Source organism: Schistocerca piceifrons, chromosome 4 (assembly GCF_021461385.2).
Source record: "Schistocerca piceifrons isolate TAMUIC-IGC-003096 chromosome 4, iqSchPice1.1, whole genome shotgun sequence".
Lineage (NCBI taxonomy): Eukaryota > Metazoa > Arthropoda > Insecta > Orthoptera > Acrididae > Schistocerca > Schistocerca piceifrons.
The window spans coordinates 335,246,447-335,318,535 of NC_060141.1; positions in this window are offsets into that span (position 1 = coordinate 335,246,447).

The following is a 72,089-nucleotide window of genomic DNA, read 5'->3' on the forward strand; positions in this document are numbered from 1 at the left end:
AAGGAATTTTGCGACGTGAACGAAAGTTGGCACGCGTGTTTCTACATCCGAAAGATGATGCTATTCCACACCAGTCGCATGAGAGCGGCGCTAGTAACGCCATTATGACGATGCAAATCAGATATTTTTTAAATACACGCTGTAACCGTCGTGAGCGTTAGTTGCCTTTGATATTGGACGTGTTGAATTGATGGTAGTCAAGAATTCCTTTGACGTGTCACAAAGACCCCATTAAAAACACCTCACTGAGTTTGAGTGGGACCGTGTAATAGGCAAACGAAAAGCTGGAAGTTCCTTCTGCGACATTGCAGGAATGAGCCACTGTACATGATTGCTGGCAGCGGTGTACTGTATACGGTGGGAAGCAGACTGGTCTCCTGAAGGTCACATTGTCCTACAAAGAGGAAGAGGATCGAGTTCGGCGTATGGCTCTGGCGCAGATGCATGAGAAGCAGTCGGCACCCCACTGACGCCACGAACAGTTTGAAATGGCTTACTTCAAGGATAGCTCTGAGCCAGATGTCCTGCTGCGTGCATCCCAATGACGCCAACCAATCGCCATTTGCGACTTCACTGGTGTCAAGCGAGAGTCCATTGGAGGGCAGGATGGAGATCTGTTGTGTTATCTGATGAAAACTGGACCTGTGACGGTGACAGTGATGGCTTTACTTTGGGTAGAAAGAGGTCAGTGAAGGGCCCGCAACCAACATGTCAGGGTGCTATATACAGTGGACCTAAAATGGTGGGGGTGCCATTAGGTATGACTGCAGATTTGGTAATCAGTCTGGTGATTCGACCTGTTGTGCTGCTGGTCATGAACAGCATTCCAAGGGGTGTTTTCCAGCAGGATATCGCTCGCCGGCATACCGCTGTAGCAACCCAACATGCTCAGCAGAATCTCGACATGCTGCCTCGGTCTGCTCGAATGTGCTAGCAGTTGATGTTTGCAATGGCCTATATCGCACTTACAGTGGCCAGTGATATTGCAATGTAAATCACTTAAATATGTTACCTAGAATAATGTATTTCCGGAAGTTCATTATTGTACAATAATTCCTTTTTAGTGTTGCTATTTTTTTTTTCGCCGATGTGTATACGATGGCGAATCAAAAAGTAAGTTACACTCGCTGTGTGCCCTGACCATGATCGGTGTGTAGGAGGCGACAGTAGCTGCTGACAAGTCCGATAGGAAGGGTTGTGTGGTGCCCCGTCGTGTTGTGTATGCAGAGGGCCCTAGGTTCAATGGCACATCAACTGGATGTATACTCCAAATTGGAGGAACGTGCAACGGTCAGATTTCTACAACGGCACAATTACATGGACATTCAAAATCAGTGCTGTATATGGTGAGCGTGCGATCTCTCACCCAGTTATTGAGAAGTAGTGTAAGCAATTTGACGCCGGATGCGTGGATCTCACTTACGAGCATCGCGAAGGGAGGCCTTCAGCATCTAGTACCGTTGCAAAATTTGACCGTGTGGGTGTGATCACTAGAGAGGATCGGTGCATAACGCTGCAAGAAATTGCCATCATGCCGAACATTTCGTATGGCAGTGTGTTCTCCATTGCCCACTAGCACCTTGGATATCGTAAACTGTGTGGTAGATGGGTACCAAGGCTGTAGAAGGCAACGAGTTTTTGCAGTGAATCATCACAAGTGACAAAACGTGAGTCCACCACTTCACTCCCGAAACAAAGAGAAAATCGATGGAGTGGGTGCATACCACATCACCAGAAAGAAGGTGAAGGTCCTACCTTCAGCAGAAAAGATGACGGTGACCTTATTCTTTGACATGGAGGGTTTAATGCATGTGGAATTTATGCCAAAAGGCAGTGTAATCGACTGTGCTTCGTACTGTCCAAGGGTACACAGGTTGGGTAAGGCAATTTAAGATAAGCGGTGGGGAAAATGGAGCGCCGGTGTGACCTTCTTTCACAATAAAGCAACACCGCTCTCGGCTCGCCAAACGTCAAACTGCTGCAGCGATTCCTGTGGGAGGAATGGCAATATCCTCCATACAGTCCGGACCTAGTGTCACACGATTATCGTGCTTTCGGCAAGGTAAGAGAGCATGTCGGTGGACAACGTTTCCGAAACGACGAGGAGGTGAAACCAGCTGTATCATGGTGGTTACATAGCGCTGGAAGTGCTTTCTACGCATCCGGAATCGAAAAATTGGTTACCCGTTCCGAGACATGATTAGTCTCTTGCGGACTATGCGCAAAAGTGAACTTACATTGTATATTGTCATAGCCGTGTTGCCTATGTGTATGTGGTTTAAGAAATGGCCATATCTTGGAAGTGTAACTTACTTTTCGATTCGCTCTTGTACCAATGGGTAAATGTTCACTCTTTCCAAAACAAGCCAAACAATGTTTTTGTCATTATGGTGCTTACATTTCTCCTTACCTGTACAACAAGTGTAACAAAGATGTGCTCTGCTCTACCACAATACCTGTAAAGTATCACTTTGGTGCTCGTTGACCTGAAATGAATGGTTCTAGTTTTTGATGTAATTATTTCCTAAGTTTATCCACGTAAACCGTGAAATAATTGCCCCAACAATGTTCTGTTAACCTTGAACTGAAGTTCTACATCACGACCCGGAAAATGCGAAATCTTCCCTAAGCCTGTTACTCAAATATTTACTATGGAAACAAATGCAAATGCGTTACCTCTTTCAGCATAACCTGAGATGAAGGAAACTGAATGCCGAAAGTAAATCTCTACGCTGTGGCTGCCTACAGTACAAACCGAAGTCAAAATCCGTGTCCGACCAGATACAAGCAAAACCAGTAAGTAACGCCATCTATCAGAAATAACATTAAATCTTGTAGTCCAAAGAGAACTCCTCCATCCATGTTCTCAGAACCAAGACTCCCTATAGGAAAGATTACAAGAAGTATTGGAACTTCTACTCATACAGCCATCTTACATAAGAAAGTACACGTAAGCCAACATGAAGCTAATGACGACGACATAAATACAATATACCGTAAGTTACATTCATAACTATCTTTAACGTATGATCTCACCGCCATCAAGTGTGTTGCAAGGAAATAAAATGTATTCGTTTGATGATGTCAACCGCCTTTTCTTACAGCAATTAAATGCTTACTTACTTTCCGCACGCGTTTTACTTTTTACATTAATGGTAAATTCAGAGGATTTTTTTTCTGCAATAGTACAGTTTTTTTTGTACATGTGCTACTTACAGTTTTTAAGCAGTTCACACCATAACTTTTGTATGAATACAATGTTACTTACAATTTCTCGTTTGACTTGCTAGAATCTGCGCTTCATCATACCTGGTTACAGGTCAGTGGACAAACTTCCGCTTCACTTAGGAGAAATGAAGACACATTCACATTGAGGTCTATCCTGCGTCTGTATGTGTGTGTGTGTGTGTGTGTGTGTGCGTGTGCGTTGCGTGTGCGTGTGTGAGTAATTATTCCCGTACCGAGTAATGTGCAGTATTCAGTAGCTTAGGCAGGATTTACGAGTACGCATAGTAAATCACCACAATACACAAATGTGGGCAGATATAATTCCTCGAAAACTCAAGGAGGTGAGGCATCAGAGTCACTTCAGTACCAATGCATGGGCAGGAATTGACGGTTACAGTCGCACAATGCCATACACTTCAGCAAAAAAATTAACAGGTGTTTTGTATCACCAATACCTGAGCGGGGAGATACCACCGCCATTGGAGAACGTTATCCTTGAGAAAGGACAGCGGCTGTTTTTTATGTACCAGGTGGCACCACCCCAATTCCCAGGGATCGTGCGACGGTAACTCACTGTCACGTTTCGTGAGCAATGGATAGATCATGGGAGATCTGAATCCGTCGGATTTCTGAACGTTTAAAGGCAGTAATGTATGCCGCACCCATCGGCAATGTGCAAACGTTACAGGAGCATGTGACCAATTGGTGTAATCTGAATGGAGCCAGATGTATTTGAAAGAGTGTGCATTAATTGCGGAGAAGATGTGAAACATGTTTCACGATGTGTCGCAACCACAAGAAGCGCTACCTGTTGTGTCTGCTTCTACACAACAAATAAATGGAAATGAATGTGGTGTGCCGACATATCAACAGTTATTGGTTACTGTATGTATCACTACAGGAACTTTTCTTCTAGTTTTGACATATTGTTGAATTCTACGAAAGTCATATAAATGGTTCAGAGGAGAAAATTCTGAATCATTCCTCATAAAATTGGTTCAAATAGCTCTGAGCACTATGGACTTAACATCTGAGGTCATCAGTCCCCTAGAACTTAGAACTACTTAAACCTAACTAACCTAAGGACATCACACACATCCATGCCCGAGGCAGGATTCGAACCTGCGACCGTAGCAGTCGCGGGGCTCCGGACTGAAGCGCCTAGCATTGCTCGGCCACCACGGCCCTTCTATTCCTCTTAAAAACAGGTTTAAGGCAAGGCGACTGTCTATCGCCATTACCGTCCAACTGTGTGCTACAATACGTAATGAGAGAATGGTACAAGCATAACCCAAAGAACGTAAGAATTGTTAGCAACTAAATGACGTAAATTTAAACTGCTTGAGATTTGCTGATGCTCTTTCTCTTCGAGAAACTAGATGACGAGTTACAGCACTGCAAGAAATAGCACAGACATTTGTCCTTATAATATCATTTCAAAAGACAGAGGTTATGCTAATTGATTCACAACTTGCAAACAAAATTACACTATAAGAATAGGAAATCGAAGTTGTTGATAAATTTAAATATTTAGATGACAGCATAACACGAGGAACCAAGGCGGCAAAAGACAATAGAAAGCTGAACATATCTCATTACATTACCATAAACACACACAATAAAACAAACCTGTCTATGGCTGCAAAATTTAAACGATATAAAACGGTTACACAAACACAAATGACATGCAGCTGAAACCATCTGCAAAACAACTAATACAACAGAAACTGACAAAATGTTAAAGACTAAAGGAAGAATAATCGGGTCATGCATAAATAAACAATAGCGAGTTAATAGGCTTTGGAGAATGGTTTCAAATGAAAGAATGCACAAGAAAATAGAACCAGTAATGAGCACGATCAGGGACCGCGGCCACTCCGCGCGGCTGCACGTAATTGTGTTACATGATTGCCGATGTATTACGATAAATGCAACAAGAGGAAAATAGAAATACAACAGAAAACTAATGGTTATGAATGCTATAGGTTCCTCACAAGTTATCCTTCAAGTTCATGCGACAGAGACTACGAGAAACGCCAAAACTGGCCACCTTGTGAGGTTGCGCCGATTTCTGGAATGCTTTGACAGTTGTTTTTATTTATTTTATTAAAAACAGTACAGGAATGGTAATTTGCTGAAGTCTCTTGGTAATTCATCAATAAAGACATTAGCTCTTTACTGTTTCTATCGAATACCTGTGATTATTACACTTCTTAAACAGTTTGGTGGTTGAAATGTGTAGTTCGTTTGTTTTCTGAACTTGAAATTAACAATATTCGTGATACGCAATTCAAATATCATTTTACTGTCATAGTGAGACAAATTATTTTGAAGAAATGTAATACAAATACTCTGAAGTGCAATATTGGTTTCCTTTAATTACGCTATTTATCTTGAATGTGAAATCATTTGCTTGGTAAGAATCAGTCTATTTAGAGAAGTTTCTGTTACTGGTAAAAGTGAATAACTACAAGTAGAAAAGCACTCAACCAATGGCTGACATGTTCTGATAGATGACGTAACGATTAATTGGTATTATAGTTCATGTGTCAATAAGTTAATATTAACTGTACCAACAATATCAGACAGATTCCGTACCTTACAATAGAAGATAAAATTATAGCAATTGTGTTTCCGGGTATCTATCATTATGACAAAATTTCTTCTTGCTGTGACTTTAAGGAACCGAAGCTGACTTAAAATGTATGGTTAGAAGAGGGCGTAGTATCTACCTTTCACAGTGTTTGTAGAGTATCGCTCAGTTTGTCTTGTTTTATTTATGTCGATCCCTACTTGGATTACTTCTTTTACTATTTTATCCACAGCCTCGTTAAACGCGATTCGATGGCAAATTGTAAGGTCCTACCACATTAAATTTAGTCTGATACAACGAAAAATTTTCATTAAAACTTCAGAAGTCTCTTCACCGTTATTTTCTTTGAATTTAGTTTCGTATACATGTACCCCATCAACTATTGAAACATAGCAGGGAGCAGATTCGTTCCCTTTTTCGTTTTTCACCTCCGGTTTCACCAGTGATGTTATCAAAATGGTTTTATTCCGAGTATACCGAATTCGGAGTAGGTATTAAAATTCATGGAGAAGAAATAAAAACTTTGAGGTTCGCCGATGACATTGTAATTCTGTCAGAGACACCAAAGGACTTGGAAGAGCAGTTGAATGGAATGGACAGTGTCTTGAAAGGAGGATATAAGATGAACATCAACAAAAGCAAAACAAGGATAATGGAATGTAGTCTAATTAAGTCGGGTGATGCTGAGGGAATTAGATTAGGAAATGAGGCACTTAAAGTAGTAAAGGAGTTTTGCTATTTGGGGAGCAAAATAACTGATGATGGTCGAAGTAGAGAGGATATAAAATGTGGGCTGGCAATGGCAAGGAAAGCGTTTCTGAAGAAGAGAAATTTGTTAACATCCAGTATTGATTTAAGTGTCAGGAAGTTATTTCTGAAAGTATTCGTATGGATTGTAGCCATGTATGGAAGTGAAACATGGACGATAAATAGTTTGGACAAGAAGAGAATAGAAGCTTTCGAAATGCGGTGCTACAGAAGAATGCTGAAGATTAAATGGGTAGATCACATAACTAATGAGGAAGTATTGAATAGGATTGGGGAGAAGAGAAGTTTGTGGTACAACTTGACCAGAAGAAGGGATCGGTTGGTAGGACATGTTCTGAGGCATCAAGGGATCACCAATTTAGTATTGGAGGGCAGCGTGGAGGGTAAAAATCGTAGAGGGAGACCAAGAGATGAATACACTAAGCAGATTCAGAAGGATGTAGGTTGCAGTAGGTACTGGGAGATGAAAACGCTTGCACAGGATAGAGTAGCATGGAGAGCTGCATCAAACCAGTCTCAGGACTGAAGACCACAACAACAACAACCGAACTGTAGCCCGTAAAGGATGTTGCATGTTATACAGGACACAGACGCTGCTGCTGAACAAATAGCTGCCGTATGAAAAGATTTACTGCCTGAATTATCGGTGTAATTAATGTTATAACTCTTTTGCTTATGAGAATCGAGCGTTGACTGCTGAGGTCTTCATACCTCTACGAGCAAGTGAACACTTCCGTTTTGACACAAATATGGTTCCTCTAGGACTTTATACGACCATCGTGATGAATGAAGCTTCCATGGTGGAGAAGGGGTCTGATAAGACATTTACATTTGTCGTCGAATACTGTAGAAGCAGCTGCCCTTCATGTAGCTGTGTTAGCTCTCGGAGAACTACGTCTTGGCAGAACCGTTTCTAATACATATATTTCGTGAATTAAACCTACTTAGAAAATAAGTTCTAAAATTTTCATGGAATGTAATAGGAATTCTGAATGCAGACAGTATCAGTAATTTTCTGCAAAGATCAATTTTAGGACTGGTTAAATACACTGCTAAGGACTTCTGTGCTCTATTTGCAAAGAATAAGCAACATGTGTACTTGAAGTGTTCCTTCATGCAGTTTTGAAATTACTGTGTCCAGAAAATTAGCGGCAGCGTAAAAGCATGTACAATATTTTTTCTTGTGGTGAACACTGCTTCCAAACCTCACATGTAAGTAACGTACAAAAGAGGGCTTAGGATGGAGCCTAGTGGTAATCGTTTTGGGCAATATGTAATTTATAAGGGGGTTGTTTGTGTTGTTGCCCCGGAGGATGATTACACGAATATTTTGTAAGGATTTCTAAGCGGTGGGTGCTTGAGGTACGGCAATATGCGAACACGATAAGTTTAAACAGTTTTATTAACAAAGGCTCATTATAAAACGTGTTACATACCATTCGGCTGCGCGTAATCCGTAGAACCTTACAACTTCTATCAATTAGAAACCACATCTGTTATATATCTGACGAAGACAGAAAGGTATTGATGCCTGTTAGTTTCAACTTGTTTGATAGTTTTGCATATCTGCATTATAGGAGGCTCTGATCATTTTCATGGAAAGAACTCCTAACCACTTCTGTATGAGTACTTTTACTGGCGCAATGTGCACATTCTTTTGACGAGTTATGAAGTAAATCACTCGAATTATAAAACGACGATTTTCTATGAAGTCAAAACTGGTAAAGATTTCATTTGTGTCATCCGAGGCTGGAAAGATAGAATACAAACATTTTGCTTACAAGACTCTCAGTTTCTTCCCAAGAAAACTGCGTAATGTATATAAGAATATACAAATGTTTCAACGACACATCTCATGCTATTGATAAAAATTCTGGAAGTATTTGAAAAACGAATGTGACAATACATTCTCTTAGTTGAATGTTAGCAACAGCGCCCATATGACAGTTTGCATGTGGGTGGGGGCAAACATGGTGGGGTATATGTAGTTTATAGTCGAATACGTCGTAATATAACAATCAGAAGGATTTCACTCAACCGTTTGTTTTAGACCGGTGTAGGTTTTAAGATGAGTACAATGTGGGGCGTGAGGTGGGGGCGAAAGTCTGTGTGTAAGGTCTGACAAAATTTTGTTTCCATAGATCTTACCAAAACCAGGACTGGATAGCATTTTGCTTGCACACTTTGACACTGCTTTCAACAGTGTTGCGGTTTATTTGGATTCTGAATGGGTGTATAGTGAACGCCAGGTAGGATCTTTGTCACTAATGGAATTTGGAGTTTTGTAGACTGAAAAATGTTTCTCCACCTCCTTCCCCTACAATTTTTCTCTTTGTATACAATTTCGCTGCTATTCCTTAACTTGGAACTGAAAAGGAGGGTTCTTTGCGTGTGTGTGTTTGTGTGATTTAAGTGAATGAAATGCTGCAGTCTAAACTTCATCCACCTTAATTTGTTATAATATGTGTAATCAAGTCATTCAACGCATTTACCTTCTTTTTTATAGTCGAATACGTGGTAATACCCCCCCCCCCCCCCATGAACCACGGACCTTGCCGTTGGTGGGGAGGCTTGCGTGCCTCAGCGATACAGATAGCCGTACCGTAGGTGCAACCACAACGGAGGGGTATCTGTTGAGAGGCCAGACAGACGTGTGGTTGCTGAAGAGGGGCAGCAGCCTTTTCAGTAGTTGCAAGGGCAACAGTCTGGATGATTGACTGATCTGGCCTTGTAACAATAACCAAAACGGCCTTGCTGTGCTGGTACTGCGAACGGCTGAAAGCAAGGGGAAACTACAGCCGTAATTTTTCCCGAGGGCATGCAGCTTTACTGTATGATTACATGATGATGGCGTCCTCTTGGGTAAAATATTCCGGAGGTAAAATAGTCCCCCATTCGGATCTCCGGGCGGGGACTACTCAAGAGGATGTCGTTATCAGGAGAAAGAAAACTGGCGTTCTACGGATCGGAGCGTGGAATGTCAGATCCCTTAATCGGGCAGGTAGGTTAGAAAATTTAAAAAGGGAAATGGATAGGTTGAAGTTAGATATAGTGGGAATTAGTGAAGTTCGGTGGCAGGAGGAACAAGACTTCTGGTCAGGTGACTACAGGGTTATAAACACAAAATCAAATAGGGGTAATGCAGGAGTAGGTTTAATAATGAATAGGAAAATAGGAATGCGGGTAAGCTACTACAAACAGCATAGTGAACGCATTATTGTGGCCAAGATAGATACGAAGCCCACACCTACTACAGTAGTACAAGTTTATATGCCAACTAGCTCTGCAGATGACGAAGAAATTGAAGAAATGTATGATGAAATAAAAGAAATTATTCAGATTGTGAAGGGAGACGAAAATTTAATAGTCATGGGTGACTGGAATTCGAGTGTAGGAAAAGGGAGAGAAGGAAACATAGTAGGTGAATATGGACTGGGGGACAGAAATGAAAGAGGAAGCCGCCTTGTAGAATTTTGCACAGAGCACAACATAATCATAACTAACACTTGGTTTAAGAATCATGAAAGAAGGTTGTATACATGGAAGAACCCTGGAGATACTAAAAGGTATCAGATAGATTATATAATGGTAAGACAGAGATTTAGGAACCAGGTTTTAAATTGTAAGACATTTCCAGGGGCAGATGTGGACTCTGACCACAATCTATTGGTTATGACCTGTAGATTAAAACTGAAGAAACTGCAAAAAGGTGGGAATTTAAGGAGATGGGACCTGGATAAACTAAAAGAACCAGAGGTTGTACAGAGATTCAGGGAGAGCATAAGGGAGCAATTGACAGGAATGGGGGAAATAAATACAGTAGAAGAAGAATGGGTAGCTTTGAGGGATGAAGTAGTGAAGGCAGCAGAGGATCAGGTAGGTAAAAAGACGAGGGCTAGTAGAAATCCTTGGGTAACAGAAGAAATATTGAATTTAATTGATGAAAGGAGAAAATATATAAATGCAGTAACTGAAACAGGCAAAAAGGAATACAAACGTCTCAAAAATGAAATCGACAGGAAGTGCAAAATGGCTAAGCAGAGATGGCTAGAGGACAAATGTAAGGATGTAGAGGCATATCTCACTAGGGGTAAGATAGATACCGCCTACAGGAAAATTAAAGAGACCTTTGGAGATAAGATAACGACTTGTATGAATATCAAGAGCTCAGATGGAAACCCAGTTCTAAGCAAAGAAGGGAAAGCAGAAAGGTGGAAGGAGTATATAGAGGGTCTATACAAGGGCGATGTACTTGAGGACAATATTATGGAAATGGAAGAGGATGTAGATGAAGATGAAATGGGAGATATGATACTGCGTGAAGAGTTTGACAGAGCACTGAAAGACCTGAGTCGAAACAAGGCCCCCGGAGTAGACAACATTCCATTGGAACTACTGACGGCCGTGGGAGAGCCAGTCCTGACAAAACTCTACCATCTGGTGAGCAAGATGTATGAAACAGGCGAAATACCCTCAGATTTTAAGAAGAATATAATAATTCCAATCCCAAAGAAAGCAGGTGTTGACAGATGTGAAAATTATCGAACTATCAGCTTAATAAGTCACAGCTGCAAAATACTAACACGAATTCTGTACAGACGAATGGAAAAAGTAGTAGAAGCCAACCTGGGGGAAGATCAGTTTGGATTCCGTAGAAACACTGGAACACGTGAGGCAATACTGACCTTACGACTTATCTTAGAAGAAAGATTAAGGAAAGGCAAACCTACGTTTCTAGCATTTGTAGACTTAGAGAAAGCTTTTGACAATGTTGATTGGAATTCTCTCTTTCAAATTCTAAAGGTGGCAGGGGTAAAATACAGGGAGCGAAAGGCTATTTACAATTTGTACAGAAACCAGATGGCAGTTATAAGAGTCGAGGGACATGAAAGGGAAGCAGTGGTCGGGAAGGGAGTAAGACAAGGTTGTAGCCTCTCCCCGATGTTGTTCAATCTGTATATTGAGCAAGCAGTAAAGGAAACAAAAGAAAAATTAGGAGTAGGTATTAAAATTCATGGAGAAGAAATAAAAACTTTGAGGTTCGCCGATGACATTGTAATTCTGTCAGAGACAGCAAAGGACTTGGAAGAGAAGTTGAATGGAATGGACAGTGTCTTGAAAGGAGGATATAAGATGAACATCAACAAAAGCAAAACAAGGATAATGGAATGTAGTCTAATTAAGTCGGGTGATGCTGAGGGAATTAGATTAGGAAATGAGGCACTTAAAGTAGTAAAGGAGTTTTGCTATTTGGGGAGCAAAATAACTGATGATGGTCGAAGTAGAGAGGATATAAAATGTAGGCTGGCAATGGCAAGGAAAGCGTTTCTGAAGAAGAGAAATTTGTTAACATCCAGTATTGATTTAAGTGTCAGGAAGTCGTTTCTGAAAGTATTCGTATGGAGTGTAGCCATGTATGGAAGTGAAACATGGACGATAAATAGTTTGGACAAGAAGAGAATAGAAGCTTTCGAAATGTGGTGCTATAGAAGAATGCTGAAGATTAGATGGGTAGATCACATAACTAATGAGGAAGTATTGAATAGGATTGGGGAGAAGAGAAGTTTGTGGCACAACTTGACCAGAAGAAGGGATCGGTTGGTAGGACATGTTCTGAGGCATCAAGGGATCACCAATTTAGTATTGGAGGGCAGCGTGGAGGGTAAAAATCGTAGAGGGAGACCAAGAGATGAATACACTAAGCAGATTCAGAAGGATGTAGGTTGCAGTAGGTACTGGGAGATGAAAAAGCTTGCACAGGATAGAGTAGCATGGAGAGCTGCATCAAACCAGTCTCAGGACTGAAGACCACAACAACAACAACAACAACAACGTGGTAATATAACAATCAGGAGGATTTCACTCAAACGTTTGTTTTAGACCGGTGTAGGTTTTAAGATAAGTACAATGTATTGTACAAGCCACTAATATACTGATTATCCAAGTGTGCACGAGGTTCGACAGATTCAAAATTTTGTACCGAAGAGTTTCAAACTATATACTTACATCATCAAAGTATGTAACATCGAAATTTTAGTTTACAATGATCCAGTTTCAATATATGTGTTTTTCAATAAAATGCAGTAGGACGAATAAAGTCTGAGAGTATTTCCAAATAATGTGTTAATGTATATTTCATTTTATTTATATATTTTGTGAAATACAGAAATGGCACGGAAGTATAGTGTGTTTGGATGCAGATCGTTTTACAAATCATTAACTGAGAAGACAGAGATACTTCCACCACAATCTGATAAAAATGGATGTTTTATGTTGTTTCACCAAATGTCAATACTTTTTTGAAGCTAAATGAACCAGCTGTATGTGTGAATCATTTTGAAGAAACGTGGGTAACGCGAGTATGTAGAATTATCGACAAGGAAGAACTAAAAGTGTCTCTCAGTACCATCCCGTAAATAATCTTCCACACACACAGCTTAAGTCTGTCGCAAAAGTAATATGTCTTTCTGATGTGTAAGACAAACTGCGAAAAGCCATTCAAGACAGAAATGACACCAGTAAGAACTATCTGGATCAAAACATACCATAAGCTGTAAATGGCGTAAGTTCACTTTTAGAGAACAGAAAAATCAGCAGTAGTAAGTGGTCTGTGGTAAACGATACCACTAAACTGGATCTTCGTCTGTTGGTAGTAGAGAGTGCCTTGTACCATATCCTTCATCACAATAGCTTGTAATTTTTAATTTACAGTTTGAATGCAAATACTGCCAACTCTCTCTTTTCGTGCTTCTTCAAGTAACTCATAGAGATTCAAATATGTGAACACTTTAGACAGAATTACGTGAAAAATAGAAGAAAAGGAAATGGTGGCATCTGTCGGTAGTACTTTCAACTGTTCCTTCCATTGTTTGCTAATTTTACACAACCAATGTCTAAATATTTTGTTGAACAACTTGATCTGTCACAGATGCCAAAAATCAATATGGATTACGATAAAAAAATCAATGAGTCTAGGGTGTTGTATCTGTCTGCCTTCAGTCTTTTCTTACAATGCTCTCAAAGATCTCCACATCTACGCACCTTACAGAGCTTATTTGTCATTGGCGGCTAGTGGAATTTTCATCACAAAATAGTCATTATTCGAAAAACTGATTTAAAATTGCGTGAACTCTTAGTGTCCCTCTAAATGAATGAGGCTTATTTACAACCACTGCTGAAACATACTGAACTAATATTTGTGATGTTGAGACTTGTGCTGAGGCATTCGTAATGTTTATAGTTTCTTATCTTTCATCCAGATATATTGATATAGTATCTGTTGCACCAGTTGGAAGAATGATAGATGAACGGTTAGATTATGACTAATAATGAATGAGATTCAAGGTTGCAGCCTCATTACTGGTAACAACAGTGTACACAGAACGGTTCTTGAATTTTTCAGTTCAAATCAAATGCTACAGCCCAGTGTTGTACATTCCAAAGATTCTCTTAGAAAGCTATTTTTGATGCTGAAATTTGTCAGGAACAACTAATAAAAAAGGCGAAATGGGAACATGATACTGTATTCTCCTGATATGAATATCTAGTCAGTTATGTTGTCAGCACAGTATAGCTATCTGGAAAAAATATTTTACCCAAGGTCTCACATTGTATGCTTCTGTTCAAAAAGAGAATGTAAAATTAGCTTTAAGACTTCTCAGTGAAAACGATGCAGTTACATTGAAACAGACAACATAAGATATGTCTGAGATCCCTAGAGAGATAAATGAGTGTGTTGTTTTCCTTCATGTCAATATGCACAGGGTTAAAATTACTGAAGCTGAAAGTATGTTTTAAGCACAACTGTTCAATGATCAATACAGAGAAGCTACTGCAAGTGCTTCTTGTAAACAGATAAAGTTTTGAGGGCTTAAAGTTTTATGTTTCATTGACTGATACCTTGGAGGCTGTCTGTGCCAGCATGTTTTGGTTTTTCACCAAAGACATTTCAAAGTCTAATTTTTAACACAAAATCATTTCCTCAGGTAATGAAACTTATTTGACAAATATGGAATGGATTACATTCTGATAGCAAAATTTCAGTCTCAAGTCTGGAAAGTCGTTCTGGATCGTACTGGCAATTGAGTGGTACGATTTACTACATAAATTACGTTCAGTTATTAGAAAATGGAATAATTCAGATTTAAGAATAGTGTACTGCTTGTTGGCCGCAATGGCGCTATACAGATACAAATATTTGATTCCTGTGCAGCAGAGAAACATGATAATATTGATTTCCATATATTTTCAGCGATATTAAAGAGTTTTGAGATACAGGGGGTTATGCATTTACGAAAATCTTAAAGAACTCAAAATGTGAATCATGGACAGCAGAGCTGTAGCTATTTTTTATGAAGAAACTGAAGTAGACTCTTCATATAAATTCGTCAAACAGTTGAACAGAGGCACACTGATGTTGCCCTCTTAGGACGCAGTGTTTACGATAGTCCTCGTATGCCACACAACATATTTATTTTTAAAAACTTACCTGCAGTAGCTCATGACATGTGGCAAACAGCTTTAAGTTTCCCATAACATATCTTTTAGAAAATTAGTGGACTTTAAGGTCACTGACGCCAAGAGAAAGTGTTTGCTGCATAATATTGTATTCAATACATTGGAACATTTTCTCTATGCACTAACAAGAATCTTCTTGATAATTATGAGAAAATTTGTGACCATGACAGCTCAAATTTCATGGGTGATAGTACAAGAAAAATTAAAAACTTCAGTTACGTGCCAACATCACAGAGGCAAAATTGTACAACAGTTACATAAACGTCACTGTCATCATAAATAAGTATGTGCTTGTGTTGAGGCTAACTTGTAATTATTTCCCATACGATTACTTATTCTAAAGTGTACGTGTGTGTGGAGGGGGGGGGGGAGAGGGAGTGAGAGAGGAAGAGAGAGAGAGATATATATATAGAGAGAGAGAAAGAGATGCAGTTACTCTGGCCTTGTGACACGGCTTACATTCTATGAATTCCTTTATTGATGGTTAAAGTCATTCTAAACTGAGTACAGTAAAACTGTCTCTGACGCAGCGTGTTACTCTTACAAACTTAAATTCTGTACGACCTGAAAAATCTGCTATATCGTGCAAGGTAAAACTTACGTAGACCACTGGCCATTCTGTCGGCTGTTGTGTAAATTTGTTACTTAATTATAGATACATTTTGTTGCTAACTAAAATGTACATGTTAGTAGCTGTTGCAGTTTTTTTCATGACTTTGCACCATACATAGTCTTTACAAATGTGAGTTTGTGGATGATGTCTTGAAGTGATAAAATGTTTGTATTTCTTTTCTGCAGTTCGTAGAAATGCAGTAATTCTGTCAGAGATTTACCCCATTTTATAACTGTTTTTCATTACATTTCGCGTCCACACTTTGTAAGAAAGCAGTAATTCTGCCATTGATTATCCCCCCACCCCCCAGTTAATAACTGTGAAGAGCGTTAACTACAAACCTTAGCCAGCATTTGGTCTTTTATCTACAGGGCTGAAGCGCAAGGTACCACTGAATTTTGGTTCCTTGTTTAGTTCTGTAAATCATGAAATTCCAATGTTCCAAGCACATAAAGCTACAAGTGCCACATACACTGAAAAGCCACAGAAACTGGTACACATGCCTAATATCGTGCAGGGCCCCTGCGAGCAAGCAGAAGCGCCGCAACTCGACGTGGAATGGACTCGACTAGTATCTAAAGTAGTGCTGGAGGGAACTGACATCCTAGATCCTGCAGGGCTGTACATAAATTCGTGAGAGTACGAGAGGGTCGAGATCTCTCTCAACAGCACGTTGTAAGACATCTCCGATATGCTCATTAATGTTAATGTATGGGAAATTTGACGGCCAGCGGAAGTGTTTAAACTCAAAAAAGTGTTTCTGGAGTCACTCTGTAGCGATTCAGGACATGCGTAGTGTCGCATTGTTCTGCTGGAATTGCCAAAGTCCTTCGGATTGTAGAATGGACGTGAATTACATGAATGGATGCAGATGATCAGACACGATGCTCACGTATGCGTCACCTGTCAGAGTCGTATCTAGACGTACCAGGGGTCTCACGTCACTCCAACTGCACACGCCCCAAACCATTAAAGAGCATCCACCTGCTTGAACAGCCCCCTGATGACTTGCAGTGTTTATGGATTCATGAGGTAGTCTCCGTACCCGTACACGTCCATCCGCTAGATAGAATTTGAAACGAGATTCTTCCGACCAGGCAACATGTCTCCCGTCTTCAACAGTCCAATGTCGGTGTCGACGGGCCCAGGCGAGGCGTAAAGCTTTGTGTCGTGCAGTCATCAAGGGTACACGAGAGGGCCTTCGGCTCCGAAAGCCCATATCGATGATGCTTCGTGAATGGTTCTCACGCTGACCCTTGTTGATGGCTCGTGAGTCGACTATAACACACGCTCAAGCGCACTTGAATCTTGATAAGCTGCGGTTGTAGCAGCAGTAACCGATCTAACAAATGCGCCAGGCTCTTGTTGTCTCATATAGGCGTTGCCGACCACAGCGCCGTATTCTGTCTATTTACATGTCTCTGTATTTCAGTACGCATGCCTATACCAGCTTCAGTGTACCTCAGAAAGCCTACCAAGGACTTGAATTCACTTCTGATGGGTCGACATACTATCAAATGAGATTTTACAATGTCTTTGCTCATCATTGTTCACAGACCAATCTCATTTATATGACAACCTGTCAGAAATGTTAATAACCACCTTTCTTTGTGCGGAAGTGCTGGATGGATATTAATGAGGTTCTGGAAGGTACCAACCGGGATGTGGAACCATGTCGACTCCATTGCCGGGTCAGCCACGCTAGATTCTACAGTTGGGAGAGCCATGGTGCCAGCAGCGCGATCGAGGTGGCCCATAGATTCTCTGTTTGATTTCAATCCGGGAGGAATGGTTGCCAGGGGCGTATGGTGAACTAATCCTGGCGCTCATAGAAATACAGACGTACACTGCGACCTGTGTGAAACATTGCGTTGTCCTGCTGGTAGGTGCCATCGTCCGCATGGACAGATGCATACTTGTGTTGATCCACTGTACCTTTCAGAATGTTCACATCACACAGAAAATGCCACTAAAGCACTTCCGAGACCATAAAGCTCCCTCTTCCGGCTTGGATCCTTCCGACGATTGTTGCAGGGCCGTACGCGTCCAGGCCATATGTCCAAAGAACCATAAAACGTGATTCTACCGAAAAGCCACCTGTCACCACTCAGTGCACGGACAGTTGCGATATTGCCAAGCAAATCCCGGCCTTCGTCGCTGATGAACAGCAGTCAGCATGGGTGCAAGAACCAAGCAAACGGTGCAGAGGCCCATACGTAGCAACTTACGATGAACGGTCATCTGGTCAGTCAATGGTTGTACTTCAATTCGCGTGTAAATTTCTCCACAGCCGTCGTTCATCCCTTGTCGTTTAGCGCTCATGGTGTATCTGAGTTGCCTTGGAGTCAGTTGTGAGGATAGCGCCGTTTTGCCATGCATGGTATACTTCAGCCACTGCGGCAGAACAGTTTACAAACTTAACCGGTTCTGTAATGCTTGTACTCCTGGCCTGAAAGCCAATGATCATGTCCGTTTGGACGTCAGATAAATCGCTCCTTTTTCGCATTGCATTGTTCAACTGTGCCACGTTCCCCGACATTCTTTAGATAAAATACATTACTAGTGCTACCACCCACCGCCTGTGAGTAGTCACTACACGTAGACGTCGAAGACAGACCGTGGTCGCATTAATGTTACTGCATCTGTATTTCTCCTTGAGTATCAGAACGCACAATGCCGATGTACAATCTCAGATTAAAATGGAAACCAGAGTTTTGTTATGTCGTGCACGGCGTGACACCCTTTTGGGACTTAAAGAAAATTGGAGTACCAACACTTCACTTCTTATCCGAACCGTTACCCTATAGTTTCTAAACCACGAATTTCCTATTAAGCATTGGCCAACTAATTAGGAACTAAACATAAAAATAAAACTTTTTTGAGAAGGCACGAATCTCAAACTGCGACGCCGAAACTATTCATCCATGGACAGTTTGGCACTCCACGATACTTACTAAGGGAATCGCTGTTATTCGATTTACCCCACACTAAAGACAGATATCGCACTGACCACCGAAAAGATGCCAACCAGAAATTCTTCCACGAGGCCATGACCTAGACGAGTAATTAGCCACCACAATATAGAACTACAGATTTTATTCATTTCAGTAAGAAATTAGCGAGTGTAGTGTCGGGCAAAACAAGACGTATATCGAGCAGAAGTTGGTGAAAAGTGCCAATTTGTTTACGTTAATTTGATAATCTTGATTTCATTGAGCTACCTTGGGTAAATGACACCTATAAAAGCGCCGTTTGTGTTTTCACCATACACTCTCATCCCTTCCCCCCCTCCCCCCCCCCGTATTGCATCGTACAAAAATATGAGAAGAAAAAGACACGAGGAAGTAAATCAGTTCAGTTCCTGAGAACTTGATGTAGGGTGCATTATAATAGCTAACGCCTTAGTGGACACCTAATGATTACCCGCACAACAACAGTGCGGTGCGTCATGCGTCACGCCCCTTGATGACTTAAACTTGTAGCCTCAGTACTATGTAGCTGTTCCTACTGCCGTTGACTTTAAGACTTACCTATAACACAGCTAATGATTCATTGACTATTATGTATTCCATGTGAAACTGCAAAATAAGAAGACGGAATCTGTCAAACAAAAATCGGTAATCACTGCATAAAATGTTATGTGCTAGGCCTACATCATCAGCCCTTTTGCAGGAAATTCTTCCATTCACTGTTAAAATTTAGAATGAATTTTTTGTCATCGTGCAAATATAGACGCTGCCATGATTTCTGTGCAATACATAATTATCAAAATCTTGAAATCGATCGTTTCGAGACACCATTAGGTTTGTATTTCTCTTTTCCTTGTGTGAGTCTGTAACGCCATAATACTATTTCCGCTTTTCTTCAATAATTCTGGCTAAGCGTGACAACAATTCTTGTGCACGAAACGATATCATCGTCTGACTAGACTGATTTACTGAAACAACTGAGTAGAGATTAGACTATCTACAAGTAATCTCGTGGGTTTATTGATGCTCCGCCTCTTTTCTGAATGACATTCGTGTTTACCATTCAGTCGGTTTAGATTATTTCTCTTAACATTCAGGTGAAATTATTATTCCAGTGTCAGGCTTTTTGCGTAAAAATGTATAAATGTGATCCCCACTGCCAATAACAAACGGTTGTAGTTTCCCCCTATGAGTCAATATTCTTTCATGAAGCTGCTCTGAGGTATTTTCAAGTGATTTTGTTTCTATAAGTGTTCCAATTCACCGATAATATAATTTCCGCCAGTTAACATAAATTAATAAGCACTGATTCACATTGCAACTTCTTAAAATAATATATGGCTACAACAATTTTTTGTCAAGACACGGAAGATAACATCTGATTTTCAAATAAACATAAAAATTTCAAATTAATAGATAACACGGTCACTTACGAATGCTTGTCCGGAAACAAACGTTATTAACGACGAATTCGTGGGTATCTTGCAAAATTAATTACCTCAACTCTGTACGACTTTACTTATTCCTCACTTCCACCGCAGACATCAGGCTGTAGTTAAGATTTATGCACTTTCTTTTAGTAAAGTGTATGTCATCTGGTGACGTTTCAGGGTAGAGCTTTTATTATTCACAGTTTATTTAGCTTTGATTGTTTCAGCGCTACTTGATCTTTACAGATTTGTTAAGGCTATTGCGATTGGACCATAGTTAAAACCTAAGCCGGGCTGAGCAAATAACTACAACGTGGAAGATGCCATCAGCGCTTCGCCATGACCTACAAAATTTTAGAAGACCTCTTCTCTTTTGGCCTGAAAATGTGTACAGACGATTTCACTCTCATTTGTTGATTTCGGTGTCGTTATCGTGCCAGGTCTTTCTCAAGAAAGGCGTCTTGAACTGGTTATGAACGCATGTGAAGGATATTTCATTGATCATAGGCGTTTAAATCATATTTGACCATCTTGTGCACAGCTACAGTGGCTAAGTGCAGACAAGCCCAGAGATTTCTATACACACTTTCATCCATTGTCTTATCAGCGTACGAAGTTTGTCATAGCTCTTCTCACATTAAGGTTCTGTCTGAACAACACAATCGGAATTCTCGTTTCCATCAGAGCAAAATTCTCTCTGTCATGTCCAATCATTCATTATCGTTTTCTAAGTCCTTTTGAATAGAAGGAACCCACTCTGGAAATGTTTCCCAACACTGCCGAAAAAATGGAACATCCTCAAGAAGTTTCAGCAGCACCAGGGTATAATATGTGCATAATGAGGAGTTATAGTGTTAGTGATTCATTTGTCAGGGTCATTGGCGTACAGATGGCCCTCAGGAAGCCTGTTTGTTCACCCCCTGTTTTGACTGCGCAGGCAGTAACTGTGCTGAGTTCAGAGCTGAGCAGTGTTAGCAAAATTCATTCTAGGGTTCAACCACATTCCATCGACGAGTGTGTACTACTGTAGATCAGTTTCAGCCATTTGGAAGGTGTCGCATAGTGAGCCTGCGGGAAGCTGTATAGGCGTATCCACTGATTCATGCACATGTTGGGTGGAATGTATCGATGATATGGAGCTGCTTCCAACAGTGACACGTAGAACATTCCCACATCTGTACGCCAGGTTCTGGTCGTCCGCGTACTACAGACACAGGTGGAGATCGCCGCATTGTGCGAGCAGCGATGGCAGACCGAAAGTAAGCCAGGGACGAAATCCGGGCACATGCACCTACTGTGCTATCGGGAACCACTGAAAACCTTCTGCTTGCCGGAGGATCAGCCAGGCTACCGCTGATACCACGACACCGCCAGGCATCGCTATTTTGGTGTCTTGAAAGATTTTGTCTTCTGTCCGTATGCGAGTGATTTATGTGCACGTATGTGGCGTAGACCTGTTGAGGTGCCTGTTCCACAATGCTTTCGCCCACTACACAAATCCCATTCCAGGCTTCATGGTGTGGGGTCATCAGTTATAACTTGCAGTTACATCTGTCGTTACTGCAGGGCTACTGCTGGCTACTTTGCGTAAGCTGTTATAACCGTGCTACTGCCATTTCTTCGGTAGGAAGGTAATGTGCATTTTCAGCAAGATACTGCACGTCCACATACGGTTGCTGCGACGCGGTTTGCAACAATCGCCATGGCCAGCAAAATCTTCAGATATCTCGCCAATGAAACACGTATGGAACTTGATGCAGAAGGAAATCACTCTTTCTCCAGAGCCTGTAAGAACCATTGCCAAACTGCAACAAAAGGCGCAAGATGCTTGGGACAATCTAACGCACGATGCCATTCGGTACTTTTTATGATCTTTTGCATGCGACAATACGTGCCAAGGTTGCCGCCAGAGGGGGTGCACCGTGAACTGGTGCGACTACTGGGCACCATCTGCGGTGACATGTGTGTTACACTTGGTCTGAGTTTTTATTCACATACTCCATCAGTGATGAACTACCTGTCATCTATCTTGTCAATAAAATAACACTGTCCTTGACCATGCTTCATTTTTTCCGGCAGTGTGTATCAGGGGACTCAGTAACATCTCCAGCTTCAAAAGACAGTTGATGACATACACTATGTGATCAAAAGTATCCGGACACCCAGACAACATACGTTACAACTTTAACAGGTACATGACTGAAATGGAAAAGAGTCCCTAACATCCAACAGTTCGACAACGCGATCGAATCTAACCACGAGCCTTCGTTGAGCACTTTACAAATGTACCTGTTAGAAACTTTGACACACATTCAGCCTCGCGACTGCTCTAGCACCTGAAAGTTAAGCAACCGCTTCCACTCCTGTTAGGTGTGGTTTGCCTGCCTTCAGGCGCTAAAGCAACTGTGGGGCTGAGTGTGTGTCGTTGACAGGTACATTTGTGGCCGACACCGAGGGTGTTGCCCAACTGTTGAGTGCTAGAGGGACGTTCTGGAATTTCGTGCACGTCCATGTTCATATTATACCCCCCCTCCCTCCCCCGCCCCCTCACCCCTCCCTCCATTATGACGCCACACGAGGAAGCGAAGCGGGAGGGCTGAAAAAGCATCGCGCAAGTTTCCCATTGCGTGACCCTGCCCACGTTTGCGTAGAGCAGAATTTTGTCAAAATTTGGTAAATAAAACGTGGTGTGACTAGAGCCTCCGTTCGCCGGATGCACGTCTTTCGATTTGGCGCCACTGCGGCGACTTGCGCGTCGATGAGGCTGAAATGATGATGAGGACAACAGAACACGCAGTCTCTGAGTGAAAAACATCTCCGACCCAGCCGGGAATCGAACCCGGGCCGTTAGAATTGACATGCTGTCGCGCTGACCACTGAGCTACTGGGGGCGGACTTAAATTTGGTTTCAATGTGAGATCATTAACCGACATTACAGATGCCTTTCTTTGCATGTGGGGACACTTGTGTGTCGGAATGGGGAAAAAATTACAGGATTTCGAAATAATGAGCCATGAATTTTGTTGCGCAGTGTAATACTAATACTCTTTCTTTTTTTTTTTTTTTTTTTTTTTTTTTTTTTGGACTTCACCTATAGAAGAAGTCTGAGTTTAGACGATTTAATTTCAGTCTATAATTGTCGACTAAGTATCAGTAGGTCGAAGAAACGTCTCAAATGAGAACGCTAGCAAGGTACGGTGCTTCCACAGCGGAAACTTTATAAATAGGACCGAAAGTATGTGACGTAGGCCAAAATTATTTTGTAGTACAGAGCGATTTTGGCCAGGCACGAGAATCTACGAAAACTCGAGGATTGCGGCAGAACTCACATATTGACGTTAGCCACATAGGGTAGTACAATGACAACAAATTCAGATGTAGGTTCTGTTATAGCGATTTTGGAAAACCGGGAGTACTTCAGAGATTATGGTAAAAATTAATGGCTAACTTGAATGTGTAAGTTATATGGGTAGTCCTTCGTTTGTTTCTTTATTTTCACTACGTTATATGATCAATGTCTCCTAACAGGATTGCTAATCCCTAGATACATGCAGACTGAAGAAGTGTTCATTCTTGTGGCGAGACAAGGCAAAAGATTTATAATTTACAACAGTAAATAGAATTGAATTTTCCAAATGCAGTTGATATACATAGTTCTTGCGTCATTACAGACGAAACAAATTAATAGTTATTGATTCTTGCTACTACTTTTCACTGTTGCCTGACAAGGCCAAAAACTTATTAATGAAGGAATAAAGTTTTTAGTCGTCAGCCATTATTTAGGAAACTCATTTTCGTTATTAATAAAATCAAAAAAATTCCGCTTAAATTACTTTGGCATAAGAAACATTCTTTCTCTGTCGTCCTAAATGATAAGACGAGCGCTTCGACTCTGTGAGGCTTCCTTGGGTGGCTTAATTGCGTCGTGGGATTAGCATACTGTTTCCCAGCAGTTTGTATAGGTTTTCATACACAGATAATTTTTTCAAATTAATGCTCTCAGTTTACAAGCCATTCTTCAGCCTTGCTCTCCATTTTATAGCCCGAACCTCGCATAATAAATTCAGCATATCCGTTTGTGAGTCGCTGATACATATCAGGTGCACTTGCCTGACGTTATCAGTAATTCCATCCACAGAGCTCTCACGCAGCAGATGAGAGCGTAACACAAGTTCTGTCTATTTTCAACCCTTGATGACACACGCAAGAATCGTGACAGCGCAACGAGCAACGGTGACCTTATAAATAACACGAAGATTGCGGGCCAGTGACGTGTGGACACGTCATACTTTAGGCCAGAGCTGACGTTGGACTCACAAACAGACCGTAAACAAGGCGGCGTGCGGCTTATCCGGGGCGCGCCGCTGTGCGTGCGATACGGCCACGTCACGGCGGCAGGCACTTTGCTTATAAAGGAAACGATTAAGCGTGCGCCCGCACGCCAACAACTCATTAAAAGCGCATCGCTCTTTACCAGAGCAGAATTTGGCACTCAGCAATCTGATCGAACACGCCCAACGTGCCCAATGAAAGTCCTGCTAATGCAGTTGACATTTACGAACGAGCGTAGGCTTTCACGGCCGTTGTCGGTTTAGGTTATAATTGCCCTGTAGGTGCTACAAATTGTCACTGTACTAGCGGTATTCATACACATGACGAAATAAGCCACAAGCATCGGTTTTGTTCTACAGGGTGAAGGCGAATTCGACCGACGAAATTTCGGAGGCTATTCGGGGATATTTTCAAAGTACCTTGTTATAAGTGATCCTTGGTCTCCTGTGGTTTCTCACAGACTAATAATATAGTTCTGCTTTCTTCAGTTTCCGACCCCAGTAACCTTTGTTTCTGTGGAACTGTCTTCATAATATAAAACCTTTAATTTGCACTCATCAAAACGCAGAACACTAAGCACTATGTACAGACCCAATAGTACTGTGACGCGGTTACTTTTGGCTGATTGAAACAGACATGAGACGTAATGCCTGTCACTGTTTCCCTATCAGCAGATAAAATTACTCTCATCGGCCAAGCTTCTGTTCCCATCCAGTGGAGACATCACACCTCTTCTGCTACTGTATCTGTTAGTAACGTCTTGTCAACAACTTAATTAAAAAGGCGGCAGGGGTGAACCACAGAGCAGTAACAGACAATGAATTGAAAACAATTAAAATATACTGACGATAAAAACACGATAAACGCGAGTTAGTCTTGTTACGTAAACTGGAATTTCATCAATCCACAATTCTGGGTTGCGTGGCAAGGTGCCCTCTTTGCTGTAAGACAAGAAAAATGTGTGGAGAAACAACTAATAACTCTTCCAGCCTCTAAAGGAAGTGATAATCGGAAAACAGAGATAAATTTTGGGAAATAAAAATTACGAAAGAAAGTTGTTAGCTTTGAGGAGCACTTAATGCGGACACATGGACAGGGAAGCTCAACAAAGCCTACTGCGTTAGCTTTGATGAAATCATCACGCCGGTTGCTCACGGGGCAGTGTTCTACCGTGGAACGTTCTAACTGACTGAGTCTATACATTCTGCTGCTTCAAAACCAAAATGGTGTCTTGGTGAAAATTGATTTATTGAGTGTCGAAGTGACATGTTGTTAAGAAAATTGTTCCAATAATTACATGGAGTCCATGGAAACCTGTTGTAAACAAATAATGTTGATCCATACACTGCGTCTGCGATAGTGAAAGGTGCTTCTCAATATTGACATGCTTGAAGTATTGTGAAATATAGTGCTAATAGTAGCGTGAAGAATAGGCCTTGTCTCTTCTCAAGTAGATGGAAGTCAAATCCTGTAAAATAAAATGGCGACAAATCTCACATTACTACCAATAACGCTGCGAAGTTGATCAAGAAATGCACCGGAATGGGACACGGAGAATGTGCCACCGTGCAACACAGCAGTGTGCGTCCTTCGACTGAAAATGGCTCCTGTAGCTAACTTGATGCCCTCGGCATCTTGGTGATCAGATCATGCATGACGCCAGTTCTCTGAATGCAGGAAGAACAGGTGCTCCTAGGCGTCGGTATGGCTGCAGATTAATTTTCAAAGTGACAGCCCTGAACTTCTACAGATTTTAGTCATCTTGTGGATTTTCTGAATTAATTTATCGATGCACATGAAAACTGCTCCGTCCATACCACTCGACGGTCTTCTAGCCCTAGACAAGCCATCGGTGGTTTCAGTCAGTATGGAAAATTGATTTTAATCCAAAAATTAACTACGTACTATTTATTTAATTAACTTATGGGCCCATGACTACTGCCAATGGATTCGCGATTACTTAAGCAGCATAAATCCCCGAATGGAAACATGATTTTTATTTACTTACACTTACTTGTTGTAGCAGGACTGGACTGGATGGCCGCTGAAGCTTCTCCATGTCTCTTATACGCCTCAGAAAAGTCTCTGGGTTACGAGTGCAGAGTGGTCGTCCAATCTTCCATTACATTCAGTGAAGCCATACACGAAATTCAAACACAAGGTGAAAACCTCTTTATCAGCATACCCATATAAACTTATAGGTATCGCTGTTAATGTACAAAGAAAGAACCGAGTAAGACCAAATGCAAGGTTGAGAGTGAAGTGGCGTTTACTGTTGTCAACAGTAACGACGGTGAGTGAATAGAACATACATGTATCCAAACGATATACAAAGTGCATACTGTCGACATTTGCACCATTGTGTAAATGTTATCAGCACACAATATCCGAAATTTAATTTTAAAAAATAGCAAGCAACTCAGCATCGTATTAATGTCATTCTTTCACGAAGTCGATCACGTAAACATATGCTCTTGTGGAATATGCCGTTCATTATTGCCCTCGGGTAAATTCTAGTGGAGATGACTGCCGCTGTCACATTTATACCAATTACCAAGTATGAAATATATGTCTCCAGCTTGAAGAGGACTTTGATACTTTATTTTACTGCTGTTATGAATGAGAAAGGAATAAATGGAAGTGAAAAGGAGAAATTCGATACCAGTGGAGTTTTTCTCCGAAAAGCACTAAGGGGGTCAAATATTGAGAAGTAACACAGGTGCGTCGATTGTCTGATTTCTATGAACTACAGGATTGACTCCAGACACTTCGGGGCTGAGTGATACCACATTACAGCGCATTTAAAGACTTCGATTACGGAAATAAATGTTCATTTACGAGTCGCATTTTGCAATGCCTTTGTGATAATAGGGGTTGGGAGAACAGTAGTATTCGGCTGTTGGCTTAGGCCTGTAAGATTGGTCGTTATTTACAACAGAGCCCTCTACTGCATTTCCTGACGGCATCGCTTTAAGACGATGAGGCTCATTAGCCTACGTCATCACAAGAAATCTCAAATGGAATTAAGGAATATATGTTGTTAGGCTCTAACCTACTATTTTTTCTAGAAATGATTACTTAAAGAAGTTACGCACGTTCTACCAGTATACATGAGCTATCGGCAACCATGAAAGAAAGGTAGATCTTCATATCGTTTCCTTAAAAAATTCGTAGCTGCTTCAGTGCCTAGGTAGGTAAACTGTTACCTTAATGCAAAATATTCTTTTCGTACTATCACGTATCGAGAAGGTTGTTTCGATATCTCGGAATCTGTGTAATACTAGATATGTGAAGTACCTTATATATACAATGTACAGGACATACACTGACGGAAAAATAATCGCCACACCAAGAAGGAGTTGTGCGACATAAAACGAAAGTTGGTAGGCGTGTTTTTCATTTGAAAGATTCAAATTTTACGCCAGTCGCGTAAGACCAGAGCAAATGCGTCACTATCAGGATGCAAATTAGATTTGCTTTAAATACATGCTGTTAAGTCTGTGGGAGTTAGTTACCTATGTGACTGGACGTGGTGAGTTGATGTTAGTCAAGAATGCCTTTAATGCGACGAAGATGCCATTACGAACACCTCATTAATCTTAAATGAGGTCGTATAATTGGGCTACTAGAAGGTGGATGTTCCGTCTGCGATATTGTAGTAATACTTATAAGAATGTAGCCACTGTACATGACCGCTGGGAGCAGTCGTCACCGACTGCACCTTCACAAGATAACCGGTTTCCGGACGGTCACGTTGCGCTACCGAGAGGGTAGACCATCGTGTCCGGCATATGTCTCTGGCTCATCATACTTCATCTGCATCAGCAATTTGAGCAGCAGGTGGCACCATAGTGACACAACGAATTGTTACAAGTCGGTTACTTCAAAAAGAGCTTCGAGCCACGCGCCCTGTAACGTGCATTACACTGACTCCAAACCAACGCCACTTGCGGCTTCAGTAGTGTCATTCTAGAGTTCAGTGGAGGACAGAGTGGTGCTGATCCGTTGCGTTTTCTGATGAGAGTCGTTTCTGCCTCGGTGCCAGATAGGGCTACAAGCGGGCCAGTTGAGGGCCTTCACCCTACCTGTCTGCTTTCCAGACACAGTGGACCTCCACCTGGAGTTACGGTCCGAGGTACGACTTTGTATGACAGCAGGGGCACTGTCTGGTTGTTCTGCGCACCCTGACGGTATAACTGCACGTTTTTCTTGTAGACGTTATGCTGCATTCATGAACAGCACTTCGGAAAGTGTTTTCTAACAGGATAACGCTCGTCCGCATACCATTGTTCTAACCCAACATGCTCTGCAGAGTGTCGACATGCTGCCTTGGCCTGTCAGATTACCAGATCTGTCTCCAGTTGAGCATATAATGGACGTTTTCGGACGAAAACTCCAGCGTCATCGACAAACAATATTAACTGTTCCAGTATTGACCGACCAAGTGCAACACTAATGGGACGCCATTCCTCAAACCTGCATCCAGCACCTGTACAACACAATGCATGCACGTCTGCGTGCTCTCCTTCAACTCTCTGGTGGCTACACCGGTTATTAAATTAACAGCATTTCGCATATGGGATGCCTCATTTACATTAACCTATGATCTTGCAATGTTAAACACTTAAATATGTTACCTAGACAAAAGTTTCTAGAAATATCATTGCTCTGCTTTTTTTTTTACTTTAGTATTGTGACTTTTCCCGCCAGTGTAGAATGTACAGACTTTTCACTAGTAGCTAGAAGCAGAGCTTGCTACTGTCATGTATGTACTTAATCGCAGTGTAATGTAGATCCTTTTCTAATGAAAACTTTTTCATGAAGACAAGACTGTCTAATGGAGGGACATAAAGGTATGAAATGGGTTGCAGTTGTGAGGGACAACATTCGCGGTCGAAGGCAGCTCAGCAACATTATGTGCAACGATACTCAACGCGTTTACGTTCATTACATGAGGGAGTTTTCCACGTGACGAAAGTTTCTCACAGCAAATGCTCAGGACAATGAATTTAACTTTTTAAATATATTTTTCACGCTATGACAGCGTTACACACTCAGAAGAATGCAGGAATATCCATGTTCCTAAGCCACATTAATTACATCATTATGAATACTGAAGCTTTGATAATTGTTCTAAATTGATTGCTGGGGGAATTTTTGTACCCAGAAAGATTTTTATGAAAGGTAACATGACTCCGAATTACAGTCTACGTAATAGTAGGTGGTTGATATACAAAATATTTTAAAATCGTTATAACGCGTCAATTTGATAACAGCTCATTTTCTTTCCAGAATGGGGAAATGTCTCAGATATGAAACAGTTGTTTCAAAGTCTGCAGTACTCTCATTTAACGAGAGATTTGTGCGTTGCTTGCAGCGGTTCGTGCATGAAGAATGAAGTCGACGTTTCAGACCAAAGGAAGTGCCCTGCATGTCCCAGGTGAGAAACAGCGGGGGAAGTTGCTGAGAAGTAGAGAAAGCTGCCCGTCACCCCTGGGCTGGCAACATTTTATTACCCTCCTCCGCGCCGAACGCATTATGTATCTCAACAGACTGCGGGATAAGGGGGCTGACTTTTATGGCCGCCTTAAATCAAGCGAGAGTCACATCAAAATAAAATATGACGTCATATTGGCTGTGTATAAAGGGCGTCTCTTCAACTGTTATAGCCGCGGGGGATAACTTAGCTGACGTTCATGAGCTATGTATATGGCAGATCCCGTCCTATAAAAGAGATTGTCTGCATTTCCACCACTTCAGGAACTACGAGAAATGCTCCGCCTATACGCATTTGGAACTGCTTTGCAGCAAGAAAGATGGGATCGAAAATAACAGACATTTGACTCTGCGTCGTAAAGGGAGAACTCGCAAAGTGGTGGAGACTGGGAGAACTCACCGGTACCTTACGCGCCTTATCCAGGCGGTCCGAAATTGAAACGTCGCTCCTCAGCGGTGGGGCTCCTTCTGCGAGCATGGGAGGTGTGGGAAAACTATTATTTTCAACGCCAGTAAAAGTTCTCTGGGGTATAAATGTCTGCGTCTGAGTTTATATCCACATCATTCAGAAATACTGCCTACCGAGTTTTATGCGCTGGCCAGTAAACATAACAATTAACGTAGCTCCCACCGTGCCGAAAGGCACTTCAGTGGGCGCGCAGTCGTAGGCTGAATTTCACAAAGGTGAGGCAAAAGATAGTGAAATTTGCCAGTGCGATAATGCAGACCCGTTCCAAAATGTTGTGGTCGATTCCAAACGTGAGTGAGGCGTGTACGGGCTTCAGATGTACAGAGTGGCTCAAATGTCACCTCGCTCGTACAAAACTAGCAAACGATTAGAGAGGTCTTCCTCTCTATCCCCCCCTCCATCTCTCTCTCTCCATTGGAAATACAACGTAAAAACACACACACACACACACATACACACAGACACACACACACAGCATTGTCTTTGTAAACTGTGATGTGACTTTTGAGCCAACTCGCATTTTCTGTCGACAACCTACAATGAATACATGTCACAGTGCACTTGATAAATGGCAAGTAATCTACACTGATGTTCCTAAACGTTACGACTAACTGCCTGATAGGGCGTTAGGCCACCTTTGGAACACAATACATCTGAAAGTAATCGTGGCATGGATTTGAAGAGTACCTCGTAGTTTTCATGAGATGTCTACGCATGACTCACGCTATTCCCGTACGTTAGGCGCCGTTGTTTTGTCGACGCGAAGCTGGCGCCTGATAGCGTCCCAGATGAGTTCCATTGGGTGTCTATCACGTGAATTTTCGTGGCCAATATTTTAACATATTTTATCATATTCCTCAAACCACTGCAGCACTACTCTCACGTTGTGACACGGGAAATTATCCTGCTAGAAGATGCCGTCGACTTTGGAGAAGGCATCAAACATTAAGGGACGCAGATACTAAATAGTAATTTCCACATAGTCCATAACTGTTATGGCACCTTCGAGAAGTACCACAGTTCCCACAGAACCCTAGGTACATGGTTACGAGGAGCCATTCGGCTCGATGACCCGTATCCAGCCACGACCGATCGACCAACTGTAACAAGAAATGTGATAAATCCGACCAGACGACGTGTTTCCATTGTTCGAAGGCCCAATCTGGATGTTCTCATGCCCACTACCGTCAAAACTGACGATGTCGTTGAGACAACAAGGGAACGTATAGGAGTCTTCCGTTGCGGAGCTTCATATCCAGAAATGTGCACTGACTGCTGCGCTCTACTCTTTGCTGTAATATCTACATCTTTTCCACTTTTTAGAACTGGAAAGCCTTCGACTTCAAAGTTCTGTGATGAGGTGTGTACGTCCATTGTCACCTTCTCATGGTTTCTATGGATGCTCATGACGGTAACATACAAATAGGCAGCTACGAAACCTTTTGACCCGCTTTCCATCTTAGGTCGAGCACAACCATGTGTAATATTTTGTTCCTAAACTTAAAGCGTAAATACTTAATCTTTTGAGATATAAGTGACATGTTTAATTTAACAGACTAAAATTAGTGTATTCTTTTCACATTTATTTTTATCCCATAAACCTTTGAGCAGCACTGGCATGAATCATTCTGCGCCAAACGATTGAAGAAGGCATCAATTGAATAAAATTGCGTCTGATATCTCATAGAAGCGCTAAAAATTATTTATTCTCAAAACAGTGTCAAATGGTTATATTATTGGATGCTTTTACCTGCCACCAGGTTCTCCAGTGGCAGTTCTAGAGTCATTCAAAGAAAATCTACTATCAGCAACGAGTCAATATCCAGATCATTCAGTGCTATTTGGAGGCGACTTTAACCAAACAAGTACAGACTGGGATGTCTACAGATTCGTTGCAGGGGATACAGACAGGTAGTCGTCGTAAGTAATTTTGCACTCGTTTTCTCCAAACTGTCTTCAGCCGCTAGTTCGGCAGCCCACAGGCAATGGAGATGTCTTAGACCTTGTAACTACAAATAGGTCGGACCTTGTCGGCAACGTCAGTAAAGAAAAGGGGATCAGCGATCACGACGTCATTATAGCAACTATGTTTCGAAACTTAATAAATCGGACTGGAACGCTGGAAGAGTGCTTTCGCTAGAATGAGCAGATAAGCAGTGGTTAGCATCTAACTTGGGCAGTGAACTGACATCACTCAATTCCAGTAAGATGGACGTGGAGGAATTATGGACAAAGTTTAAGCCGAACGTAAACCGTGTTCTGGAGAATTGTGCGCCTAGTAAGTGGATCAAGGATGGAAAAGACCCATTATGGTTTAATAACGAGATTCGGAGAATGCTGAGGAAGAAAAGGCTGTTGCACTCTCGGTTCAAAAGAGAACGCGCAAATGAGAACAAGAAAGGGTTAGTAGAGATCCGTGCGTCTGGGAAAAGATCTATGGACGAAGCGTACAATTGCTACCACCGTCATACCTTAGCAAAGATCTGTCAGTGAACCCGAGAAAACTGTAGCCGTATGTAAAATCGTTAAGCGGATCTAAGGCTTCCATCCAGTCCATCGTTAACTAGTCTCGTGTGGCAGTTGAAGATAGTAAAACCAAAGCCGATGTTTTAAATTTCACGTTCAAGATATCGTTCACCCACGAGAATTATACAAACATTCCGTCGTTTGACCATCGAATAGACTCCCGTGTGGTCGACATAGTAATAAGCTCCCCCGGCGTAGATAAGTAACTCAAAGAGTTTTAAGCAAATAATTCACCAGGTCCGGATAGAATCCCAGTTCGGTTTTTCAAAGAGTACTCTACAGCATTGGCTCCTTACCTAGCACTTACTACGAGTCTCTCGCGCAGTTCATAGACCCAAGTGACTGGGAAGAAAAGCGCAGAAGACTCCTGTATATAAGATAAGCGAAAGAGCGAACCAATATTGTTAACATCGGTTTGCTGCAGAATCCTTGAACACATTCTCATTTCGATTATAATAGCTTTTCATGAGACCGACAGTCTCATGTCTACGAAACAGCACGGTTTTAGAAAGCATCGCTCGTGTGAAACTCAGCAGACCCCTTTGTCACATGATGTACTGCGAACTATGGATGAAGGTCAACAGGCAGATTTCATATCTAGATTTCCTGAAAGTGTTTGACAAGGTGCCCCATTGCTGGCTGTTAAAGAATGTACGAGACTGTGTAATAGTTTCACAGATATGTGAGTACCTGGAAGAATTCGTAAGCTATACAGTCCAGTATGTAGTCCTTGACGGCGTGAGGTTTAATCAGCCACAAGGGTATCATCAGGAGTGCCCCAGGGACGTGTGATAAGAGCGGCATTGTTCTCTATATACATTAGTGATTTAGCGGACAGGGTGAACAGCTATCTGCGGATGTTTCCTGATGAGGCAGTGGTGGACTGTAAGGAATCGAAGTTGAATGCCTGTTGGAGGATACTTAGATAAAATTTATAATTGGTGTGATGAATGGTAGCTAGCTGAAAATGTATAAAAATGTAAGTTAATGGGGATGACTAGGAAAGACAAACACGTAATCTTCGGGCACAGCGTTACCAGTGGCCTGACTGACACAGTCACGGCGTTTAAATATCTCAGTGTAGCGTTGCAAAGCTACAGTAAATGGAATGACGATGTGACGGCTGTGGAAGGGATGGCGAGTGGTCAACTACGATTTATTGGGAGGATTCAGGGAAGATGTGGTTCATTCGTAAAGGAGACCACATACCATATAGGATGCTAGTAAGAATTATTCTTGAGTAATGCTCGAGTCTTTGGAATCTGCCGTGCCAGGTCGGATTAAAGGAACACATTTAAGCAATTCAGAGGCACTCTTATAGATTTGTTACTTGTGGGTTCGTCCAATACGCAAGTGTTACGGAGATGTTTTGTGAACTCAAATGGGAGTCCCTGGAGGGAAGACGATGCCTTTTCCACGAGTGACCATTGCCGAAATTTAGAGAACTTGCATTTGAAGCCGACTGCAGAACAATTCTACTGCCTCCAACATGCAATGCGCCTAAGGACCAGGAAGATAAGACACGAGAAATCCAGGCTCATACGGAGGCATATAAATAGCCATTCTTTTCTTGCTCCATTTGACGGTGGAACCAGAAAGAATATGACTAGTAGTGGTATGGAGTACCCTCCTCCATGCCCCGAGCGGTGGATTGCGGAGTGTCGATGTAGATGTAGATGTCGGTGTAGGACTCAATGCCTAGTGTTACAGTATAATATTCTAAGTCCAAAATTAGCGGCTTTATTGCCGCCCACATCGCAACATACCTGTCTTATACCATGAGCCAACCACATACAACTCCTGCTACTACTGTCTCATTGTACTGCCCTCTAGTAGACCGTTTGAAGCGTTCCACCCAACACTTCACATGCTAATTGATCCTTATCAGTGCATGTCAGTATATAAATGTGCTGCTCTACGTTGCAATGTTCCCTCACCAGCTTTTAATACCAACTTTGTTAGTGTCACTATAAAAGGTTCACCCCTTGAGACATGGGGAACTATTATAAAGAGAAATCCCATCTGACAGTCGTGAAAACCCAGTGCCCGTCCAAAACAATTGTTGAACCGCAGGGAAACTAATGGAGAAATACAGACACTAAGCACAAAACCAGCCTATCATCACACAAATATTACGGCAGGCACTGAAAAAGGAATGATGGCACGTAGAACATTCAACACTTACAGGTGATAAGACTAATTGTTAAATGGACATGGTGATATAAATTAAAAGTGCAAATGGTTCCTGTTCACATCCTTTAGTATCCGTTTCCAACCTTTTACACTCTGACAAGTATGGTCTCTTCTAGTCATAGTCTAATGAATGCTTCTTCTTTACGCTATGACGAATATGGTTTAATCTAGCTTCTGTTACATCCTTAGGGATTCCAGTCCTTCCTGGCAGTTGGTAAAACCCACAGACTAGCAGTCCTTCAGTCTGCGAGCGATCACAATTACTTGCACCCATCCGTAAAAGAAGCTACAGAAATTTTACTACGGTGCTTTGCCTTTGGCAGTGAGCGCTGCGCCTCTCCGTTCTCTCGCCCTCCTCACGCCCCTCTCATCACTTCACAACTACGCTACCGGCAGCGACTCCGGGCCAACACTCACTGTCTTCGCCCCTCTTTTCACTCCTGTACTCCGCTACACCACTCTTGGCCTCTGTCCGCTTATGATTGATTGCCTCATAAACCACCTTAGCGAGGGGTTGTTTTTGGCCAATCTGTTCCCTGCTACTCCCACTACTTTTTTTTACAACTTTCAGATGAATATCCCAATATAAGTGTGGTCTGAGAACGACAGGTATTACTGTCCACAGGAAAGCAAAACCTAGCGGGCGCCGAGGCACCTCCATTCCAGGTTTGCAACACAGCCTCGCAGTTCCCGGAGCCGCCAAGGATACACAGCGACTCAGGGGCTGAAAGGCGCTCTGAAAAACATTTTCGAGAAAGGTACGAATTCTTTATATCCAGCGTTTCCAAAGCTCTCGTCACCGAGCGAACGGCCAGTAAGCCTCTCAATCGCTGGAAATCGTCACTCCCATTGCAGCCGAAGCAGCAGGCTTCCCACCCGCTCACATTAATTAAAGCATGGCCAGTACCTCATCTCCACACTGTAGCCCCACCAAATGAGCCATCACAACATCAGTGAGAGATTGATAGTGGGTAAAAAATGAAAGCATCACTTACGAGGGCCATTCGAAAAGTAAGGTCCGATTGGTCGTGATGAAACTTTGCACAGATGTGTTGGGGAGTGTCTCTAGTATGCCTGTCGATCATGTCACGTCGCTCTTTCGGTTCTGAGTCCAGAGTGAGCAAGTAAAGATGGCTAGCTGATAGTGCTTCCCGCCAAGTGTGCGAAGCATGGTGAGAGACTTCGCCTGATATCATGCAGCCAACATAACTATTATGCCTTTCCATCTTGAACACAATTCTCGCCCGCAATCTGCAGGGGCAATGAAGATGCTCCTGACGCTTTTTCGATGAGAAGCGTTTAATTAGCCACAATACGGTCCGAAATTGGCTCCCACAGCGTTTCATTTCTGCTCACATTAACCACTGGCAATGAAGACAGCATTTTGGCACAGACAACGAGCTGTACACCAGAGCAGAGATTTGGCGGAATGTTCAGGCGCCTGCCTTCTGTAATGACGGTATTGGAAAGTTGGCACAAAGCTACGACAAATGTCTAAGCGAGACTATGTAGAGAAGTAGCCGGAAGCTGTACCTAACTGTTGCTAGTAAAACATTTTTGAGTTCACAATGGTTACCATTTCGCGGGCGATCGGACCTTAATTTACGAATAGCCCTCGTAGAAGCGACGACAACAAGAGTACCTGGTTCAAATGGCTCTGAGTACTGTGGGACTTAACTGCTGAGGTCATCAGTCCCCTAGAACTTAGAACTACTTAAACCTGACTAACATAAGGACATCACACACATCCATGCCCGAGGCAGGATTCGAACTTGCGACCGTAGAGGCCGCACGGTTCCAGACTGTAGCGCCTAGAACCGCTCGGCCACTAAGACCGGCAGGGTACCTGGAAAAAGGTCTGGAGTTCCTAAATGACCTCAATGAAGGCAGCTTACTCTACTGCGATGCAGATGTGGGAAAGTTAAAACTCATTGAGTTTGTACTCAGACCTGGTATACAATAGATGGTTAACAAACGTTAGTAAAGGCAAAATACTAAGTAAAACGAACACTGAAAAGTGCCTTTGAGATTTCAGGAAGGCAGTGGGACACGAGAACTAGACCGATGACAAGGGAAACTGGAGACAGAATAAAGTGGTGGCAAATGGGTCAAATGGCTCTGAGCACTATGGGACTTAACATCTGAGGTCATCAGTCCCCTAGAACTTAGAACTACTTAAACCTAACTAACCTAAGGACATCACACACATCCATGCCCGAGGCAGGATTCGAACCTGCGATCGTAGCGGTCGCGCGGTTCCACACTGAAGCGCCTAGAACCGCTCGGCCATACCGGCCGGCAAACTGGTTGCAACGACAAGGCTTAGCCTCGAGCAGGCAATGGTGATGCAGTAAATAATGTAGCTCCAAGTGAAGTGAATGGGATGGAGGATGGGATATTTTAACAGCGTTGCAAGAAAGATAGTCACGCGAGGCGCGTTTAAAGTCAAATACCACTTTTCGACGTTTCTCGCTAAATGCTAACAGTTATTTTCGCTGACGCGATCCACCCCGCTCTTCCTCCTTTACGTCCGCCCACTTGTACTCCATCACGGTCTCTCCCTCTCTCTCTCTCTCTGTATCTCTTTCTACCTCTCTCCCTCCCCCTCGCCTCCTCTCTCTCTCTCCCTATCTCTCTCTTTCTGGCTTTCCTCGCGGCGGTTCTAGTGCGAGGCGCGTACACGCCGCCAGATAAGAAACGGCAATATGTACCCAATTTATCACGCGGGAGCGGGCGAAGCGCCCCGCAGCCCTGGTAGGTGGCTGGCTCGCTGGGTGGGTGGGCGGCGCGAGTTGTGGAGGCGGAGCTGTCTCGGCGCGGCTCGCCTCGCGCCACAAAAGTTGTAACAAAGTGCGGCCGTAAAGCGAATTTACGCGGCCGCCGGCGTGTTAATTGCGGGCGTGGCTAATAAACACGCACTTGCTGACTGGCCGCACGGCGAGGCCCGCCGGCGCGTGATAAGGGAAGCGGCCGCCGCCAGAGGGCCAGATCGCCTTCTGATACCGCCATTGATTTGCACAGCTTCCATAAGCGCTTTTGCCGGTCCGGCCGGGCGCGCGCGCTCTGCAGATTCCATAATAAAACGGCCGCTTTAAATAAACTTAATGCTGCTGCTGGTGCTGCTGCTAGTGGCAGTGGTGTGGTGGTGCCGGCGCAGTGTTGACTAAGCGGAGTGCGCTCGCTAGCCGGCTGCAAGAGTACGAAGAGGAGGAGGAGGAGGAGGAGGAGGAGGGGACCGCGGGAGGGAATTTGGCCCATCTCTGGCGCGCTCCACAAAATGACCCGATGTTATCTGCGGCCGTTAGTAATAGGCGAAGATGGGACAGTGCGGGAGGCGGGGAGCCGGGGGCATTTTTTACGGTTTCCTATCAGCCGATGGCAGAATGCCCTCCCTGCGGTTAAGGCCGTGCTGTCAGCAGCAATATCTCGCCTACGGACCGTTGCCGTACAAACTAGATTCCGATCTCCACGTTCACTGTTGTCGCGATGAGTAAACAAACCGTCACTAGAGACAAAACAGCGCTGGCTGTGGAAGCAAAGGTACTAAACGACATATACAGAGAGTTTATATGATATTTCGGGAGAAATGGACAAAATCCTGCTCATAGAATAACATTATTTTCCAGTAGCAATATACACAGAAAAGATAAGTAATAAACAGAAAGTGTTATTACATTCAATAAGCGTTCAGGAAGTGGAATGAAACTTCTGCTTTGCAGTGCAGTACAAGTTTTAAAGAGAAATCGTGACAGATCAATTCCTTGACAAAGGCAGGTTCGGTTCTGATGCAGTGCGCACTTTAAATCCGTCAGAAATTTTTGTTACAGCCGGAGTGTGAGGCGTGACTGGGTGTCTCATTTTGCCAGAGCATTGCGTTAACATAGTCAAGAGTGTCTAATAGCTCACTAAAGTTTCTTAAGACACGAGATATCATGCGAGTCACTAGAAGGTGTAGAAGCTCTGACGAGCTATACGGTAGATTTCTATCAGTGGACCGTAACATACATTCAGAACTTAAGACCTGGGCTGAATTTCATTCATAGTGTAATGAAAAAATGCTCTTCAACGAAGTAGCAGTGAATAATTTGTTTATTTTCATTATCTGTTAATCAAAAGGAAAGAATCAAATTGTTTTGTTGTATCATATATTTACTAAAACCTCTTACAGTTTTTATACTGAAAATTGGAATATCTGGTAAGACAATACAACGACCGAGATAGTAAAATGACACGCTGTTAAACATTTGTGTGATTCTTCAGTTTCTCCAGGCGTATTTTATGACGAAATAAATCTCGGGTGAACAGCCTGGTATGAGTGTGCATAGGACACAAAATTTCGGCAATCGACCACGTTGCCATCATCAGGTGCGCTGATTTATTTCGTCATAAATATTTGTTCTAAAACAATGAACTGAAAATTAAATTTAAATCAAAAGTATGATTAATATTAAAATCTGCTAATTTTCAATTATTAAAATGTTAGCAAATAACACATATGTATCTGTTTTCTTTGCTATCCCAGGTGCATGGCTGTAGTCATAAATACGAAAAGTACTTGTTTGATCCAGCTCGTGGAGAGATAATGGTAGAAAAAATGTTTGAACCGAAAATACGAAATAACTCAAATGCAAGATGTTGTAACCAGTTTTATGTAAATGCTGCACAACAAAGTGAAGAATGTTACAAATGGTAGATTAACATGTTTTGTCATAACATGAGACGTTCAGGAAAAATTCTGAGAATAACATACTGTAAAAAGTCACGTTAATCACTCCCTTCCCCTACATAGAAACCAAAATGTCATGAACTTCCTACACTGCCACCTAAATATGAGACCCACAGAGCCGAATTCAAAATCTGTGCCTGATATTAAGATTCCGCAAGTGTAAAATGCTAAAAGGCAAAACAAAAACTATGAGGAGTCAGTGGAATCTGTGTTGCAGTTCACGACATAGTGTCAGACAAAAGGTGATAGCTGCATGTCGTCTAGGGACCACTTCGTAATATGGTGAATCTCTCTGGATCCAGCGCTTAAATCTACAGCAGATGACGACGTTTATCGCTTCTAGATAAGTTTCTTGAGCACTGGTCGAATTTTTTCAATAAACATGCTTCTGCAAGAAAAAGAAAAAAGAAAAGAAAATAGAAGACTCAATGTGGTATTTAAATGGTCTCATATAATAACGAAATTTCAATGCAGCGCCATTTACTTTTTTAAGAGACGAGAGATGTCGTTGTTCTGACTCATTAATCTTTTGATTGCGTATGGCAGCAAGCAATAAGGCTTCGAAAATCGTTGCTCACACCGGTTGCGAAGTACGTGTCGTGGCCTCATTTCGTTTATGAAGGGAGAACTTGTGAAATGGAAAATACGTAATCACCACTCACGGACTAGGTCCTAGTCCTGTCCCGACTGGCCGACTGCTGCCTACAAGACAGTATGTAGAGCGATCCTTGATCGTGGGACATGTGGTCAACATGTCGCCAATCCCTCCAAGCGTTATCGCCACTATTAGATGAATCCTGATGATGCCGCTGCTTCTTAATACAAGTAAGTTCTGTTTGGACTTTCGGCACTGAAGGGTGAATGGACGCCGTTCCAGACCTCGCTACCTCACAGAAATCCGAGGAGGTACCGCTAATGTAAATCGGGTCCTTCCGCACGTAAATCAGTGACACTTAGCACTCGGCTACGTGGACTGGTCATCACTAATGGGTAATAAATTCATATGCCTTTATCGACGTAGTCTTGTCGTTACAGGTATTATTAGTGACTTTGTAAGCAAAAGTAAGCTCACTGATTTGTGTTACGCATCTGTTTAGTACCAAATTAGTTCCACAATTATCGATTTTGTCGTTACCGATGTTCATAGTGCGTTTGTATGCAAAATTCATCTTGCTGATTCGTGTACCAGTGTCAGTGCCCTATTAGGTTTCAAATGTGGAAAGCCATCAGGTACCCGAGGTTTTCTTGATAATCTAACTACGTAATGTGGCAGTGACGACAAACGTTAATTACGTTGCATTAGCCTACGTAATATTTTGCCCCATGTATGTTAAAAAGGTGATATCCGATGCACCCAGAAGGACGAATATGATAGTAGCATATTTAAATTGCGCTTTCTAGTCAGCCTTAAATTTCAGAATTGTTAATCTTGGGGAATGATAATCGATGAGTGCCACTAGGACACATCACTTACATTTTTTACACTTTTTAACGATACACACCGAGTGGAATGCGTTCTCGTTTAATCAGTTATCATCAAAACTACCCTAACGCAATTGAATTCTTTTAGTAACTGCCACAGATCGCATGGTTTATAATTTAAACAGCATCCAGCCACAAGTGTAGTTCAAAAAGTTTACAAGTTTCGAATTACTTACAAATCCCTCTTCAGCTGTCTCTTACAGGTTCATTGCTATCCTGCTGGGTTCTCGTTTCGTACTTGTTCACAAATCGGTGAAGTTACGGGACTTCTTTCCTTTCGATCTTCACAGAAACATACACGAAATGATTTCATAATAAATGAAACATGAAAAGTGGTGACAACTTACGAAGTGTATATTTCTGCGCAACGAATTCATCTTGTATGTATTATGCATTTTAAAGTTGACACAGTTTTTCACATGCACTGTGTGAGTGCTGTTTAATTCATTGGAAACTGCTTTAACACACACCAGTCTCTATTCTGCCGCACAGATGCTTAATATTTTCAAACTATGGTCTAGATTCGCATGACTAACAAAACCAGTAGTTTCAAAGACATTAGAGTGCTGAACATATTAATTTACAGATGCTGCATAGAATGTAGTATATAAACAATGGAAGGTTTACACGTATGGAATAACTAATCACATGTAATGTGTGTGCGTGTGTGCGTGTGCGTGTCTGTGTGTGTGTGTGTGTGTGTGTGTGTGTGTGTGTGTGTGTGTGTGTGTGTGTGTGTGTATGTGTGTGTCTGTCTGTCTGTCTTACATTGTGAACAGATCTAGTATTTGTACAACGAAACATGGGCGTTAGATGAACAACAACGTGTAGAGTGCAAGAGTAAAATAAACATGTTTTTTCTCTTTTGTTCTTGAAGTGATTAAAGTGATTATAAACAACAAATGTGAAGTTGCATACTATAATGCTCAGCCTCGGGTGACCAACGCTGTGCACAGTACAAAACCCCAGTGAGGCATGTCTTTGTTATAGTGATAAAAGAGTTGGGGCATTGATCCTAGACAGTAATCTGTTGTATTTTATTGGCAGTTATAATGTAAGAAGTAAGCTGTAATATTTTTATATAGCTGACTATGAATATCATACAGATGTGAAATTTGCAATACTGTACGAGATACAAAATGGGTAAAAAACGTAAATGAAGAAACATGGAAGATGTACTACGGCTATTATGGCCTATGGCAATATTATGTTGGATTAAAAGATTAGAAGACGCTGTAATTTTCCCTACACGTCCCTAATTAATTAACAGATACCGAGTGTTCCTGCCGTGACATATTACGCGTGGGACATGCAAACGACACGAGCAGTTCCTCAAGAATGATTGTGTTTCGAAGGGTACGTTGACCAACTCGTAAGGAGAACGTCCAGCACATTTGTATGTTCCCTGATTCACCATTGAGAGGTTTGTTTACGTCTGGATGTCCGAAATGATCTTCTTCTGATCCAAAAGTCGTTACTCCACAAAGGCATTCAATCGACTGTGAATAATGAATGGATGCAGGGAAAAATCTCAACGCTACTTTAATGAAAACCTCGAAACAATGGGATGCCACCTTGTTTTTAATCGAAAAATCAAAGAAAAGCCGTCTTTACAACTATTTCAACGGTAATACTCGAAAGTAAATTCGCAGATTCTCGTAATCATATATCGAGCAGCATTTCAAGTTTATACCACTATTCCCACACCAGTTTATAACAGTTAAATGTCGCACACTCACGAATCTATACACAAACTTCTCCAATACACTCTTCAAATAACTTTTACGCGAAAACGAAACGTATTCAGTTGACTGTACTTGCGTGGCGCCTCTTCGAAAACTAGACGAGACTACTTATTTGGCATTTCCCGACGCTGATCAATATTGAAACGTAATTTGAACACTATAAAATATTCCCTAGACATTTTTCAGCCTGAATGCTACTCGATGACTGCTCATCTGGACAGGTGGAAGATAGTTCTAAGCTCCTCTATGAACTAGCAACGGTGCTTTGCGCCTGCCTGCACAGGGTGCTTTTCTGATTGGTAAGTTTATTCACCCAATGATAGGTAAAATTTTAAATAATTCCAGTTAAAGTTTGTTATAGATTTTGGATTTACTGATATCATTGTTAAAAAGTTGTCACTGTATGTAATGTAGAGAGTCTTGTTGGATTATATAAACATTTCAACAGTTAATATTAATAAACAGAGTTATGTGTTTGCCGCCAAGAGTTGCTGTATGACCACCGCGCACTCTCTGTGCGCTGCAGTATGACTACGCTCTTGTCTGCATCTCCTATCTGCCGCTCCGTGGCTATCAGTCGTGTTATGGGATGGGCCTGCTGCCAATCCTAACTGCTTGCTTGGCACATAACAGCGTAAGCCTTTCTAAGTTGTAAGATAAAATCTAATAAAATCTGGGTCGATAAGGAGCTCAAATTCCACAAGCGTAAGCCATTCTAAGTTGTAAGATAAAATCTAATAAAATCTGGGTCGCCATAGAGCTCAAATTCCACAACTTCCCAGAAGTTACTTAGAAAGCTGGTGTTGGATTTTTCTGTGTGTTCATTCAGAATTACATCAGGGAAGGTGTCCTCATGTTTAGGGATCTCAATCTCCTCTAGAAAATTCATTGCGCCATTTTTATGCCTGAGGAGTAATATCGGCAGGTTGTTCTCTATGTTATCTACTCTATGGCTATTTTCTGCAAGATGGGTGGCAACGGCTTTATTTGCTTAACTTACTCTAGCGTTTACTGAATTGTGAACATATCGGGTGCGTTTTGGAAAGACATGTATGGAAACTGGAAGTTGGTAACGCTGTCACATCGTGCAGCGTATCGAAACGTATAGAGAAGGCTGTATCATCTAGCATTAGTATATCAGCTGTCGCAGCTCTAAGAGTAGACAGCTGGTATATCAGACCCGCTTCCACTATACAGCTCTGGCTCGAATTTTCGTCAGATCTCTTTTTTTAGACGTCCATTCCCTAGCGCATGTCGTTTGTAAGTTGAACATAACTTTGTTACATGACAATAGCCTTTCACATGCGACTGGAATCTATTAAACTTCATGCAAGAGTCTACTAACCTTGCAGTGCACATCCGTCACTCGTCCTCTCAAGTTCGTGTTGTGTGGTCCCCAACAGAGCACTCTAATGATGAATACGTAGATATGCTTCTGGTGCTGGGTGCATCCAATAACCAAGCTGCTGCTGCTGCTCTTGCGTGTACTGCACGGTACGCACAAAGGCGCCGTCCCGATATCAACGTGTTTCGACACTTGGAGCAACGCCTTAAGGGAAACTGATAATCTTCGTCCACAAATAATGGACAGATGTCGTTCAACGACTAGATGCATTCCACAAACAGAGGATGTGATTTTTGAAGGCGTTCACGAGTCAACTCGATGAAATACCTAAGATATTGCAAGGCAGTTCCTGATACCTCAAACACTGGTTACTTAAGTGTTGGACGATGAAGGACTGCATCCATATCATTACACGTTAATTCAACCCCAGCAGCCAGAAGACTGCATCATTCGACGGCTACAGTTTTGTGAATGCTTTTAGCAAATGAACGATACCGAGCATCCTATAAATAACGTGATATGAACTGACGAATTTAGCTTCACTCGTAAAGGTATTTTCAACGTCAACGACAGCCATTTGGTCGAAACACATCCCACATGTCATCCGTCAAAGTCACTTTTAGGCATGCTTTGGTGTAAACCAGTGGGCTGCAATCGAGGAAGGAGTGCTTTTAGGCCCTTACCTGTTGCCGAAAAATTTGAATGCACCCCTGTATCGTAATTTTCTTTGCAGTACTTTACCTAACACATTCGTAAACGTTCCAGTTGGTGTTCGGCGACATCTACGGTTTCAACATGGTGCACCGCCACACTTCGGAATGTTTGTGCGTAACTATTTAAATGAAGCGTTTCTAGGGAAATGGATTGGTCGTGACGGTCCAGTGTTCTGATCGCCACGTTCCTCGGACCTTAATTCACTAGATTTTTGTTTGGGAGACACTTAAAAGAAGAAGTTTATAGTACTTCGACCGTGGATGTATATACTCGATCTTATGACTCGTGTACGTGCCGCTTTTGCAGTGGTGGATGCACGATCGTTGTGTAGGGTCAAGCAAAGTAGGATCCAGCGGGTGGCAAAGTGTCTGAAAATGCAAGGTAGTCGCTTTGAGCATCCTCTATAAAGTGAACGTTGCTCATACGTGTACGTGTCGGCTATGTGAAGATACGCCTGGACGTGAAACGCACAAAATAGAATTATTGTACGTAACGTGCAGCCTAGCTGTTGTGTTCTCTGTACCTCACTGGATACAGACGATGGCACTTTATGCACTATTATTTGCTGTTGGCTTTATTTGTATGATGGACTAAGCAAAATGGTCGTTTAGGTCTGTAAGAAGTTCATAATATGTATTAATGTTCAAATAAAGGTAACAGAAACAGAAAGAAATATACAAGATACCGCGGTGTGGAGTTGTAAATTGGATACAGTTTGATGCTTCAACTGAAAAAGAAAAAAAAAAAAGTTTGGACCGAATGCTACTGTAACATCGGCGGACCGTTCCCCACGGTACTAACTCGTCTCACTGAGCTAAAGGGACAGCTACAGCACAGCGCAGAGGCATGCTACCTGTTCTTGGTCACTCTGCACGCAGTTACAGAGTTGCCAGAGCCTCGTTTTTTAAAACGTATTCCTATCAAACCAATTGGCGGGACTATGTTTTGCTAAATATACTACTGTTTTGAATTGGGATGAGGAAACGCATTCCGACCACCAAGTGCGGCATGTTTTCTTCACCAACATATACATATATAAACACTCAGGTCCGTAGAGCAACGCGATCGAATTAGATCAAATTAAGACGTCTTGTTAGTATATTGTTCTTTGCGCAGGTTACCACTACGCCTCGAGGCTGTCCTGGCGACACAGCAGACGGGCAGAGGCTGCGGCTGGCTGACGAAGCGGGCCCAGCTAGGGAGGTAATGAGGCAGCCACAATGGCGGCGCACATTAGCCGCAGCAATCACGGCGTATTTACAAGTTATTCACGGCCGCGGCCCACAATGGCCCACCTGACGGCCCATTCAGCGGCGGCCGTCTAAACACCTCTGCTCTTCTCTGCCCTCCTCTCACAAAGCGGTCGCCGCCGACAGCCGCGAGGAGCCGCGCGTAAATCTCCGTGGGAGACGGTCGCCACAGGCCCAAACCCCTCCTCTCGATGGCCTACACTCATACACCGTCGTGCCGCTCTCAGACATACGACGCCGGTATTGTGGCCTATCGAGCATTTGGTATACAGGCGGAGAACCCGTATGAACCGTAGCTGAATGCAACTACAGACACCATAGTCTCGCTACTAATGGAGCTAATGAGCAATCTGATCTGAAGCATCCGGACACCTATCAGTGGACTTTAATATGCGGTCTGTCTATGCTTCATTTTTGTGACGGCTTCATCTCTGCTGGAGACAGTTTCAACGAGGTGTTCAAATGGTTCAAATGGCTCTGAGCACTATGCGACATAACTTCTGAGGTCATCAGTCGCCTAGAACTTAGAACTAATTAAACCTAACTAACCTAAGGACATCACACACATCCATGCCCGAGGCAGGATTCGAGCCTGCGACCGTAGCGGTCGCTCGGCTCCAGACTGTAGCGCCCAGAACCGCACGGCCACTCCGGCCGGCCCAACGAGGTGTCTGAATGTCTGTGGAGGAACGGTGGCCCACTCTTCTTGAAGAAACGAAACCAGGGAAGGTAGTGATGTTGGACGTTGAGGTCTAGAGCGACGTCTTTCATTGCGTTCAACACGGGACTGTCAGCAGATCAGTACATTTCAGTATGTTAATCTCTGCAGAACAAAGCTTCTCAGATGCTGCTTTACAACAGGTTACATTGCGCTGTTACAAACTATAGTCGTCTCTGAACAGTTCCTCTACCGTAGCCGGCCGGTGTGCCCGAGCGGTTCTAGGCGCTTCATTCTGGAACCGCGCGACCGCTACGGTCGCAGGTTCGAATCCTCCCTCGGGCATGGATGTGTGTGATGTCCTTAGGTTAGTTAGGTTTAAGTAGTTCTAAGTTCTAGGGGACTGATGACCTCAGAAGTTAAGTTTCATAGTGCTCAGGCCATTTGAACCATTTGAACCTCTACCGTATTCTTCCACACGCAATTTCTTAAGCCCAACAGGTGAACCATAGCCTAACCAAGAAAAACACCCCTATACCGTAACAAGGGAAAATAAACTCAAGCGCCAAAGAAACTGTTATAGCCTTGCGTATACAAATACAGAGATATATAAACAGGTACAACACGGCACTGCGGTCGGCAACGCCTATATGAGACAAGTGTGTGGCACCGTTGTTAGATCGGTTACTGCTGTTACAATGGCAGCTTATTGAGATTTAAGTCAGTTTGAACGTGGTGTTATAGTCGGCGCACGAGCGATGGGAACAGCATCCACGAGGTAGCAGTGAAACTGGGATTTCAACGCACGATCATTTCACGAGTCCACCTGTGAATGTCAGGAATCCGGGGAAATATCAAATCTCCGACATCGCTGCGGACGGAAGAAGATCATACAAGAACGGGGCCAACGACGACTGAAGATAAATTTTCAACAAGACAGAAGTGCAACCCTTGCCCAGATTGGTGCAGATTTCAGTGCTGGACCATCAACAAGTGTCACCGTGTGAACCATTCAACGAAAGATCATCGATATGGGCTTTCGGAGCCAAAGGCTCACTCGTGTACCCTTGATGACTGCAAGACACAAAGCTTTACACCTAGCCTGTGCCCATCAACATCGGGATTGGATTGTTGACGACTGGAAACATGTTGCCTAGAAGGGCGAGTCTCATTTCAAGTTGTATCAAGCAGATGGACGTGTGCAGGTAAGACAAAACTTCATAAATCCATGGACCCTGCACGTCAGACTTATGTAAGCATCCTGTCTGATCACCAGCATCCATTCATGTCCATCGTGCATTCCGACAGACTTGGGCAATTCCAGCAGTCACTTGTTTTCCTTGACTCTTCTTAAATATTGTGTAGCATTTATTCTCAAGCACCGCCATACGGATTATAAATTTGATCTTTCAGCTAAAAAGATTTTACCGACATAATGAATGCGCCCAGATAAACTGTATCGTAGTCTATCCCCAGGCGCCTTGTCACAGTTAGCGCGGCTCCCCCCGTCGGAGGTTGGAGTCCTCTCTCGGGCATAAGTTTGTTTGAGTTAAATTTAGTAGTATGTAAGCCTAGGGACTGATGACCTCAACAGTTTTGTCCCATAGGGAACTACCATAAATTTCCAAATTTGCAGGCTTCCTTGGCATTGTTTTGCGATGTACAGCATCTTTCACCTCTTATAAGGATTTTTATATGTGGGAAATAAAAGCCATGTGGCTTCTGGGTTCGTTGTTCACGTATAAGTGGACACGTAAGACAGTCCACAAGTCGGAGGAAGAAAATAGTATACCACGTCTAACAAGACCACAGCTAGTAAGGCGCTGTGGTGTCGGAACCATCCTTCAGATTTACTGGTACATGAGCGTTCCCAGTTTAGTAGGTGGCGCACCACATTTTCAAATTTATTTATGGTCACTAAATTCAAATGCGGCTTTATATTAAATCATTAATTGAACTGGGATCAATGAATATCATTGTCACAAGTGTGCCCAACAACAAAGTATAATGAAAAAAACTTGACAGTACCGTCCGAGGTCTATAGAGGATTTGTAATGTTAGCGTCTCGTTCGTCACCTTTCCTGAGGGAAAAGGGTTCCCAAAGTAGAATGTAAGTTATAGGATGGGGTTGTAAATTCCAAAATTTTTTGAAAGTCAAGAGAAGCCTCTCATTGTCAGTGGAACACAATAGTTCTATCAGTGCGCCTTATTCTTCGGTTCAACAGCTGATTCCAAGTTGCGACATTAGAGGAGAAAAACTGTACAAAGGCACACTTTGCTATAACTGTACCTGCTGCTCAGCTGCAGTTAATTGACGAAGTCGCATTTTAGTCCTGTAAGAAGGTGGCTGCCTCTGTTGGCAACTTGCCTGTGTATTGGTGTGATTTTACAGATATCCAACATTATAAAGTGTCCGATTTGTTTCCGTTCTGTGACTCTTCAACTTCTCTTCTTGTTTTGTCAATATATCAATAATGTGTTAACTCTCACTTCTAACTTCATTAAAGAGACTCTAACTTTGGTATAGAACATCCTTTATACAGGCAGTACATCGCTTATACCAATTACTTCCAACAACAAAACCCTTGGTGCCACTGTTGACAAGCCGGTAAGCAGACTCTTAAGTTTTAGAATGCTCTTCAACTACCTCACACAAAGACGCACAAAAGGTTTCGATGTCGTTCCTCATGTTGCACAAAAAGAGATCTTACTGAGTTTAGAAGCAGGTTCTCACTGCGTAAGTGTTTCCTAGAAGCCATAAGTGAGAAGATCGTTCTTAACCGAGAGAAATCAACTGAAGGCTAAGTAGCTCTGGGAATATTTTAAGGGAATGTTGTATGACTATTACTGCTCGCTGTTTATATTACTGATCTTGTGGTTACGCCGGAATGTCTGTGAGGTGGTTGGCAGACGATATTGCTTTGTACAGGGTATTCAACGAGGAATGGTCAGTATTCAGATATATGACAGAAACGATAATCCGAAACAAAAAAGTGTAGCAAACATGGGCTCAGAAATGCATACCTTATGAGCTATGAGCACTTCGTCATCTTCGATAAACTGAAACACATCTCTTCTACTACCAGCGCTTTACTTTCCATATTTTGAGAAAAACATTGTCTGGTTCACATGGGATCAGAAGTACATACCTTAAGAGCTATGAACACTTGATCATCTTCGCTACTGTGAAACATATTTCTTCTACTGAAGAAGTTTGCATTGCTCTTAAGGTATGTACTTTAGAGCCCATGTTTAGTAGATAATTTTTTCTTGACTGGTACATACCACCTCTCAAAATATGGAAAGAAAATTGCACGTAGTAGAAGAGATTTGTTTCAGTGTGTCGAAGTTGAAGAAGTGCTCATAGCTCTTAAGGCATCATCTCAGCGCACATGTTTACTAGACTTTTTTGTTTCGAATGCTCATTCCCGAATACTGACTATTCCCCCTGGAACACCCTGTATAAAAAACTCCTAGCAGGTGATACATGGTTGAGAAATGTAAGGAGGCCTGCAGTGGATTAACCCTTGTTTCAAGGAGATGTGCAGCAATATCTTCTTAAGACGGTAAGATGTTGCATTGAGGATGATCATTACTGGCATATTCTAGTGGTGCATCAAACAGGTGGCCAGTTATACGACCATTTTGGGCACAGAATAGCCTTCCCCTGTTGGCAACAATACAAATTAACTGCAGGTAACCCATATTTTCTTAATCTCACTTTTTAACAATGTTTCACCAGAACTAATTTATTCTCCATCGATCTGATATGCACACCTCTATAGAAGGTCCAACATCGCACTGACTGACTGTTTGAAGAATTAATCCAGGCTCAGCAACAGAAGGGATAAAACATGTATCGGCAAATGACAGGGAAATATAGGTTCCATTCAATTTACCTTTTCCGAATAAAGTATTGTCTTCTCACTTACAATTACAATTGTCAAATGTTTTGAAAGTATTGACATGATCACAGAAGAAAAGCATGGGCTAAGCAACATTAGCTAAAGAAAATGGTATAACCTTATGCCCATGGATCCGAGTACAACAATAAAAATTAAAATTATTTTTTTATTTTAATTTATTAGCTTTCAGTTCATGCTCGTTCAGCCATCTCAATTATGGGAAGACGATAGGACAGTGAAGTGGAGACGATTTTCTTGTCTGTTACGACGATACGAAAGTAAGGGCCGGTCAGAGTGGCCGAGCGGTTCTAGGCGCTACAGTCTGGAGCCGCGCGACCGCTACGGTCGCAGGTCCGAGTCCTGCCTCGGGCATGGATGTGTATGATGTTCTTAAGTTAGTTAGGTTTAAGTAGTTCTAAGTTCTAGGGGACTGATGACCTCAGAAGTTAAGTCCCATAGCGCTCAGAGCCATTTGAATCATTTGAAATTAAGGACAACACAAGACCCAGTCCCCTCGCCGAGAATCGAACCCGGGCCCCTACGGTTAGTAGTCTGCTGCGCTGAAAAACAGAAAATTCAGTGAGAGAGTATAGTACTGCTGGTTATCCAGGATTTTGTTGTGGCTGCCGGTAGAACTTGATCTTCCGCCAATCCGATGTCCTCGGCAGCTGAGCCCAAAATGTCAATAGCTGCGCAATACGGCACGCTGAACTCGACTACTCCTTCTTGTCCTCGCTCGCGAGAGCAATGGAACGTTACTTCCAGCGGCAGACCGTTATTCCTTGTTTACTCCAAAACAACTTGCCCCTTTACAGCTCGTCCAGTACTGTATTTTCGACCTGCAGTGACAATATTCATTACAGCGCAGCACACGCTTCGACGCATACATTGTATATACAGAACGGGAGTAAAATTTCCTTCCTCCCCTCTCAGCCTTCGCTGTTTTCACGGCTATTCCACCCGGGGTCATAAAGGTAGTAATACGGCAATCCCATTTGCATAAATCCCTGGAAATTGAGTTGAAACCGCGCAGTATTTCTGCTCGAGTAAATTTCCTGTCCTTGGCCTTCTTATAACTCACGTTAAACGAACTCTGCTCGAGGAGGAGGAGCGGCGAGGAAGAATTCCGCCGTGAAGAGCATTAAATTCCGCTCCCTCCGCCACTCAGCCGCAGTGGCGCGGCGGCAGCGGGCGGCGACTAATCCCGGGATCTTCGCAGCTGGCTGGCTACCTCGCCGCTGCGGTCGGCACCCCCAGCCGCTGAAAGCCCCCCTACCTCCTCCTTGCGTCACTTCTCGTCACTGGAGTGCTTCTGGCAGCACATAAAGGACAAGCAGACGATGCTAGCAGCGCGTCGGGCCTAACATCCGAGGCACCGCCGAGTATGCCGCCTGCCGTCTTGCGGAAACCTTCGGCTTACCCGTCGCAAAGGAGGAACCTAACGGACCGCGGTACGCTGTGCCGAATAAACAACGGCAAACACCTGAAGGAAAGAGCCTTTTGCCCCTTTCGTGCACGAAACTAAAGTGGCACCACAGCTCGTGGCGTACAATGAGGTGACAAAAGTCATAAGATAGCGATACGCACGTATGCAGGTAGTATTGCGTACATTGCCAGAGCCGTCATTTTCGCTCAGCTGATTCGTGTGAAACTATTTCCGATGTGATTCTGGGTGCTTGGTGAGAATTAAAAGACTTCTAACGCGGAATGATAGTTGGGAAATGCTATTTCTAAAATCGTTACGGAATTCCATGTTCCGACATTCACAGTGTCAAGAGTGTGCCGAGAATAAATTTTAGGCATTGACTCTCGCCACATACATCGCATTGGCATCGAGAGCAGAAGCGTTTGTGTAGATGATTCAAATGGCTCTGAGCACTATGGGACTTAACATCTGATGTCATCAGTCCTCTAGACTTAGAACTACTTAAACCTAACTAGCCTAAGGACATCACACACATCCATGCCCGAGGCAGGATTTGAACCTGCGACCGTAGCAGCAGCGCGGCTCCGGACTGAAGCGCCTAGAACCGCTCGGCCACAACGGCCGGCAGAGAAGTAAAAGCAGATCACCTCACTCCAAGCCATTTCGCAGAAGTGTACCTGAGAGAGGCGTAGGTCAACAGCCCACAGGCTGGACAGCTCTCGAGTTTGCCGCACCAGGATGTCCAAGGCGCCCATGTACCATTAAAGAATACAGATAGGATCTCGGAGGTACAGGAGCCCCTGCCTCAAAACAATTTACAGTCACAGGGAGTGTGAGGAGGAGAAATGTTTTAGTAGCAGAAGGTCCTACTGTGCACAAAACTAGGAACATGAGTTTTCCTCTGTAATAGCACCTGTTGCCCGCGACAGATATCTCGAAAATGGAATGGGCACCTACAGTTTTGTGACTGGATGAGTGAGATGCCCTGGACGTGTGGACTTAATAAAAAACTAAATTTTTACTTGATACACAGTTCAGTCACATTAATGTGACCACCACCTATGTGGAATTTCAATACGTAATGACCACTGGCAGACATCACGTGGCAGCACTAGCAGGGTATACGAAGCATTTCGTTGGGATGTGATAAACTGTGCAGTCATTGTGGTAATATGTGAACGGAACGATGTATTTGCTTCAGAAGGACATCATCAACGGCCTACAGGTCAAGGGTGGAAGCATTTCCAAAAGGGCTAAGTTTGTAAATTGTTCATGTGCCACCGTGGTTGAAGTTTAAGTTGCATGCGTAAATCGTCTATTTAAAACTGGCGCCGAAGAAACTGTGATGCACCACAGATCATAGTTGACAGGGGAGAATGGTGGCTTCGAAGATGCTTTCGGGCAAATAGTAGTGCAACTGTTAAGCAACTGATTGATCAGATGAATCAAGCGGCTATCAACAGTGTCTCCTCAATGACTGTTTAGCGAACGTTGTTCCAAATGGGCCTCTGTAGTAAGTACCCATGTTGACTGCTGTTTATCGATAACGAAAACTGCAATTTGCACTCCAATACTGCAAATGGACGCCGGCTGAGTGGCGACAGTGACTCCACGTTCATTTCAGATGAACCACGTCTTATGTTCTATCTGACACATAACCTCTAGTATGTACGACGTGGAACTTCTGAAAGCAGAGATCCCGCATGCGTTATGGTCTGGGGACAGTATTCATGGCAAAACTCTACCATCTAGTGAGCAAGATGTGTGAGACAGGTGAAGTACCCTCAGACCTCAAGAAGAATATAATAATTCCAGTCCCAAACAAGGCAGGTGTTGACAGATGTGAAAATTACCGAACTATCAGTTTAATAAGTCACAGCTGCAGAATACTAACGCGAATTCTTTACAGACGAATGGAAAAACTGGTAGAAGCCGACCTCGGGCAACATCAGTTTGGATTCCTTAGAAATGTTGGAACACGTGAGGCAGTACTGACCGTACGACTTATCTTAGAAAATAGGTTAAGGAAAGGCAAACCTACGTATCTAGCATTAGTAGACTTAGAGAAAGCGTTTGACAATGTTGACTGGAATACTCTCTTTCAAATTCTGAAGGTTGCAGGGGTAAAATACAAGGAGCGAAAGGCTATTTACAATTTGAACAGAAACCAGATGGTAGTTATAAAAGTCGAGGGGCATGAAAGGGAAGCAGCGGTTTGGAAGGGAGTGAGACAGGGATGTAGCCTGTCCACGATGTTATTCAATCTGTATATTGAGCAAGCAGTAAAGGAAACAGAAGAAAAATTCGGAGTAAGTATTAAAGTCCATGGAGAAGAAACAAAAACGTTGAGGTTCGCCGATTACATTGTAATTCTGTCAGAGACAGCAAAGGACTTGGAGGAGCAGTTGAACGGAATGGACAGTGTCTTGAAAGGAGGACATAAGATGAACATCAACAAAAGCAAAACGAGGATAATGGAATGTAGTCGATTTAAGTCGGGTGATGCTGAGGGAATTAAATTAGGAAATGAGACACTTAAAGTAGTAAAGGAGTTTCGCTATTTGGGGAGCAAAATAACTGATGGCGGTCGAAGTAGAGAGGATATAAAATGTAGACTGGCAATGGCAAGGAAAGCGTTTCTGAAGAAGAGAAATTTGCTAACATCGAGTATAGATTTAAGTGTCAGGAAGTCGTTTCTGAAAGTATTTGTATGGAGTGTAGCCATGTATGGAAGTGAAACATGGACGATAAATAGTTTGGACAAGAAGAGAATAGAAGCTTTCGAAATGTCGTGCTACAGAAGAATGCTGAAGATTAGATGTGTAGATCACATAACCAATGAGGAGGTATTGAATAGAATTGGGGAGAAGAGGAGTTTGTGGCACAACTTGACAAGAAGAAGGGACCGGTTGGTAGGACATGTTCTGAGGCATCAAGGGATCACAACTTTAGCATTGGAGGGCAGCCTGGTGGGTAAAAATCGTCGAGGGAGACCAAGAGATGAATACACGAAGCAGATTCAGCAGGATGTAGGTTGCAGTAAGTACTGAGAGATGAAGAAGCTTGCACAGGATAGAGTAGCATGGAGAGCTGCATCAAACCAGTCTCAGGACTGAAGACAACAACAACAACAACAACATACCTGAGTAATCTCATCTATCTGGAATGCACAGTGGATTAACACAAACATGCATCTATCCTTGTGGACCATGTCCAACCCCACATACAGTTTGTTTTCCCTCAGCACTATGCCAGTAGGACAGTCCAACGTGTCACACAGTTCACAGTGTAAGTGAGTTGTTCAAAGAGCACCGGGAGAATTTTACCGTACTCCCCTAGCACAGACCCTCCCTGAGTTAAAAGAAACCGAGAATCTGCGGGAGCACCTCAATCGGGCTTCTCGCACCATGGATCCTCTAGTGAGAAATCTAGTGCAGCTGGCCACCTGGCTCACTTGGTGCCTTCGAGAACCTAAGTGACTCTGTTCCAGAAAGGCTCACGGCGTTGCGCACTGCGAGTGGTGGTGGGACGTACGATGAACGTATCCGCTAGGCCAGTGAGGCGAAATTTGACGCTAATGGGCTATGGCAGCAGACAACTGACGCGACTGCCTTTACTAAGAGCACGGCATCGCCTGCCATCAGCTCTTACCAAGTGAAATAGGCACTCATGTGACCAGGCTACGATTTTCCATTAGTCTAGGATCCAACCGACATGATCACGAGCCCATGAGAAGTACTGCAGGGGTCAATTTGCGACATCGTAATGGAATATTTGAATCTAAATTTTACAGCAATTATTAACATTGTGAAATTGAGGCTTCAGCTGGTGCTGCAGCTTGACTTTAGTCGAAAACATCAACGTTAAATACATTATTTGCATTGAATTATAGCCGTCCGTTGTGGCCGAGCGGTTCTATGCGCTTCAGTCAGGAGCCGAGTTGCTGCTACGGTCGCAGGTTCGAATCCTGCCTCGGGCATGGATGTGTGTGATGTCCTTAGGTTAGTTAGGTTTAAGTAGTTCTAAGTCTAGGGGACTGATGGCCTCAGATGTTAAGTCCCATAGTGCTTAGAGCCATTTGAACCATTTGAACCATTGAATTATTGAAATATACATAGTGATCAGTTGGGTAAGCCACTGGTATACTCATTCTGATTGATGCCCCGTGCATATGAGAACTCGCAGTTTAGGCACATATTTGCTTATACGTAATTAAATAGTTTACAACTCTTCCTCAATTTGTTTAATTGTAAAAGTGGCCTGATGTTGTGACGCCTGGGATCATCGGCTTTTAAACGATGTGTACTTTGAGTGATGAGTTTTGTTGTTATAAATTTTATAAATCATAATAATTATAAAAATTAATAACTCTATAAATAATGCATTTGAAGCATGATTTCATATGCAATGAGGTCGTTTCACCATCGTTATCTGTAAGCCATATTTAGCTTTTTCGTAGTATGTCAGCGAGGTGTTTCACGTATTGTCAGTGACTATTACAATTTTTACTTCATATTGTAAATCACTGATGGCTCAATCTTACGTACCATAGCCGGAACGCCGCCTGGATTCCCGCTTCTTCACAACGTAGGCACCTGAATTGTCGATTATTTAAACTCGGGTATTAGTAAGGAAGTTACTAAGACGAGACATTTTAGTGAGGAACAGAAAGCCAACCTGAAAGACACTGTGTCTGCCCGCATTGAAGCTTTTAATGAAAGTCCTATGAGCGGAAGCTTGACGCAGTGCAATACAAACAGTTCGATCACCCGTCCTCCTCCATCCCTTTGGCAAAGAGATCTATCGTACCAAAAGAAATCATTTACCAAATTGGGGTATTTCGCATGGTGGAACTAACTGTAGGTCTACTTGGGTGGACATAAAAATGATTACAATTCCAGAAAAACTGAATGATTTATTCGAGAGAAAAAGGTTTGCAAATGGGGCAAATCAGTAACGTGTTCTACCACCTCTGCCCCTCATACAAGCAGCTGTTTGGCTTGGTATTAACTGATAGAGTTGTTGGATGTCTTCCTGAGGGATATCGTGCTGAATTCTGCCCACCTGCTGCGCTAGATCGTCGAAGTTCCGAACTGATTGGAGGGCGCAGCCCATAACGGTTCAAACGTTCTCAATTGGGGAGATATCCGGCCACGTTTCTGGTCAAGGTATGCTTTAGCAAGCATGAATACAAGCAGTGGAATCTCTCGCAGTTAGTTTGAACTTGTTTACCACCGATGTCAAAGAAGTCCGTTTTTGTAATAAGTGCGTCTGATAAACACGAGCCACACGCAAAACAATTTTGAGTCGGATCTCTGTATCCAGGAGGAACTGCACTCACAGATTTTAAAAATGCCACTTCGTTTTTTGGACGTAAAAAACCTGTTTGCCTGTACGTTTTCTGTAATCGGAGCTATACGATATAAAGAAGAAATATTTTATCTCACTGACTGTGCTACACTTTCAAAAAGTAATGTGTAAGAAATGTTTTAAAGGGAACACATGTGATGATGTTTTTTGTGTACTTATTTTGCGAGTTAACTTAGGGCGTTGTGTGTGACCGTAGAACCAGATCATAAGGTAGCGAGTCAACGAAATCTAAGCTGATTATTTACCAGACAAAGACCTCAAAAACCTAAACTAGCTGGAACCTGATGTTCACCAGCGTAAGTTAATTAAACCCACACATTTTTAAATTCGTTACCGAAAGAAAGACTTCTGGCATAAGACGCTATCGTAATTCTGCCACGGACTTGTCAAATACGGCGGAGAAGCAGACAGAGGTTCGCAAAACTTCCTTGCCCTCTGGATAGGGAATTGCCCCTTAAAGGCCGAAGAACCAACATTGATCAACGGCACGAGGATGCAGAAGGCAATGGGACCACAGCATTAAATATATTTAAAGTGTTTCCTTAGCACGTACGGTCTGTAATTGGCAAAAGATTACAGATTAGTTCCACATTAGGACTTCCGGGAGGGGCTTCCAAGAGCGAGATGCCCAGGAGAGGAAGATGGAATAACTAACGAAAGGATAACATTCTACCTGTCAGGTCGTGCAGTGTAGGAAGTCTGAAAGTGGTGTGAGAACTGGAAAAAAGTTCAATGGTCCAGTCTACATATAGAGCGGTCAGTGATGTGAAATGGAAAGAAAACAAAGATTTTTGGCGAGACGAAACGGCAATAATATCAACAGCAGCAGAAAGTGGTATAACGGAAGTAGGATTCGTTGTGAATAGGAAGACAGGACAGATAGTGAGTTACTGCGAACAGTTCAGTGTTAAGGTTTATCTCATGAGATTCGACAGTAAATCAAGGCACACAGCATTAGTTTAGTCATATATACCGATGTCGGAAGCAGAAGGGGAAGAGACAAGGAAAGCACATGAGCACATGAGGACATGGAACGAGTAATTCAATATGTAAACGAAGATGAAAATCTAATGATCATTGGTAATTGGAATGGGTTGTAGGGAAACGAGTAGACGAAAGTTTTATAGGATAATATTGGCTTGGTCAGGAATGAAAAAGGAGGACGTCTAATGGATTTCTATAATAAATTTCTGCTAGTAATAACGAACACTCTGTTAAAGAATCGCAGGAGGAAGAGGCATCCTTGCAAAAAGCCGTTAGATACGGGAAGATACCAGATAGATTACATCACGGGCTGACAGAGATTCGCCGCCCGCTGTGGCCGAGCGGTTCTAGGTGCTTCAGTTCGGAACCGCGCCACTGCTACGGTCGCAGGTTCGAATCCCGCCTCGGGAATGGATCTGTGTGATGTCCTTAGGTTAATTAGGTTTAAATAGTCCTAAGTTATAGGGGACTGATGGCCTCAGATGTTAAGTCCCATAGTGCTCAGAGCCATTTGAACCATTTGACAGAGATTCCGAAATCAGATACTGGATTGTAGGGGGTAAGGAGGAGCAGGTGTAGACCCAGATCACACTTTAGTATGATGAAGAATAGACTGTAATTTAAGAGCATCGTCCAAAAGAATCAGCGCTGAAGAAAATGGGGTACTGAAGCACTGAGAAAGATCAAAGTTCGCTAAGGATGAGAATACTGCGGTGAGGAATACCATAGTTGAAAGTTCTGTTGAAGAGGAGTAGACATCTTTAAAAAGAGCGCTCACAGATGCTAGACTGTCAAACACACGTGCAGGGAAGGTAAGTTGGAAGAAAACTTGTGTAACATAAGAAATAGTTGAACTGATCGGGAAAAGAAGGGTGTACTAAAATGCTCAGAGGAATACGGCAATTTATATGATTCAGGAAATAAATAAATAAATAAGAAGTATAGGGAAACCAAAGCGAAATTGTTGTAGGAAAAATGTCAAGGATTCGAAAAGAATATGATTGTCGGAAGGACTGACTCAGCATGTAGAAAAGTCAGAACAAAATTCGGTGAAATTAAAGGCAAGGGCGGCAATATTAGAAGTGCAATGGGAATTACACTGTTGAACACAGAGGAGAGAACGAATAGGTAGAAAGAGTGTATTGCAGGCCCCTATGACGGGGACGAATTGTCTGATGAAGTGAAAGAACAAGAAACTGAGGTCGGTATAAGACAGGCAGGGTATCAGGTATTATAGTCATAATGTAAAAGAACTATGGAGGACTTGAGGTTAATAAGACGGAAGGGATAGATAACATTCCAATTGGAATTTCTAAAATCGTAGGCGAAATGGCACCCAAACGACTATTGAAGGTGGTCGGCAGAATCTATGAGACTGGCAGCATACCATCAGATTTTTAGAAAAGTATTATCCACACAGTTTCGAAGAGAGCGAAGGCTGATAAGTGTGAGAACAGTCATACAATCAGCTTAACAGTCCATATATACAAGTTGCCTACAACAGTAATGTACAGAAGAATGGAAAAGGAAATTGAGTTTGACTTTGAGAATTTCCTGACGCTGCAGAGATCTGAATCGGGTTTCAAGAAAAACTCAAGACAGGTTCGTAGGTTTTGTCAACATGGAAGAAACGGTCTATGGATGTAACACAAGGATGCAGTCTTTCGCCCCTACTGTTCAATCTATGGACCGAAAGAAGAAAGTTTGAAGACTGTGATTAAAATTCTGGGTGAAAAGATCAATGATAAGATTCGTTAATGGCAGTGTCATCCTCAGCAAATGTGAAGAAAAATTAAGAGATCTTTTGAACAGAATAAACTGTCTAATTAGCAAAGACTATGGAATGAGAATAAACCGAATTAAGACGAAAGTCATGAGAAGTAGCAGAAATGAGAATACCGAGAAACTTTGGTATCACAAAGTAGACAAAGGTAAGCAGCTTTGCTACCTTGGAAGCAAAATAAACCATGACGGACGAAACAAGCAGGACATAAAAGACAGTGTAGCTCTGCAAAGGAGGCATCCCTGACCACACGTTTGCTAGTACCAAACATAGGCCTTAATTTGAGGAAGCAATTTCTGAAGATGTCTGCCGGAAACTATATTGTCTGATCGGGTGGCAAGGCCAACATATTACAAGAGGTTACAGTATCCCTGTTTAATATGGTTCCCGTAAACGAAGGTATTTCGTACATAACAGATATTTTTCCCACTGAAATAGTAGCTTTATTTAGACACTGCCTTGCCGCAACTTATTTCCAGTACAGCAATGAATTTTACGAATAAGTCAACGGGTTGGATATGGCCAGCCCTCCTAGTCCAACTGTTGCCAATTTATTTATGGAGTTCATCGAACAGCTGGCGCTACAGACGGCCCGTAAAAGACCAGGCAAGTGGTACCGCTATATTTACGATACCTTTGTAATGTGGACCCACGGTGAAGAGGAGTAGGATGTCTTCTTGGTGCATCTCAACAGTATTAACCCACAGACAGTTTACGATGGAGAAAGAGAGCAATGAGCAACTTATTTTTCTGGATTTGTCTATAATAAAAAGGTTGGACGGGATTCTGGGCCGTAAGGTATAGAAAGTGCACACACGCTTATCGATGGAATCAAACCATCATCCTAGACACGAAAGAGGTGTCATTAGAGTCTCTTATGGTCGGCCTTCTAAAAAAATGTCTATACTACCAAGGAAGAGAAGAAGCCGGAAGTACTGAGCAACAACAGCCGCCATACAGAATAATTTTTTCTCCTGTTCATTAACAAAATTGCGGATCGCATCGGGAAAGTTTCGGCCAAGTATGGGGTCGGAACGATCTTTAGACTCACCAAGAAGATTAATCAATATATAAAAAGGGGGAAAGATACAAGACATCCCTAGCAACACTTGAGGAATAAGAAATTCCGCGCGTTGGCGGACGAGTGTAAGTTGGAAGTACGAAAACAAGTGTCAACACCCGGCAGTCATGGACTGTGCGGCTGGTCCCGGCGGAGGTTCGAGTCCTCCCTCGCACCTGGGTGTGTGTGTTTGTCCTTAGGATAATTTAGGTTAAGTAGTGTGTAAGCTTAGGGACTGATGAGCTTAGCAGTTAGGTCCCATAATATTTCACACACATCTGAACATTTTTGTCAACACCCGCACACACGAACGCAAGAAGAACTGTAACGTGGGCACACCGAAAAATCTGCCGTAGCAGAACATGTTTTTCGATATGGAAACCATGAAATAAACTTCAGTGAGACGAACGTTTTAACAAGCACATCGCATTACCACGCACGTATGCACAGAGAACCAATAGAGAGTCATAAGGACCATAAAAATTTTAATGGAAAGGAAGAAGGTTTGGGTTTGAAGTTCAATAAGATATGCATGTTGACTTCACGCCAACATAATGACAATCGACTGATTTTAATCGAGAATGATGACACCATCCAGAGATAGTCATATAGTCGGCATCACGTGACGTTTGGTGGTGCCCTGTATGCGTTCTATAAATACGACAGTCACTTAGAGGCAGGAGCTATTTTACCTTGGAAAATGTCTCTCGCAGTTGGAGATGAAACATTATATATGTATAAATTGGCCACGACATCTTCGACACGCCCACCACGAACGCATCGTTTGGTAGAACTAGCCCCCATTCTACGTCCAATACTTTCCAATTATACCTGCCCATGTTAGGTTAAATCCTTCTGCCTGACTCATACAGTACTGTCAACGTCAGAGGGTGGTATGGGACTACAAGCCCCACCGCCACACCTCCAAAGTGAATTGCAGTGACGCAGTCACTGCCCTGTGGAGATTCACTGCCTCACCAACACAGTTAGACCGCAATAGACCGGTGATGCTGTATTGTAACATATCACAAAAAAATTAAAAATAAAATAAAATCGCAGATGGTTATTGCAGTGTCTGTGTGTTTATAAGTTAAGTTGCATTTATTCTTATGATTTGTCAAACCACTGGAAGGACCGAGTGACCAACGAAGCAGTGCTATCTAAAACTGACTGCAACAGTATTTCAGCTATCTTGAAGCAGAGACGACTCTGCTGGCTGGGACATGTCCACCGTATGGATCCTGACAGATTACCACGTGAGGTGATGCTTGGAGAGATCTCTGTAGCCAAAAGACCTGTAGGACGTCCTGTATTGAGGTTCAGGGACTCCTGTAAACGAGATATGGAGAGCTTTGGAATCGACACAAACAGATGGGAGGCACGGGCTAGCATGAGACCAGAGTGGCGTGATGATATATCATCTGGAATGTCGAAGCATGATGAAGGCTTGTTTTGGACAGATTAAGGCAGAAAAAGCTTCGCAGTGCAACCACTGCTCCTGCCTCAGCAGTCAGATACACTAGTGACAATCGCGACAAGGGATGCCGTGCTGCCAGTGGTTTGACAAATCATAAGAATAAATGCAACTTAACTTATAAACACACAGACACTGCAATAACCATCTACGATTTTATTTTATTTTTAATTTTTTTGTGATATGTTACAATACAGCATCACCGGTCTATTGCGGTCTAACTGTGTTGGTGAGGCAGTGAATTTCCACAGGGCAGTGACTGCGTCACTGCAATTCACTTTGGAGGTGTGGCGGTGGGGCTTGTAGTCCCATACCACCCTCTGCATTGCGAAGCTTTTTCTGCCTTAATCTGTCCAAAACAAGCCTTCATCATGCTTCGACATTCCAGATGATATATCATCACGCCACTCTGGTCTCATGCTAGCCCGTGCCTGCCATCTGTTTGTGTCGATTCCAAAGCTCTCCATATCTCGTTTACAGGAGTCCCTGAACCTCAATACAGGACGTCCTACAGGTCTTTTGGCTACAGAGATCTCTCCAAGCATCACCTCACGTGGTAATCTGTCAGGATCCATACGGTGGACATGTCCCAGCCAGCAGAGTCGTCTCTGCTTCAAGATAGCTGAAATACTGTTGCAGTCAGTTTTAGATAGCACTGCTTCGTTGGTCACTCGGTCCTTCCACGTTACTCCGAGGATGGATCTCTGGCACCGCATGTGGAAAGCATTACGGCGACGTTCTTGTTTGGCATAGGTAATCCAAGTTTCCGGTGCATACAAAAGGATGCTGAGGACGCAGGTTTGATATACAAGAATTTTGGTGGTCAAAGAGAGTTTGTTGTTTTTCCAAACACGCAGCTCTTCAAATGCGAGCATCAATTTCCTTGTCAACAGACACGTTTGATTCTATAGTAGATCCAAGATAGCAGAAGTTATCTACGACTTGCAGGGTAGTGCCATCTAGTGTGATATTCGGCTTTGTGTTAGCACCCTGAACCATACTGCTGTTTACACTCATCGAGAATAGGTGGCATGCGTGACTAAATCTTGATAATAGCTCTTCTGCGGAGTTCGCAACAATTGCAGCATCATCATCATACAGGAGTTCCCGAGCGACTATCTCGTAGCGCTTTGTCTTACTCTTCAGAAGACTGACATTGAAAAGCCTTCCATCTTTCCTAGTATGCAGATGTACTGCAATTCTCGAAAGCCACTTGCAGCAGGCCCGAGAGGAAAATTCCAAAAAGTGTAGATGCCAACACACAGCCTTGTCTTACGCCACAGTTCATACTGAATGGTTTAGATGTACTGTCATCGAAGATTACAGAGCCACGCATACTGTCGTGAAAAGTTCTTATTAAAGACAGCAAAGTTGGGGGACATGAAACATTAGGAAGCAGTTTTATACGTCGACCACGGCCTCTCACGCCGGGAGTTGAGTACTCGGTGTTTTAATCTCGAACAACCACACGTTGCGAAACAACGAAGATGCTGTATGGGCGTAAAATATGGGATTTTGCAGTCCTCCCAGGTGGAGTAAATTGCAGCTCTGAGCAGCCGCGCCCGGTGGACGGCTCTCGGGGGTTATCGCACGCACGCAGGGTGCCAGCCGAGCTGTAGGGGATGGCTGCGGGGTGGCAGGGCGCAAGTGGCCGGGGCGAGGCCGCCTTTGTCGCCTTCCCGCCCGCCGAGGCCAATTTCTCGCGCATTCATCTCCAGCTGGTCGGAAATTTTAATAAGGCCCCGGCCGCACTGGTTCCTGGCAGGAGGTCGCGAGGGGAGCGCCGCGGCGGCCAGAAAAAATAGATAGCGGAAATGAGAGGCGGCCATTACTGCGGCTTCTCCTCGCCTCTCCAGAGACCGGCGCCCGCAGCGAAGCGCAGCTCTCCACCCTGCGGGCAGCCACCGCCCTGGCGGTAAGGGCGAGTGGGCCCCGCGGCTCACCGCGGCCGGTAGGGTCGCTTCTTGTAAAACATCAAACGGCGAGCGATCAAGCCGCCCAGAGTAAACGCTAAGGTCTCTGCATTTCCCAGGGTCAGTATCTTCATTGTCAGTGGCAGTATTTGCATCGGTGGTAGGTACACAATGAATATTCAGCAAAGGGAAGAACTTTGGGAGAAGATTCCTGAAAAGGGAATGCACATAAATGTATCTACAATGCCAAACCGTTTGAAAATATTGAGTGATCTATTCTAAACTACAGTGATGTGTGTGCGGACGCCGGCCGGTGTGGCCGTGCGGTTTTAGGCGCATCAGTTTGGAACCGTGTGACCGCTACGGTCGCAGGTTCGAATCCTGCCTCGGGCATGGATGTGTGTGATGTCCTTAGGTTAGTTAGGTTTAAGTAGTTCTAAGTTGTAGGGAACTGATGACCACAGATGTTAAGTCCCATAGTGCTCAGAGCCATCTGAACCGTTTTTTGTGTGCGGACTTCGGACGTACAGAATAGCTCAGATGCTACGTATTGTACTTACGAAGGTACAAACACACCCAGACACATCATTTCGTGAAGTGACTTTTGAACCGACTTGTATTTCCTGTCAGGAACGTTGCAGGAAGGTGTACCACAGGGCTAACAAAAAACAGTACACTTCGCTAGTGAAACACAAAATTGCACTGATGATTCAAAATGTTTTTATCTAGTTGCGTAGGTTCATTACCGTCTTTGGCAACTGCAATGAAAGTCTTATTAAGAGTCGAAGCGTTTCGCTTTATTTTAACCATCTTAAAAAAAAAAAAAAAGGTTCAAATGGCTCTGAGCACTATGGGACTTAACATCTGTGGTCATCAGTCCCCTACAACTTAGAACTACTTAAACCTAACTAACCTAAGGACATCACACACATCCATGCCCGAGGCAGGATTCGAACCTGCGACCGTAGCAGCAGCTCGGCTCCTGACTGAAGCGCATAGAACCGCTCGGCCACAACGGACGGCTATAATTCAATGCATATTATGTATTTAACGTTGATGTTTTAGACTAACGTCAAGCTGCAGCACCAGCTGAAGCCTCAATTTCACAATGTTAATAATTGCTGTAAAATTTAGATTCAAAGATTCCATTACGATGTCGCAAATTGACCCCTGCAGTACTTCTCATGGGCTCGTGATCATGTCGGTTGGACCCTAGACTAATGGAAAATCGTAGCCTGGTCACATGAGTGCCTATTTCAGTTGGTAAGAGCTGATGGCAGGCGATGCCGCGCTCTTAGTAAGGGCAGTCGCGTCAGTTGTCTGCTGCCATAGCCCATTAGCGTCAAATTTCGCCTCACTGGCCTAGCGGATACGTTCATCGTACGTCCCACCACCACTCGCAGTGCGCAACGCCGTAAGCCTTTCTGGAACAGAGTCACTTAGGTTCTCGAAGGCACCAAGTGAGCCAGGTGGCCAGCTGCACTAGATTTCTCACTAGAGGATCCATGGTGCGAGAAGCCCGATTGAGGTGCTCCCGCAGATTCTCGGTTTCTTTTAACTCAGGGAAGGTCTGTGCTAGGGGAGTACGGTAAAATTCTCCCGGTGCTCTTTGAACAACTCACTTACACTGTGAACTGTGTGACACGTTGGACTGTCCTACTGGCATAGTGCTGAGGGAAAACAAACTGTATGTGGGGTTGGACATGATCCACAAGGATAGATGCATGTTTGTGTTAATCCACTGTGCATTCCAGATAGATGAGATTACCCAGGTATGTTGTTGTTGTTGTTGTCTTCAGTCCTGAGACTGGTTTGATGCAGCTCTCCATGCTACTCTATCCTGTGCAAGCTTCTTCATCTCCCAGTACTTACTGCAACCTACATCCTTCTGAATCTGCTTCGTGTATTCATCTCTTGATCTCCCTCGACGATTTTTACCCTCCACGCTGCCCTCCAGACGGAAACGCCTAGAACCGCTCGGCCACAGCGGCCGGCTCTAATCGTCTTCAGTAGTCTGTGTAACTATGTATATTTTTTTCTCTTACAGTGTTTGCTATTAGTTTGTTAGGATCATGACCAGTTCGAATGTTTTACTTACTACTGTAAACAGTTTTAATCATTATCGTTACCCATTACTTTTTGCTACAGTCTTCTTCTTCTTACACGTGTGTGTTTTGGGTACTCAGCACACTAAATAGTCACGCTTCTGTGTTGAGAACAACTGTTCTCATCTCGCTGTTACGTGTGTTTTGTTTGCTCTTGCGGGATGCGCTCGTCTTTTGTTTGTTTGGGTAGTGGTGGGAGTGTTTGCTACCGCTATGTCAATGTATATCTTCTGACTGTATTGTGTGTATATGTGTGTGTGTGTGTGTGTGTGTGTGTGTGTGTGAGTACGAATTTTTTTTTTTTTTTTTTTTTTTTTTTTTTTTTTTTTTTTTTTTTTTTGTGGAATGTCATTAATCTTGTTTGCCTTGAATACTGTGTGTGCAAATTCTTGTTTTAGTATGGTACAGTGGTGGATATTGCCTAATATGTGATATTATTGTGCTGTGTCTAAGGGGGGGGGGGGGGGAGCGATTGCTCTTTCTCTACATTGTATGTATTACTTTAAACAGCGATGCGTTCCTTATCAGTTACACCTTTTTGAACTTGGAAGTTCTGTTGTAGGTTTATCAAATGTTTGTCGTTGCCGAATCTAACTACTTTCCTGTCTTTCTATTGTGGCAGGGTGGTGGTTTTCTTGGCCGAGGTGCTCTCCCAATGTTAAATGGTTGGTGCCATAGTTTGATTTCTTTTGTGTTGCGGGCTTGCAACTTATTTCAAAACTCCCGTACCTTTCCAAAAGTTCCTAAGTATACAGCATCACAACTGTTTCACTGGAGGTGGTAAATGCCAGATGTTTGGTACATGTGAGCGTGATCTTTCTTTTCTAGACATTATGATAACCTGCTCAATAGCATGTTGCTCCGACTTGGGAACACAACATGGTATCGATTCTGCGACGTACGTATTCGACAGGTCCTTCACAGGTTTTCGGAGGTATTTGGCAACAGATGTTTACGCACAGATTACTCAGGTCAGGTAACTGGTGTTCGTTCGGTGGGTGCGGTGCTGGCGCTCAGCACGATCCCAGAAGCGTTTTACAACTTTCCTATCAGGCGAATTCTGTGGACCGGTAATCAACGTCTGTTCGCTATCACGCCCCTCAAACCACTACGTCACTGTTATCGCATTGCTACACGGACAATTTTCCTGCTGGAAGACGCCATCGCCGTCAGGGAAGGCATCAAGCATGAAAGGATGCAATTATTCTATAATAATGTGCAAGTAGTCCACAACGAGGAAGACGTAGAGATCATCTGCTTCAAAACTCCACGATCACAAATGTGTGCCGATCGGTGTGCACCGAAACACTTGTTCCTTCACAAGCATTGTATTCCGTCATCAAGTATGCTGCACACCGCCGCCTATCTTCCCTTAGAAAGCTGGCAAGCCTCCGATCTCCACGGTTTCACCCCCAAGAATACTCGTCCTTTCATCATACACTCCTGGAAATGGAAAAAACAACACATTGACACCGGTGTGTCAGACCCACCATACTTGCTCCGGACACTGCGAGAGGGCTGTACAAGCAATGATCACACGCACGGCACAGCGGACACACCAGGAACCGCGGTGTTGGCCGTCGAATGGCGCTAGCTGCGCAGCATTTGTGCACCGCCGCCGTCAGTGTCAGCCAGTTTGCCGTGGCATACGGAGCTCCATCGCAGTCTTTAACACTGGTAGCATGCCGCGACAGCGTGGACGTGAACCGTATGTGCAGTTGACGGACTTTGAGCGAGGGCGTATAGTGGGCATGCGGGAGGCCGGGTGGACGTACCGCCGAATTGCTCAGCACGTGGGGCGTGAGGTCTCCACAGTACATCGATGTTGTCGCCAGTGGTCGGCGGAAGGTGCACGTGGCCGTCGACCTGGGACCGGACCGCAGCGACGCACGGATGCACGCCAAGACCGTAGGATCCTACGCAGTGCCGTAGGGGACCGCACCGCCACTTCCCAGCAAATTAGGGACACTGTTGCTCCTGGGGTATCGGCGGGGACCATTCGCAACCGTCTCCATGAAGCTGGGCTACGGTCCCGCACACCGTTAGGCCGTCTTCCGCCCACGCCCCAACATCGTGCAGCCCGCCTCCAGTGGTGTCGCGACAGGCGTGAATGGAGGGACGAATGGAGACGTGTCGTCTTCAGCGATGAGAGTCGCTTCTGCCTTGGTGCCAATGATGGTCGTATGCGTGTTTGGCGCCGTGCAGGTGAGCGCCACAATCAGGACTGCATACGACCGAGGCACACAGGGCCAACACCCGGCATCATGGTGTGGGGAGCGATCTCCTACACTGGCCGTACACCACTGGTGATCGTCGAGGGGACACTGAATAGTGCACGGTACATCCAAACCGTCATCGAACCCATCGTTCTACCATTCCTAGACCGGCAAGGGAACTTGCTGTTCCAACAGGACAATGCACGTCCACATGTATCCCGTGCCACCCAACGTGCTCTAGAAGGTGTAAGTCAACTACCCTGGCCAGCAAGATCTCCGGATCTGTCCCCCATTGAGCATGTTTGGGACTGGATGAAGCTGGTCCAACTGAGGCGCCAGGTGGAAATGGCATGGCAAGCCGTTCCACAGGACTACATCCAGCATCTCTACGATCGTCTCCATGGGAGAATAGCAGCCTGCATTGCTGCGAAAGGTGGATATACACTGTACTAGTGCCGACATTGTGCATGCTCTGTTGCCTGTGTCTATGTGCCTGTGGTTCTGTCAGTGTGATCATGTGATGTATCTGACCCCAGGAATGTGTCAATAAAGTTTCCCCTTCCTGGAACAATGAATTCACGGTGTTCTTATTTCAATTTCCAGGAGTGTATTTCTACCACTTTCTCTAGGAGGTCGCGAGAACAGTCCGTGATAAGCCAACCAACTTCGCCGTTCCTGAAATCTTCATTCCCAGAGCCAATCAGTAACAGTTTACCCTTTGTCGAAGTAATTTATGTCAGTGTAATTCAGTATTTGCGAGCCATATTGTCACTACAATGTTTCGCCGTTTGTCTCTGGTTCACTTATCTACTTTCCTTATCGTGGTAAGCGCCCACAAAGCCACCAGGCCGATTTCAATGTTACAGTGGGCAGTATCCATAACGTTTTGGCTCATCCATGAATGTGTGTGTCTATGTGTGCGTGTATGTCAGTGTAATGCAATGTGATAGGGTTGTAGTGTCCATGATCTATGATGCTCCTTCACCTGAAGAACATTTTTCAATATCGATTGAATTCTTTAGAATCCATGGTTCTGAGAAAAAGGAGGTTTATTTCTGGTGCCAGGTCCTAACGTTGCGATTTCAGTGCTTGATGCATTATCCGGTTGTTTCAAACTTAGTCGTGGAGCGCAAGAATTCACAACTTTCTTCCCCCCCCCCCCCCCCCCCCTCTTCTGGATTTCGCCTCCTGGAAAGCATACATTTTAATTTCTCCTTCAGAGATTTAAATTTTGTCTGCTTCTTATCTTACATCTGCGTTTTTGTCCATTTACGTGTGATGTATTCATGCTTTGTGCCGTCAGTTCCATTTAATATTTCCCCTAAGTGTTCTATTTCTTTATCCACGTAAAGCACAAAAGTAAATATGAGCGCTGGTAACCAATGCAAGAGTCAGGTTCAGTAATATTGTTTTGCATGTATGGCTGCCCCACACCGTCCAATGATATAGCGGTGTTCTTGGGTCATATTTGATGTTAAGATACTCTTTAATTGATTTCCCTTTTGTCTTTGACATAGGAACTTATATTAGAAAGACATCACATAGGAAAAGTGCCTTTATACTTCCTGAACATGCATAGCAATATTGACGTATTAGAAAAGCGTAGGGCGTAATGCTCCGAGTACTAATGTGTCATAAACTGAAGGGTTGTCAGTAACACTACAACAGCGCTACGTGACATTTAAATTTTGATCTGACGCTGGATGAGATCTCTAACTGAGTTACACAAGGAGAGGGACAGGGGCAGACACCACGATTAACAGTGACGGGCGAGAGGGAGCTGCAGTCAGGAGGGGTGATCCAAACCAGACGGACGTACTCTGTCCCTAACAAGATTTTGCACCACAGCACGCCACACCATGTTTCGCTTACTAGACGTGCGACGAATCGCGAGTAAATGAACTTACCACACAGTGTGTGTCTACAAGTATTCAACTATCACACTCCCGCGGAGCACTCATGAAATTATTTTACATCTACCTAACTACTGAACTCGGCGATTGCTGAATTTACTGACAGGCGTGATACTTTGCTAGCCATATCGCTTCCATTGTAAGCTCCAGAGGCAATTCAGGTTTATTTCATCCCGACTGCAACGAACACCGATACTTCGTTTTCTTCCACGAACGAAAATAGCTCCGCGCATCGGCGACGCATCAGTATTGCTGGAATGCCGACGGGTTGCCGATTTATCGCCGCGCGACGAAATTAATCGACTTCAGGTAGCGCGCGTCGCGTCGCCGGGCGTCGCTTATTAATAGCGGCGCGTCGCCGCGGTAATAGCCGCGATGCATAAGTCTGCGCCACTGTGCGCTCGTCATTTGTCAGACGCGTCCCGCCGGCAGGCGGCGCTGACACGAGTCCTCTGTTAAGTGCAGGATTTAGGGGCTCGTGTAAATGCCACGGCGGAAAAACACCGCCCGGAAGACAGAAGGCGCTTTACACTCTACAGGCTTCCACAATTAGCCGCTCGGTGATTGATGGCGCCATTTCCGCCTCGCTGAGGGCCGCAGTTGACGATCGCTGCTACCCTTCCGGCACCTTAGCCTTTCTTCTGCCTTTCCTTTCCTTTTTTTCCTCCTCTGACTGGCTCAACTGCGACAGGCGGCTTCTTTGTTACTTCACTTCAAAGTATTTGACTTAAAATGCTGACTCTTTTAGGCGTCTCTCTCATCCTATTTCTGGTCAAAGACATTGCGCTGCTTACTGAGACAAGGCGGTGCTTCTGAGAAAGTCTCCAGCAAGGGAGGCATAATCGTAAAGGCCATTCTAAAGGGGGATCGTACTGAAGAAAAGTTC